The 72,089-nt window shown below is 38.6% G+C and overlaps 1 long non-coding RNA gene across 2 annotated transcripts; it reads right to left on the reverse strand.

Moving 5' to 3' along the window:
- Window positions 1-26,570: 26,570 nt before the first annotated feature.
- On the reverse strand, window positions 26,571-57,148 carry LOC110352171 (uncharacterized). 2 transcript variants are annotated; one of them, XR_011807161.1, is made up of 3 exons: window positions 57,038-57,148; window positions 55,380-55,509; window positions 26,571-28,475 (listed from the first exon to the last, which is right to left on the reverse strand). It is a non-coding gene; the product is annotated as an uncharacterized lncRNA (long non-coding RNA). The 2 variants fall into 2 exon arrangements; XR_002400693.3 differs by lacking the exon at window positions 26,571-28,475 and adding an exon at window positions 54,552-54,737.
- Window positions 57,149-72,089: the final 14,941 nt, after the last annotated feature.

The raw sequence follows: 72,089 nt of genomic DNA on the forward strand, positions 1-72,089 counted from the left end.
TGAGGTCACTTGGTAGCCTAACAGGTTATGTCCTAACCTCTCTCATGCCTCAGGACCTCTTGGCATTCATTCCCAACAAGCTTTGTTGAATGAAACAAATCTAGTTCTAGAACAAATAAAGATAAGATGTTTTTTTTTCCCTGATGTCTGGATGTCTTCCCAAGGGTTTTGCTCAGTCTTGAGTAGCTGCCCTTGCTTTTTGCCTCTATAGCAAGAGCACAAGCTGTCAACAGACCTTGGCAGATTCACACATGTTGCATGGTGCCAGAACAGACCCACTGAAGAATAATTGTTCCTGATAGACTATTGACTTTGATTAGGAAATACACATTAACGTCTTTCTTCATTTAGGCCCCACTTGTAGAAGGTAGCCTCCTTAAGTGTTCTGTTGTCTAGAATATTAGATCTGGAATTAAAAATGACAGGATGGACAATTTGGCAGCAAGTGTTTAATTAGGTAATAAATTAAAGTCCCTGAGAGCACAAGGATCTGTGGCATCTCTCTCCTTTTGTATATAAATCATATTGTTTGTCCAATGCACAACACTCCCTTATTATAGAGTACAGATGGAGGTCCACACCCCTTGCTGGTGGAGATCCACTCCCCTTGCTGTTGGTTTTAGCAAAGCTACATTGACAAGGAGAAAACAGAACAGTATTCACGTTTTAAGTGCTTTCCTGCTGATGTCATCTTGGGGATCTTCCAAAATGCTATGTCTTTAGGATTAAGTTTTAGGATTAAGTCCTCCAGATTTCCATACCTAAAACCCGCCATTTCATGGTCTATTTCCTCTGATTTTGCAATATCCTGATTAGGATTTTAGCACATCTTTCTGAGAATGAAAAATAATGTCAGCTTCCTGAAGTCCCAGTGAGTGGGATACCAAATGTCAGATCATATGCTGATATTGGAAATCAAATGTTTTACACTGTGGAGAAAAGTTGATGCTGGGCTGGAGCCAGAAGTTTGTATCCCAAAATCATGCACAGGTTCTTACTAAGTAACAGGCTGTCTTCTTTATCCTAATCTGGGTCCTTACATTACCATGCTGCAATGTGAACAGTGTCATGGTATTGGCTTCTTGGCCAAGAACATAGGCTAATGGAGTCATGGTAGCAAGAGAGCTGAAACAGGAAAGGACAGTCCCCTGACTGACATGAAGAATAAATGATACTGGACAGCTTTACTACCTGGTTTTTTTTCTTTATTTTTTGTTTCACACACAGCTAAACTTTCCTTTTTCTGTTATTCAATCTTTTTTTTTCTTTTTTTTTTTTTCCTCTTCTGTATTCACCCTTTTCTTTATTTTTCATTTAATTTGTACATAAAAAAAAAATGTTTTGGAATGAAACACTATAAAAACTTGTTTCCACAATGTGGAGATAAACCTTCTGATTGTTTTGGAAAATGATACCTAACTCCAATCAAATTCCTGGCTGAAATTCCCCCATTTTGGAAATAAATTTTTGCTAATCCAAAACTCTGTATAACAAGGTCTAATTCAAAAGTTTGTCCCTCAGATATATGCATATTCAACATGAAGGTTCCACATTGTCTATTCTCCCACCACACAGCATATAATAAATATTGCCTTATTCCATCTCCCAGTGGAAACTGCAGGCAAGGGATATATAAAACCAGAGAGGCACTGAAACTGTTTTGATTAATGCTCCTGGAAAACAAGAAGGGCCTATAAGGACAACAAAAGTGATTTAAAGTCATCCCAAAATCTAAGAAAGGAGTAAATGACAACCAGAACTGTCTTTTGTATTGTAGGACTGGGCAAATACACCAAGATCTCCTGTCCACTGGTAAACCTGTAGAATCATCATTAATCTTTTATAATGTTTTTTTCCCTTTGTGAATGAGCTCTATTCTGCTTGGCTACAGATATGTTTTTATTACTGCTGACCACACAAAGCCACTGTTCTTTTGTGGACCATTTTTCTCATCTTGCAACTTCTTATGCATGTCTTGAGTGTGTGGACTCGGTACTGCCTCTGTGCAGAGCAGTCTGTAATTGATGGGTTTGAAGTATGAGTCAGAAAAATAGTGGCTGAGAATAAGTCTGTCAGAATGAACAACTCTCACTCCATTGCTCCAGCATCCATCAGTCTATGGGATTAGTTCTACATCTATCATGTTGGAGAATGGGGAAAAAAATGTGAAAATAAACACATTAAAAAACCTCATGCCTCCAAAATCATTGCAGATTAATAAGGCTGGCAGAGAACCAGCAGAGCTCCCTGCCACAGCTGCACACATCTGGTAATTCCCATACAAAAAAAGCTACTGTCAAGAACAATATCAGTAATATGGTTCAGTAATTAATAAACTTTCTGTGTCTCTTGTGCTATTCCTTTAGAAAGCTGCAGTTTCTGTGGGTTTTGATTATTTATTATAATAGTTAAAAGGATGCTTTGCAGTGCACAATGAACACCAATGGGATGAACTGTCTATTATATTGCCAGTTGTGTGTGCAAAAGTGCAGACTCAATATGCAAGTACCTCCTTTTTTATATTATTTTCCTAATCAGTTAATTTGCATATAGTCTAATAGATAGAAATGTAAACCGGGGAATTTAGAAAGAATGAGTTCTTGAGATGAAGTGTACTGGGATTCTTCAGTTTACAAGGCACAGACCGCCCGTACTTATATGCACAGAGGTCACAAAGCAGAGGCCTGTAAAATCAGAAATAGCATGGAAACAGGGGATAATTATCAGGTGTTTCCTTTTTTTCCAGTACAAGCAAGAGGAAACATCACCATAATATAGTTTGAGGCACAGTTAAAACAAAGATATAGTTCATCACATGGGGTCTAATTACTCTGTGAATTTCTTGCCATAGGCAAGAAATATATGTTGAAAACACAATTCTTTTCTATTAACCTCCTACAGAAAAGATATCACCTTGCAGTCACTTTCCAGTGAACCAAGGAGGTGAGATATGAAAAGGTGAAAATCTGATGGAACAATATTTTCCCCAGGTCAATACCCAAGAATTGACCCAATGTTCACACAGAAAAGAGCTAAAGCACAAAGTCAAGGCAGGTGAACTCACAATTATTAACGCATCTGGCCATGCAAATAATATGAATCCTTACTGCTCTGTGAACCAGAAAAAAAAAAAAAAAAAAAAAAAAAGAAAAAGAACAAAAAAAAAAAGGCAGACTAGACAGATAATTTATGTAACATCTATATAAAAAAAAAAAAAAAAAAGAAAAAGAAAAAAAAGTGTCAGGTGTCTAGGCCCATCTGCACAGTTGGTCAGTGCCAAGATAAATAGCTGTCCAGTTGCTCTTTCATAGGTATTGACCTTGAGCTAACCACCTCTAAATATAAATTACAAACTTTGCTGTGTACCAAGGCAGGAGTAGGGTTATTGAGGACATTATATCAAAAATGCCTGGCTTTCACTTATCAAATCAGCAAGCACAGAGGAAATTACCCCACTCTATAGACTCTTACCTGGACAGGACAGAGTTGAACATAATTTGCACACATCTGAATTTCAGAATGGGAAAGGCAAGAAAAACTTCATTCAGATGCAGGAAGAATCATTAAGGTTGGAAAAGCCCTCCAAGATCAGCTGGTCCAACCACCCCCCAACCACCAATATCACCCACTGAACTATGTCTCTAAGCACCACATCCAACCTTTCCTTGAACACCCCCAGGGACGGTGACTCCACTACCTCCCTGGGCAACCCGTCCCAGTGCCTGACTGCTCTTGCTGAGCAGAAATGTCTCCTCATTTCCAACCTGAACCTCCCCTGGCACAACTTGAGGCTATTCCCTCCAGTCTTATTGCTAGTTACCTGTGAGAAGAGGCCGACCCCCAGCTCCCCACAGCTTCCTTTCAGGCAGTTGCAGAGAGCAATGAGGTCTCCCCTAAGCCTCCTCTTCTCCAGACTGAACAACCCCAGCTCCCTCATCCACTCCTCATAGGAAGAACATCTCAGTAGAAATAAAGAGAATCAAATAAACAAACAAACAACAAAATGAACACTTGTCTCTTTTTTCAGTTGTGAGTGGCAAACATTAAACCTGATGTTCAGCAATCCTTAGAATAGAACAAAAGTTGTTGAAAACAGAAAATTAATCAATTCTTATTTCAGGGGCCAACTGTTGTTTAGGGATAAGAAACGTTTTGTTCTGCTCCAAAATGTTTTGTTTGTTAATGAAATCAAAATGAAATGATATGTTCTTACGCTAGATTGAACAGAATGTTCTTTTTGATCAAAATCAGGACATGGTATTTTGTGTTCAGACTATTTTTAACCATTTTTATTTTTTTCTAAAAGAAAATAATCAATTCCTAAATGAAAATAATATTTTTGGCGTAAAAGTTTTTAAAAGTTATTTTAAGAACCACAGAGATGTGTATTTTCTTTTTTGTTCCTTGTACAGTTTTTAAGTGGCAGTATTTCCTGAAGTCAATCCATTTGCTAATAATCCTGGATACTGTGAAAGATATTTTTATTTTTATTTTTTTTGAGAATTTACCTTTTAGCAAGAAAAAGCAGGTACTTGTTCTTTCCTGCTTAACTGGTAGACAGCTTTCCAGTCCTTGCTTTACCTTCCAAACCTTAGTTCATCTGTAAAACAGTTGGCATTTATGATATATGCCTATTTTTTCTAGGAGGTTTCAGAGATGATAAATCGTGCATGACAGGTATTTAGTTGTCTAAAATGCCAAATAAATAACTACTTATACATTCTGTAGATTCTTAAGGAAGATTTCTGTCCAGGCTTAATACAGAGTAACCAGATAAATCATAGAATAGCCTGCATTGGAAAGGACCTTAAAGAGCATTTGGCTCCAGATGTGGACACAGAGCTCCAAGTGGGGCTTCACAAGGGCACAGCAGAGGGGAACAACCTCCTCACTCCCCTACTGCCCACCCCTCTGGTGATGCAGCCCAAGATGCAGTTGGCCTTCTGGGCTGCAAGCACACACTTCTGGATCGTGTCAAGCCTTTTGTCCACCAGAACCCCCAAGTCCTTCTCTGCAGGGCTGCTCTCCATGAGTTCTTCTCCCAGCCTGTACTCCTGTCTGGGATTGCCCCAGCCCAGGTGCAGCACCTTACACTTGGACTTGTTGAATTCATGTGTTTCACATGGGCCCAATAAAGCCAGACCACCCTCTCCTAACAAAAAAACAATTGCAGGTGTCGGTAGTTGCATGGTGTCATTTGTTAAATAAAGAACGCAGTTGATCAATAAGTTAAAATAAGACCCTGGCCAACAATTACTTTCATTCACAAGACCAAATGGAATCCTGAATTTGTTTTAGGCAAATTTAGTGCCTGGAAAAAGAATTTACTGGGATTTTAAGAAATGCTGCATTTTTGCTGAAATATTTCTCAATAAATCTAGTATAAAAATAATTTCACCTCTGCACATGCTGAGGAAAACAATTATATCTTTTCAATGATTTATTAACTCAACAAGCAGAAGTAACACAGCAAGCCTGAGTATCTATCACCATGTATCTGGGAATTATGTTTTAATTAACCAATTTCTCTAATATGTTGTCTAAGCTTCCTGCCAGGGAATTGAAAAACCCCAAACAGCTGCAAGGCTGAAAGACTCTCTAGACAGTTAGTGTCCTCATTGTGTTTTGGTCTAGCTTAGTGAATGCCTCTGGTGACAAGTGCACGTTGATGAAGCAAAGAATTGACTAATTGACATGTTTAATGAAAACTCTTTATTCTCGTAGTGGCAGAGGGAAAAATTTAATTTGTTCTCAGTCTTTTTTTTTTTTTTTAAATATTAAATACACACATGGAAACAAAAGGATGGGAGAAGAAAGATAATACTAAAATGGATGCCATGTAGATCTCTGGAATGGATCTGAATGGCAATTCAGAGCCTGAGAGCTCTGAAAGACCTTATAAAATAGGTATACCAAAGGACTTTCCACATATGATTGCCAGTTTTCTTCATGTAAACTCTACTTCTTTCCTGTAACTACAGACATCTTTAACAACATTAATTTGCATGTCTTCCTATCCATTTACCTGCCACAGCTCAGTGATACATTATTTATTCTGTGTACCATGTTTAACTGTTGATTTACTTTGTCTATCAATTAAGCTTTATCATTTCAATACAAAATTCCTTTGACAGCATAGTATGCTTGTGTAGCTGTTTCTGCAATAAGTCCCAAATGGGCCATCCCCTTTGTTTTATACTGCAGTAGAATTACTCTATAATATTAAAACAGCCAGATGTCTTTTCTAGTTTCTAAATATTTAAATTTTATTGAGAAACAAGTCCTCCATCTCTCCTTCATTTTTCAGACACTTTCTCCTGCAACATAGAAAGGATTTTCAAAATGCCATTTAAAGTCTCACTTGAGTTTGAGCTCCTAGAATTTTGACCCCAAGAGTGAATAGCATTGGTGTCTCTGAGAGTTAGAGTTGCTTCAATCACAGAAACTGAAACAGCCTCTGCAATGGTTAGGGACTCCCAGCAAAGCCTTAAATATTAGGATCCAACATTATTTTAAAGTATTGAGTCATTAGCAGTTTTCCTTTTTCATGACACATTTGAGTGCAAGTTGGAATATTATTCTGGTCTTTGATGTCCGAGGCAAAGACTTTTAATTATATGTTTATTTGCAGTATGTAGTCCAGACACCAGATGTCACTGCATGATGCAAAGTACTGCAGAGATGGTCTAGGGTATGGTAAACAAATGGAGAGAAGGTGGAGAAATATCTGTGTGGACCCATTTCTTGCTCTTTACCTACAGTTCCCTTCCTTAAGAAACATATTTTATTCAATAAGAAACATGAATCCTTATCAATGATCTAAAGAATGACCAGTAACCTATTCTTCGAATAGCTCACTTAATTATTCTTGTGTATTTATGACAATAAAAGGAGGCTTATGCTTCTCAATATCCTGGAGTATAGATTCTTTACTTTACTTTGAAATATCACTTTTTGAGTTCATTGCAAAGATGTCCCCATAAATTATATAAATTGATGAGGCTGGTATTTTTAGCTTAATAATTTTCCATTGGGAAATTGCATTTACCTCTAATCACAATCATCATGCTCAAATAACAATATCATTATTAATAATTACAAAACAATACAATATCCATTTAAAATATTATCCAGGAAGCAAATACAGATCACCACATGAAAATGAAGATTGATTAACAATTATAGCACTCACAGACAGAGGAAGAATAATTACAAATGATTTTTCAAGCAAAGCAGATGCAAGTTATTTATGGACAAGAACAGATATGAAGGTAGGGATAATTGTGCATGTCTCACTGTAGGCATCATCCCAGTGACAACTGCCCTTTCTATCCCAGGACTGGACTGAGCACAGTTTACTTCCACCTGTGTCTGCAGAGGGACCAGATACAGGATGAATTATGGAGCCTAAAAGGACATCTGCAGCTGAAATAGTCCTTTGAGACATCTACAAGGGAGAAAAGGGGAGAGATTTAACTTTCACTGTAATTCTGGGAATGTTTTCTCAAAGCAGTTCGAGGTTTTCATGTGATTCCATACATGGTCCTGATCCCAAACTTTAGACATCTAAATCAGAGTTCCTGACTTTTTTTCTAACTGTCTTGATGTGTTGGTAGTGGGATAATTCTAATTTTTTTTTCTGTCTTTTTCCAGTCCCATGTTCACCCTAAACACTCTATGGGAGCTCAGAACAGGTCTTTGTGGTTGGCCTCTTTGGAGAACAAAGATCAATTCAAAGGATTAATACAATCATAGAAACACGTAAGGGGGAAATATAAGAGTTGTCCCCACAATCTGCTAGAATTAAGTTTATTTGGGCAAAGACATTCAGCCACGCTGTTTAGCAATATTTATCCAGTCAATAAGAATTAGTTATACTACCTCCTATAAGTGTGAATAAGTATTTTTTTGTTAGCAATGTGAAAGATAAAAGATAATTTTCCACCCCTTTTCAAAATAAACAGAGCAGCGTCTGTCAGAAAGAAATATTAGAAACCCTCTGAAGAGCAGCAGTAACCTTCTTTCCTGCTCAGAAAGGATCTGTGCAGGGCAGAGGGAGGCAGTGCGCCAGCCGGGGAGCTCAGTGTGCCAAGGGAGCTCTTCTGAGAGAGGAAAAGCTCTTACACTGAGCGACAGAAACCTAAAACCTGTATCCTTGGGTAAGAAAAGTGAGTTTCCTCTCTGTACAAATGGAGGGTGTAATTATGCCTCACCACAGGGCTTCAGCTAGATGATCTTTAAGTTCCCTTCCAACTCGATCCATTCTGTGATTCTATGAACATTTCACAAGTGTTGGGAAAAATGTAGCTTTAACTCATATTTCTTCCCATCCTCCACTCATACTATGCTGCTGCACCTTTTCTCCTTGCTCATCCCACACTGTCCAAGTAACCTCTCTCCTTTTGACCACCACATTTTTAAACAAAACAAGCAGATTAGTTAAAAAGTGGAGCTTCAGGGTGCTCAGTGCCAAGTCTAGGGTGACATTTTAGTCCCATTGAATCAACAGAGTTGAACCATCAGCCTCAGTGGGCAGCATATAGGTTATGGGAGCTCATCACACCTCATGCATGAAGCCATGTGTATCTTTTGGTGATGGCAAGGGAAAGCCTGTCCCACTTTTTAGATGGTAGCCAACCACATGAAGAGAATCAGCACACTCTCACAGGAAAAAAAAATATATAAAATATATCTATATATCTATATATCTGTATATATATAGATAGTTTCCCTTTTTTTTGCTCATTTTCTTCAGACTCTACGTACAAGTCATTCAGTGCGAGGATGATGCTCTGACATGACAATGCCCTCCTGGAAGTGACTCAGTTTGAAAATGCTTGTGAATTACTTGAAAGCTCTGAATTTGTAAGGCTGATGCTTAAGCAATGGTAAATGAGAACTCCGCTAAGCAGCAATCTTTGCAGAACAGTTACACACTAAATTGGTTGATTTCTAAATATCCTTACAGTTTTGACGTGCACATGTATTGATTCTGTCATCTTTATTTGAAAGAAGAGAGGAAGAAAATATTGGAAAAAAATGCATATAGATGTAGTATGGTCACAAATGTTTTATTTAAACTGTGAGTGGTCTTTGGATAAGTTTTAATACTTCTGACATTCAGGTCTTTCCTCACTATATGTCTGTGTGTCTAGATACCTTTATGCCTATCATCACAAGCACTCTGAGCAATTAGTACCAAGATGAGGCCCTTGATACTCTAAAACACTTTTCAAAGCATTTTTTGAGTGATTTCCCTGGCAAGTGATAAGTAATTCAGGAATTCAGAAACCTTGCCTATGTCACTGCAATGAATTTCTTCAGAGACTGCAGCTGAAAATCTGGCATCACATTCAAACAAATGTGTGTGAAAAGGGAAGAGAAACTTAACAGTGAAGATACCTTCCAGATGTACTTGTAGGGGCCAGGAAAGTGAGTTAGTATGTTGATGGATGAGCGCTCGCTTTAAGATGCAAGCAAAATCATTTTAGCCTACGTTGCATTATAAACAAGCTGCCACCAAGCTACTGTATAAATCACCTCAGAAACTGGGTGTCAGCTCAGGCTGTGGAAGCAATCCAAGATCAACCTGTCAGAGGGATTCCTCCCTCCTCCATCCAGAGATGGATGTGAAACGAAGCAGGACTGATGAGTACAAATCCCTGCATAAGTCACTGCAAGGCAAGAGGCAAATGGTGTTTCAGCAGGAAACAACTGAGCTCAGAACCTCTCATTGGGAAGCTTGTTGCATCCCAACCATTTCTGGAAGACACTGGGCCCATCAGCACTGAAACCATATGGAGAAACACTTTTGTGATGAGAAAAAATAAATTACTGTGGTCACAAAATGCAACTTGGCCTTGATTTTCCAGGCAGATATGGCATGTTCTCACTCTGTTGCTTCTGATTGCTTCTGGAGTGGTTTAACTGTGTAATTCATTGAAAAGCAGATGAAATCTTAAAATCAGTCCAGAATATAACCAGGCTGCTCCATATTCACTCCACGTTTATTGCTGGCTTATTCTTTTTGCTTCTCATTCTTCAAAATATTATGTCTATTTCATGTCTGCAATCTTGGGACTGGAATAAAGCCGGTCCTACCAGACTGGGACAGACTGTGCTATATATCCACAAATGTTAATTACAATTTGGTTCATCTACCACAGACTTTTCCTCCTGATTACTTAAATTTTAATTATATAATCGAATGAGTTATATAATAGACTAAGGTGAATCTATTGGCTGCAAGTATCTTTGGGGGTTAAAATCCACCCTTCCCCTATTTCCTGGCCATAACTATAGTAAGAAATAGTGCTTGTCCAGAAGAGTTTATAGACGAACTATATCAAATAGGAAAAGTTATGTATTTTTGCTTGATTTAATACAAGGTAAAATGATGCCTAGAAGTGTTAAAGTCAAAATATGTATGAAACAGAACTGAGCTCAGTCTTGATGAGCTATGTTTTCCATACCACCCAAACAAAAAAAAAAAAAAAAAATCTGAATTTAATCATTTCTCTTCTTCATGTCAATTAATACATTTAAGCACTAACAAATAAATAAATAAACAGATATTTTAAACGAAGAAATAACTGCACTATTCCCTACTTCTTTGCTAGAAAATAACCCTACACAAGTGTTTGTTTTTCTCCTGAAATTTCAGCTTTCTAAATTTAGTAAGGTATATGAAAAATTACACGGCAGTGAATACCTAGCTTTCACAATACCCTCAATATCTTTTCTATTTTAAGAATGGAGAAACCGAGGTGCCAATGGTTAGGTACTGTTCTTAATTATTCTGCAAATCACTGAAATGGAAGGAAACATGCACAGAAACAGGAACCATTCCAAACAGAAAAGCTCTTCTTGCCCACTGAATCTGTCACCAGGTCATATCATCCTACTCATAAATGTATCAGTTTCCACCTTGCAAACAAGAAGGTTTTTTCTCATAATATTCCTACAGTCTGGCCCAGAAAGAAATACTTTTTTCACTTGAACTCTGAAATTATGTCCATTATGGAATATTTTTTTTCTGAGTACTTATTAAATACCTATATTTACAAAGAATCTGAGTACCTGAAGTTTGCATTAACTCTATACCTTCAGACATGCATATCTTGATGTGAAAGACACTTTAGTTATTATCCATAATTCTCTTTTTCAAGTACATTTCAGTACAAGGCTTAAATATGTTAAGCCTTACAGCCTTGAGAACTGATACTACAGAGGGTGACTAAAAGAAAAACATTTCAAAGGGATGCAAAAAGATCGTGTTCTATTTCTGGGCTTGGCATCAATAGATTTTGTAACCTCGGGTAAATCTCCCCATCACAAAATGCCTCTCTTGATGCATCTACTAAATAGGGATAGCAACGTAGGCCACAACCTTCAGTAGAAGGTTGTGAGGACAAATCCATGAATCTCTTTGAGATGAGAGTGATGAGAGCAACTAAAAGACACTGTAAAATCACAGGCTTGTAAGTCAGCATATTCCCAAACATTTGTTTAGTTCTGCAGAGCTGACCTGCTCACAGCAACTGCTAAACAACCTTTCATCCACTGTCTTGCTCCTGTGAGCTTTAATCAGTGTCTGCACTTTGCTTTGATGAATATTTTCTGGCTGGTACCATAGCCAAGCTTAGTTTCTCTCCAAACTCCACTGCTCACAGCAGTCAGCAGAAACAGTTCAACATTTCTCAGAAGAGCAAGCAAAACTGAATCCGAATTTGCTGCCAAGGGCTTCAGCCATTCCCCAGGAGAAAAGTAGAAAGGGTCAAAACTGATGGCAGGTCCAAAAGGGTCACCTAAAGAAATTGTACTAAGGCAACTTGCCCTGCAAGACTTCCAAATTCCCCTCTTAGTCTTTGTCTCCATTGGAAATCTTAACATGTGGTTGCACAACTCCAGAAGCCTGCAAAGTAGAAAGCACCCAATGCAGCCTTCCAAGACATGACACAATATTCAATGATTAGTTTTGTGTCTGTTGTGCTTTCAGAGATCTCTGAGGAGCAGACATCATGTATTCTGGTTTCTGACCCTTGACTGCAACCTGCTTTACCAGAAGACAAAACACATTACATGCATTGAAAGACATCACTTGGTGCTCTGTTTTCAAACAGAAAATCACTCTGCACACTGTGACTGGGAGACAAGTTCATAACCAATGACAGCTCCAATTGGCAACAGTGGCAACATTAAAACAATGCCATTCACTTTACAAGACTGTAGCAAAGCCATATGTGTGTAGTGCATTATCCACATTCTTGTATTCCATTTCTCTTTCCCTCCACAGCAAAGGGTACCTCCAGCTCTCTTCAGTCTGCAAAGTGAGTCATGGACGATTCTCTGTGTCTTTGTCTGAATTAAGATTAAGACTAATGCACTTTTTAGATAAACTCATGGCCAGTTCCCCTGAGGGATGTCAAGTACAGAAGCTTTCTCACAAAGTGAAGATAGTTGTACAGTATCTGATCTTCAGAAGGCCAGCAGTAAATTGAAATAAAGAGGATCTCAGCTAACTAAGTAATGGTGGAATTTGTCATACTCTGAGAGGCCAGTGGTACTCTCTGAAGGTTATCTATGAAGAACCAGGCCATGACATCTTGGCTTAGAGTGAAACATTCTTGATTATGTTTTCTGTGATGGTAATACTGAAATGACTCAGATGAGATCAAGGCTCAGGAGCCACAAAGACAATTCATGTGGAAGCAATTTTAAGGAGAAATTGTCTAAAGCATCATGTAGATTTGGGAGTTTAATCATCAAAAGAAAGAGAAATAAAATAAAATAAAATAAAATAAAATAAAATAAAATAAAATAAAATAAAATAAATAAAATAAAATAAAATAAAATAAAATAAAATAATAAAATAAAATAAAATAAAATAAAATAAAATAAAATAAAATAAAATAAAATAAAATAAAATAAAATAAAATAAAATAATAAAATAAATAAAATAATAAGGCTAGATCTAGAGAACTGCAATGCCCTAAAATACTCGGTCTTTATTGTCTATAATGAGCTCCAAGTTGGGTTCCTGGATTTTCTACATGCAAGTTGCTCAAGTAGCTGAGATTATCACAAGTGCAACTTAGTCCTTGTAACCCAAGCAGTGATGGCTTTTGGGATGCAACAGTCCACATATTTGTTATTTTTCCATGCATATTGAACAAAGAAAGCATTTGGCTTCATCTCTAATGTTTGGAGTGCTGCTGGTCTCCACCTCTTGCCCACCTGAGTGAAGGAACATCCTGAGAAAGGACTCAGAAGAGAGTTTAAATAGGACAAAGGGAGGAAAAATATGCAGACATGGGTTGGGACCCACATGGGATGCATGTTTCTCTGTTTTTTACCTGTCATCAGTAGAAATATGACTTCTGGTGTGTAATGCTGTTTTTTCACATGTCCCAGGGGGAAAAAAAAAAAAAATATCTTTCTCTTAATCAGCTACAAAGCTGACTTCCATACTGCTGAGTTTCCTTTTAACTAATTGTGTATCTTCCACATATGTTGGAAAATATGGTCACGGCTGATAGAAACCAATGATTTTTGTTAATTGTGCTAACTGAGAGGAAAGGACAGATTGTTAATGAGTGACTAATTGAGATGTAAGTTAATAATTCCTCAGCTAAACTTGCCTGGATTGCCAGCCATTTCTCAATTTTCTTTAGGGAAAGCAGTCCTCAGGATGCAAGTTGTAAGTTTTCTGCAGGCATTAAAACAACTGAATTCTAACACTTCTAAAATGAAAATACAAACACACAAGAAAAATGAGCCCTGAATTATAAATAGTTGGCCAAGAATAACCGCTCCAGCATCTGAATGCCTGAATTTCCATCTGCCCCAATATCAGAGGTTTTATCCCTTGATCCTGGTGACAGCATGTGAAAGCCTGAGCAGTGATAATTTTGGAAAAGAGTAGTTAAAGTTCATGTCATTCACCTTGTGTGAGGGTAAAGAGGGAAGAGTTAAAGCCATCTGCGATTGCTTAAATAGAAATGTTAGTATTATGTATCTATTACTTACTAACATGGGAATAAAAGATAAATTAGTGATTTTTGTGCTTCCTCGACACTAATGGTTTCTGTTCCTCATTCTGTCACAGATTTCTGGGCACTCTTGTTTAGACTAGGATATATTTGACTAAATATAGATGTCTACATCTGACTTACCTGTACAGATTGTCTTTGTAGACAAGGAAAAGCTAGCTAACTCCCCTGGGTCGGCACAGTATGAAATGTTTTTTATCACAAGTGGATGTCTAAAATAGGCCAGATGAATAATATCTTAAAGCCTTTTCCTCACAAGTAGCTGGAGAATCTAAGAAGACATGTATTTCTACACTGAATATGTGTTAAAGTAGATGAACTGAATCAGGTCCCCCAAAGTGCTTAGGTGCTACATTTTTCAGATGAAAGCAGCCCTGTGCAGGAAAAATTAAATCATGAAATGCCATGTAAGTATACTTGATCTAGATGAATACAATATCACATTCCAAACACTCATTCATTTTGCTGAACCTGACTCAAGGCACTACTGAAGTAGAGAAAGGGAAGCAAGACCCAAACTTGGGGTTGCCTGCATCAGTGATGTTCAGTGTTTTGGTGGGGTCATGCCACACCCTGTATTTCTATTGAGAGGTACAGAAAAGCAGAATGGCCTCCAATGGTGAACCTCTTTATCCTCACTCAGATGTGCTTCTATTACGTGAACATGTATCCCTGCTGTCTTCCTAGTTGTTTGACAAATCTGCATCTACACATTTGAAGGGAAGGGATAATTGGTCTTAAAATGTGGAAAACACAATGTGGTTTCCCATGAGATAACTCTCTCACACATCACATGGCTAGACAATGCTTGTGTTTCATGCATGTTGGACTAGTCTCAAGCTAAGCAAAGGAGGAGGGTTTTGGGGAAGATCTTGACAAGAAGAGTCATACCCTGTCCTTGGCCACAGCTGAGGAGTTCTCAGGAAAAATTATGCCCAAAATGACATATGAGCTCCTTCTCTTTTAATTGGGTCATAAAGGACCAAATGTTTATGTTTTTACCATCAATTAAATATTAAACCAAACCTGTGCTCAAATGGATCCATCCATCACTCCCAGAAACAGCAGCCAGGCACATAACTGAGCAATGAAATGGGAAAAGTTGTTCCCATCTACTGCTAGCAGCTGATATTAGCACCATATTAAGCTTTGTGCGGATTTAGAGGAAGGTCAACCAAGCAACCAAGTTTGAATAACTTACAAGTCAAGCACAATGCATGTGATTGGCAGTGTGATATTCCCCAGATGTCCCTCAGCCACTGCTACAGAAAGAATTTGGTCATGCAGTAAAACACATCATCCTCCTGACTCATCAGGACCTTGTGTAGTCATCAACCCAGTGTAGCATCGATGTTCACAAACTGAAGTATTTGGCCATAACAAAGGGAAAATAAAGGAGGAGAATAATGAATTAGCCATCAAAAAAGGATGCACTCCTGCCATGATAGTGTTGCTTTAAAAGCCAAGGCTTGCAAATCTGATAAAGTAATGTCATTTGTGTTTTTCAAGAATGTGTTGCTCTGGGATTTGTAATGCAAAAAAGTGGAAGTAACAAATTTAGGCAACAGGTCAGTTCTCCAAGGAGAAGATGGAGTGCCTCAACTATCATCCCATATTTCCTTATTTCTTTCAGGTCACAGCATCACACACCATTTAAAAAGTATTCATAAATGTCACTAATGGATTATCACTGCATCTTGAAAAAAGCTACATTTATTTATGCATGGATCGTCAATTAAATTGAGATAGATATTGAAATTAATAAGTACCCAGTAAAATGTAAAGTGCACAATTGATTTTAGATCCTCTGTTATATGCATAGCATGTAATTACTAGTAGTAAATCTAAAATGAAAATATAGAAGCTTATGAGATGCTTCAGTGCAGTTGTTCATTTAGATCCGCATAAATCCAGGGGACACACATTAGAAGTGCCAGGACTAGCATAAAAGAACTAAGCTATAACTACAACCTTCATGGAAGGAAAACAAGAAAAATCCTTCTACAACAGAAAAATAGAATAATATATATCTATACCTCTAATCTAAGAAGCTAATTGCCATGTGTTGATGGTTCTATGTTGGGGGGTAAAAATGAATAGAATAAGTACACATGACAGGGTACAAAATAAAAATGCCAGGAGATACAGAGATTAAAATTTCTCTAGTTTAGACAAATAAGGGACATTGGTACATGGCACTGCATCTATAACAAGTAGCAACCAAAGTCATCAGGTACTTTTTACTGCAAATGATAATCTTGTAATGCAGTTTAATATGTGTTTTGCTTGCAAGTGTAATGGGAGATTTCTGTGATTCATGCAAAGCTACACTTTGTTCTGTTCTGGTTCAACTTTTATGCCATGATTATCACTTCAGTACCTGAACTCCTGAGACATTAGGATTTCACTTGCATTCTAAACCATTTTTGTAGGCAAATCTTTTAGTCTCATAATCTGTTGTTCTCTATGTGATATGGGCTTCTGTCGGTGCTCTTTAATTTCAGTTAAACAACTGTCTCTCTGTTCAAGAGGGCTCTCTGTTAAAGAACCTGTACTCTTGCCAGCTATCAAAAGGACCATAATACATTGTTAAGGTATGTGTTGCATATAATCAGGTTCATCCAATTTATTGCATTGTATCCTGTTTCAGGATCAGTCTACAAAGAAAACAAAAATCCTCATAATCCTGGAAGTAAACAAAGGTCATCCTTAGACTATTTAGGGAACTGAAAATTTATGCCAGTAACAGGAGGGATTTATCCAACCATCTGAGTACCAGAAAATAGGAGATGCATTTCACTTACCAAGGTCTTCAAACCACAGGCTGGTGAAATGTTTCAATAAAGCCGAGCTAAAACCAGCTGTCACACACTTGAAAAAGTTTCATTTTGGATCCAGATACATCAAGAGTTACCTGCTCAGGCTTCATAGATGGAGTTCAGTGACCTAAACACATATCTGGTGCCACTGTAGATGCTTCAAGGGAACCAATCCTGCTCCCACCTCCCATTCCACAAGAGCACGGGTTTCCCGCAGGTTCTGCAGCACATCAGACAGACCCATGTCTTGGCTATTGCCAAGGGCATCTACTGCATAGAGTTGAAGGCCAACATGGATACAAAAAAGAGGCTCAAATTATACCAGAATCCAATGTGTACATGCTCAGTTCTGTCCTATTTGTAGATCCATATCATCTACTTCTATCATCTAGTCATTAAAGCATCACTCTAGTGATACCCTCCACTGAAAGGCTGAGAAAAGTTGTGTCCAAAAGCTCTTGAGCAGAGAGTTGCTTACCCAAGTGATCTCAATCCAATACGAGGTCCTAACCACTAGCTGAGCACATAAGGTCCTATTCTGTTGCCTATGATTAATGGGATGGGGCACACAGAGCACAGCTAATGGCACTTGGCAGCCACACTACACAGCTGGGATCGTCTCATAAAAAGATACTTTCTCTTTTTGGTTTCAGGTTTAAAGCAAATACATTGCTTTAGAGTACATTATTCATCTGGGACCGTAAATGGAAATAATATCTCCAAGAATCACAGTTGTTCTACTGTTTGAATAGGAGCAAAAGAAACTCAGACTCTGTATCTAAATTTCCTGGGAAGATAATTCAGAGACTTCAAAAACTGAATAATAGGCTTGGTGTCTGTGAATGCAGATTTCTTGTTTTATTTTACTTATTTATTTTTTTAAATAAGCTCTGGCCACAGACTTAATATGATCAATGGAAATATAAAGCAAACAAGAATCAGCTATTCCTTATATGGCAAAAATATTTCTCAATCACTCCAAAATTCTCTTTGTGGATTGTTGATCTCTGAGTGGTGATAAGCAGTTATGTAAGAAGAGGATTTAAGGTATACATATGATTTTCTTTAATCCCCTTCAGCAAACCATGGTCACTCAACCGTTATATTTGCAAAAGAGTTCGGTAACAAACTCTCAGAAGGAAGTTACATTTTAGGAAAGGCACCCATCACCTTTGCAACATGTGAATAGAGCCACTGATTTCAAGAGGAGCTTGGGTTTGAGTTTCTCTCCATTCTGTGTGTTGAAATATTGTCCAGAATAATTGGCTCCCAAACATAACTAAATGAATATGAAACAAAACAATAAATAGTATTAATGATGGTGATAAGAAGGTCATCTGGATTCCATGAAGGTATTTTGTTTCAAGAATAAAATCACAGTAATTACCCAGACTAATTGCTCCTTCCTAGCTGCTTAAAATTTAGTGTAAACTGAGGTCACTGTGGACTGCCACTAATACCAGGTTGAGCAACCAGCTGTGGGAGATGTTGAAATAATAAAACATTATTCTACAGAAGAAAGAGAAGAAACTTATCCACATAAAAATTCTGATGTGTCCTCTTTTCTCTTGGTCTCATCTTCTGTAATTCTGCCCTGTCAAGATGCCCGCTCTAGACAGAGACACTGTGTTTACGTATGTGTTGTATGGCAGGTGGGTCAACACATGCCAATTATCTATCCTGGCTGCTGTTGGACTGGACACACAACTAAGCTCTGCCTGTCTTCCAGTGAAAACATTGGTTTTGATATCTATTCTCTACCCGGCTTTTATGAATCTTGTAGGAATTTATGTCTGAAACCTCCATACCTGACTTGAATTTAGATGAAGTTCACCAACATGTTTAAAAGGTATTCAGGGAAACAAGATAGTGAACCCAGGTGAAAAAGTGCAACTTTGAAGCTAATCTCTCCTGACACCTTCACTGTTCAGCTACTCCATTTATTGTCACTGGTCATTCAGGGTTTTACAAAAAACTGGGGATACCAGGGCAGGTGGAGCAGCAAATATCCCTTAGTACTTACAGCAAACAGGGATATTTGATGTTTGATTTCCACATTAATTTTTAGCCAACATTTTTCATAAATCCTCTGTACAGCAAAATATAAATCCAGCCCTAAATCAGTGTTCTCAGAAGACAGGCAGTTGACTGAATCTTTATGTGGATGAAAGACAGACTATCATCGTGCCCTTAAAGGTAACAGAGTCCTCACTCTCCACGATCGCACCCCTACAACCTTCAATACTTTACTCTGGCTTTATATAAAAATACACATTTATTTTTATTCTTATATTCCCCATGTGTTTCTTTGTGCATCTCTGCTGCAGTCTTCTCTGCTTTTTTCAGAATACTAGGGTCAGAGAACTTTTACTTTAAGTATTAATACACAAGGATCTATTTCATCCTGTTGATATATTGCAAAGCCATGACACTAAGATTACATTCTGTTAAGCGGACTTCTGCTGCAGGCATCAGAAAAGAAAAGCATACAGGAGTGTATCAGCTGCATCCCCACTGATTTGCAAATTGGTCCCCAAGAGCATCTCAGCAAATATTCCCATAGCACATGAGAGCTTTATCTAATGGAAGCAAAAACAATCTAAAAAGGAAAGTGCTACTTGCTATACACTGCATTTGTTTTATTCTAAGTCTGCTTGATCTAAAGCCAAAGGCATGGCAAAAGCTGATATATTCTTCACCTGGGAGGCAGGCACCTTCTTATAGGTACCTAAAGGATTGGAATTATTATCCTGAGTGGATTATCAAAAATATTAACTCCTCATGCCCAGTGTAGTGGACTTTTCCAGACCTATTACTGCATTATTATAAAGGCATGTTGTTTTAGACACAGGAAAATACAAACGAGAAAAGGACTGGTAAGGTTTTTGAAGTTTAATGGAAACAGGGATCTGCAATCTGAGCTCACCACCAATCAAATGCTTGGAAATCTACACAGGAAAGAGATGTTATAAATGTGCTTAAAGCTTCAGAGTTTGCAGCTTAATGCTAAATATCTGAGAATGCAGGCAGGAGCACCCACCCATACCCTCTGAGCAGGACATAGAAACCGGTGCTTTCTTATTTCCACCATGCAGGGAAAGATTTTTTTTAAGGACATCACAGCTAGTCACAAGAAACATGGAGATCTTTTCCTGTAGAGCATGACACCAGAACAAAACCATAGGGAAGTAAGCAATAAGCTAGTTTTTACAGTATCAGATACTGAGTGATGCTCCTATTTTACAAAATGTTCTCATCTTGACAGGTTTATAATCCAAACTGTAAGAAGGTGGTGGAGGGGGAAGAGTGAAGCATGAAGATGAAAACTGACCAGCATCAGACCATGTTCTCAAGCAGTGGAGTAGTCAGGACCAGAAACCTTGTTAAGACCAGAAAAGATGTCTCCGGAAAAGAAGCAAATAAGCAAGCAAACAAACAAAACCTGCGGTGCCCTAGGAACTAGATCTAATTGTCTCCCACTCCAGTTACCCTGTAACTCAATTTTGTATTTTAGTCATCTGCCAGTGAGTTACCAGGTCTAATAAATATGTGCTGAAACAATAAAGATAGTAAAGCTTATGGCAGAAGTTACTTTATCTAGCTTTAGATGACCTTAGGACAGACTTATTAGCAAGTAAACTTGGGCTTCTTTGGAATAAATGAAGATCAAGTCAGTAAGATCAAGGAGTTTTAGACTGTAAAAATGCACCCATCTGTTTTAGAGATGAAATATTTGAAAATACACCATATTGAAGAGCCCAATGTAACTGAATGAATCCCACCACCTGCCACCAGGTCAACAGGCTCAAGAGCAGACTTACCTGGGATGCAGGTGGGATATGTGAGCAAAAGTGGTTGTATTCAGACTAGAGCTTACCCTTCTGCAAATACCGTCCAAAGCCTTAGCACTACCTAACAACAAGTGTTTCCAGGTGAGAGATAACTAACAAAAGCTCCAAAGATCCAAATATAAAAGCAGATCTCAGACCCTTTGGTCCCAGCATGCAAAGAATTCAATATCTGTTCAAGAAGGACATGAGGAGGTGCAGACACCTACAAGAAGAGAAAATAGCTCCTTTTGTTTGCCTGTCAGCTCTTGCTGAAAGACCTGGCAATTCCAAAAGTGCTTTTGGCATCAGTTCTGAAAGCACAAATTCTGTTCTACATTGCCACATACCTGAGCTGTCTCCCTGGCTGCTTCATAGCATCTTCAAGTGTTTCCTTCTTCTGGATCCATATCAGAAAGGTATTTCGTCACATCAGCAAAGTGATCCCTTATGTGAAGCACCCTTCTGGCAGGAAAAGCCATTACGTTTATTTTTCTAATGCAGCTAAGTAGACATTAATATGTGTAATTAACTATTTAAATGCACTCACTGACTCCTCTGTGTTCACACCATACACAGACTGCCCTGAAAATCACAGTCTTGAAATATCTTTCCCTGTTCTGGGCATGGACGGTGCTTGCCTTCGTCTTACTCTTACATGAGGCTGATTAAGGACACGTATTTCTGGAGGGGAGGAAACTTTTGTCATGGTCATTATTGAGTCTGGGTAATATATGTATGTTAATTTTGTCTTCTCCTGATGACTATACTGAGTTCAGATCCAAATATTTTAGTTTATTACACTTGAGTATAATTAGCTGCATTAGAAATATTAGCTGAGTTTGGGTGGACCTCCATGCCTCCATCTAAGTTTCTGAATATTTGAATTGATAAGAATTGTTTATAACAGGGGAAAGATAAGGAAAATCTATTTCTGTGTCAGATTTTTTAATATTTTGTAAGTGAAAGTGATAAATACATGTTGTTACTTTTTTGTTTGTTTGTTTGTTTTATTTTCTATGCCAAAGGTTTGAAAATAAAAGAATAAAGAAAGTATTATTCACTTCATGGGGAAAAAATATATATTATTTTCATTGGAAGTACAAAATCTCAAACAAAACAAAACAACAACAACAAAAAAAATATCCTGAGTCCTGTCCATTTCAGTCCTCCACATAAAATAAAATAAAATAAAATAAAATAAAATAAAATAAAATAAATAAAATAAAATAAAATAAATAAAATAAAATAAAATAAAATAAAATAAATAAAATAAAATAAAATAATAAAAAAAATAAATAAAATGTTGTAAAAGTAGCAGTCAGCTCTGCCATTTAAGAATGGATACTGACATGGGTCCCACACTGTGCCTTCTGTTCACTCACCCACTGATCCGCTGCCCCTGCCATAGCACTGTGATGGGGAACAGCCCCCTGCAGTCCAGCTCCTGATGGATATATTATATTGGGCTGGTGCCTCTCCTGGGCCAGACAGATGTTCCCATCATTCTTCATCTGCACTACAGTGTCTCTCCTGCCCAGGCACCCTCAGGACTCACTTTTTGTCCCTTGTCTCCATTTTCACCCTCGTATATCTCAAACATCATTTCATACTTCCTGCTGACTGCAGAGCACAAATTACCTTGCTCCAAACTCTGCCCTTAAGTGCTCTCTTTCTCTTTGAAATCATCCCTTTAAACCAGCCTTTTCAAACTGACCTTCATGCTTTTCTCACAGTAAATGATCCATCCATCTGTTTTCTAGTTCGCTGTTCTGTTTTTAGGCTGCTTTCTTAGGAAATGAAGCCTAGGTGGTCTTAGTCACCTTGTGTACGTCTCTGTGTGCACTGCCAATAACTTCTGAGCTCATTAACCAAAATGACAGAAGAGCCTGAAGCCTCATAGATAATTACATTTCATGCAAATAGGAGGCTGAATGCAGGAGACATCTTACAGACACCACAGTTCTAGGGAAAATAAACATAAGCATAAATCTTGGCATACACCAGAAAATACACATGGGACAGAGCCTTGTACAGGTGCCCCAAGCAGAAGAAAAGCTTCAGTCATAGCTTAAGCCTTGCTTAAAGCCAAAGTCAATCTACCACTAGACAAGTATCCACAGGCAAATAAATTAAATTTATTCCAAAAGTTCTGAAGTAAACTTTGGGTTCATTCAGTGTGATATCTTAATTAGGTTTGTATGTGCTTGAGAGCTGAAATACATTAACAAAGTTCAGGACAACAGAAGCTAACACTGAGGTTTTTTGTTTGTTTGTTTTTGTTTGTTTGTTTGCTTTACTTTATTTCAGGTTTAATTCAGAATCTGGAGATTATTTTTGTTTTCTTCCTAGCCATTTGCTTGTTTATATGAATTTAAATTCACCTAGTGACTCTTTCCGAGGAATTTGTCCCAGACATTTATTTTACTGAAAATAATGTGGTCAATGCTGCCAAGTTGGCAACCCCCCGTCTTATTCTGCTCTTTCCTTGAATTATTCCCAGCTTTTTGAAATGTATATTCCCACTTTTTCCATCCTCTGTAAGACCTGTTATAAGATTGCAGAGGCAAGCTAATACTGCAACAAGTGCCTGAGGGGGTTGTGGAATTAGCGATCCCTGCTATTAGCAATTTTGAAGGAAATTAATTAGAAACACCACTGAGAAGGGGATTTCATGGCCTTCATCATGTTTTGGACCTGGGGACTAAACCAAATAAATTGCTGGCTTTATTTTGCACTATTCCAATGTGGTGCCTGGCATTTGTCTTCACTGAACTTCATTCTAGCAATGCTTCTCTTTAGATCACTCTGCATTTTTTTTGCTTTTCCAGTTCTTACTTGTCCATTAATTTAGCTCCAGGCATACTTCTTTTGCTCCACCCAGCATACTAAGAAACAGTATTGGTGAATCAGGAAGATGTCATTCAGCATCTGCTGTCCACTTAGCTCTTGCTATCACCTGAGATCAGTTGCTTTGTTTTTAATCAACATCAGGGAAACATCAGTCAGTTTAATTCTACCTGGGTGAAATCCACTTTTTTACAGAAACCAAGGGAGACAATCCAGCAACAGGAAGGTTCTAATAATGTTTTCTTATCAGCATCTTTTACTATCTGCTCTAAAAAGGAAACTTCACAGAATCACAGAATGGTTTGGGTTGGAAGGGACCTTAAAGACCTTCTATTTCCAACGCCCTGCCATGGGCAGGGACATCTCCCACCAGACCAAGTTGCCCAAAGCCCCATCCAGCCCTGCTTTGAGCACCTCCAGGGATGGGGCATCTACAGCTTCTCTGGGCAACCTGTGCCAGTACCTCACAAACCTGAAGGGCTACTTTAGGTACTAGAAGGTCACTATAGGGTCTCCCTGGAACCTTCTCTTCTCCAGGCTGAACAACCCCAACTCCCTCAGCCTGTCTTCACAGGAGAGGTACTCCAGCCCTCTGAGCATCCTCATTGCCCTCATCTGGACTTGCTCTAATAGGTGCAATCCTCCTTATATTGGAGGCCCCAGAGCCAAACACAGGGCTCCAGATGAGGTCTCTCTGAGAGCAGAAGGGGACAATCACCTCCCTCGACCTGCTGGCCACGCTGCTTTTGATGCAGCCCAGGATATGGGTGGCTTTCTGGGCTGCAAGTGCACACTGCTGGTTCATGTCGAGTTTCTCTTCCACCAGCACCCCCAGGTCCTTCTCCTCAGGGCTGCTCTCAATCCATTCTCCACCCAGCCTGTATTTGTACTTGGGACTGCCCCAACCCAGGTGCAGAACCTTGCACTGGGCCTTGTTGAACCTCATGAGGTTTGCACAGGCCCACTCCTCAGGCCTGCCCAGGCCTCTCTGGATGGCATCCCTTCCCTCCTGCTTTTCAGCTGCACCACACAGCTCAGTGTCATCAGCAGATGTGTTGAGGGTGCTCTCAATCCCACTGTCCATGTCACCAACAAAGTATTAAATACTTTGGTACTAACATCAAGAAAATGCCACTCGTCACTGGGAGATTTTCCCTGAAGTAGTGTAGAGCATTTCCAAATAACCTCAAGGCTGTCATTATTCAGTTATCATTAAAACTATCAAGGCTCATGTACTCAGATCTTAGCCAGACTTTCCTATATTTCTACCAGTCACACACCCCAGCCTTCATAAAGAAATCCATTAAGTCTCTCCTTAGTCATACCATCCTTTTAACTCTTCTTGCCAAGACTTCCCATATGTCTGGAAATAGGAAGATAAGAAAGAAAACTACATGAAATTCCCATTGAAACCTCTGTCTGAGATTAACTCTTACACAGGAAGCTGCAAATTACTGGAAAGTGAGAGTGTCATGGGGAAGTCTCATGGTACATCTTCTGGTAATTCATCTTTTCTGCATATTCATCTTTTCTTCATATTTCTACATTTTGTCCCACCAAAGGCAGAATGATGGGCTGGACAGACTCATGGTGTGAGGATGATGCTCATGCATTTAATTTTTGTACCAGCAACAACCTAGAGGTCTTTAAAAGATGTTTAGATGTTGAACTTAGTGATATGGTTTAATGGAGGACTTGTTAGTGTTAGGTTGGAGGTTGAACTCGATGATCTCGAGGTCTCTTCCAACCTAGACAATTCTGTGATTCTGTGAACTCTGGCGATGCTTAAGACTTTCTGTATTGTATCTATCAGATATCTTCATGAAACAAAGTCTTGGTCTCAGACTGTACCCAAGTCTTTCCATCCCATTGCTTACTGGAGCTAAGCAATCTCTAAAATGAGCAACAGAAAAGCGAGGCTTACTGTGATAGTACCTGTGGCAAAGAGACAGGAATTGTTGGAGAAATGTTTTTTTTTTTAATGTTCCCACCCATGCAATAGCTTCCATCATCATTTGTTGGATTACACTGCAGTTACCTATAAATGATTGACCAATCTCTTTAATACAGTGCAGATTGCTGAAATTTTTCCATTTACCTTCTTTGATTCAGTTTTTGTTGCTTTATTTAGGGATCAGCTATTTTTTTTCCTCTTAGTATTTGCTTTTTTTCTTCTTTTTCTATGAACTATTGGCTTTATTTTTGTGGTAATGTCAAAAGGTTCACAAATACAATGCTTGTTAAGTATTTGTGCATGTGCACATGCTCCTTTCTTTCTTTTTCTTATGACAATAATGATGATTATTAATGGTAGTCCCCTAGTGCAGGTCTCTAATCTGGCATGGACTAGTTCAAAGGGAATAGCAGGCTGCAGAGAACAAGATAAGCTATGTATACTCTAACTTACAGTGACCTTTCTTTCTTCTACAAAAACTAGTAGCTTAAGAAAAATCTCCACAGTCATAAATCACCATCATTCACCGCTATTTGGAAAGAGCTGTATGACTTTGGTACATTTATCATGGTTTAAGGAATTTTGACATGTTGTTCTCTTCTGAATGTAAAAGTTCTTTTCTTTGTGGTTGTTTCCTTCCACCACACACACGCATTTCAGAAGGTTGTTCAGGAAAGTGACAAAACCAATCGTCTTTGCACATTCAGGGGGAAGAAAAGGCACATTGTCCATGCTCCTTGAAGATGAAAGCACTGGAAGAATTTGACCTTGACTAAAAGAGCTTCCGTGGAAGATTAGAAAAATATGAGTTCACTAAATAGATGCCAGATCATAATTACCACTGACGACTACCTCATGCGTCATTCTAGGCACCTCTCAACAAAAAAAATATTGTCTTTTAACAAAGCTTTTGGCAACCACACATGGAAAAAAACAAGGAAGAACGAAGGTTTAACCCATATTTCTAGTTTTGTTTGGTTGTTGTTTTTTATTATTATTATTGTTATTATTATTTGTTTTTACAAACTGATAGTCATTTAATTTGACTGTCGGTAAATAATACCTTGAACATAGACATGTAAATGAAGAGTAAGAAAAGTGTTATATATATTACAAAAATATCTGTGGATAGTAAGATTTATGACTGGAGGAGATCAGAAATTAGATTTCTATACCACTGAACATTTAGATTTTGTTTTCTGCCTCAGCATGAGATTTAGAACAAAAGTTTTATTAAAAAAAAATAAAAATCCTGTAAATACCTATTCAGTATTTCTCATTTTATTTTATTTTATTTTAATAAATAATTGTCCATTCCCAGGTTAAATATTTGCTTACATTTTTATTAATTTAACTGAAAGTAAATACTTTCACCTCTTTGATATGTCTTGAATCTGTTTTAAATCTGTTTTAACATTCTTCTAATAGAATTGTAGCTCATGAATTCCTGACACTAAAAATCTTTATGGAATATTAAGCTGCAGCAATTGCAGCAGCAGCCATTTAAAATTTTCTCTGAGAGTAGAAAGAAAATATTGCCCTTTTCTTTTACTGCAGGGTTTTTAATGAGGATCTCACAGCATCTACAGTCAGGCAGATTTTAAACTAGCTAGTTCAGCTGGTTCAAGCTGAGGAGCAGCACAAAGTGTTGCATTGGGTGTTGTCCAATATATTTATCGCAGGATTACTATAAGGCATGAAAGAATTTCCTCTCTTTTACCTTTTACTATAAAATAATTTGCTATAGACATACACATTTTACTTGACAAATCTGAATTTATGCATGCATATAGATGTGTCTACACATAAACAAGATGACCAGTTTAACAGCCTGCGTCTAGGTGTATTTGAGATGCTCTGAAGTATGCTTTCGAGCTTCCAGATGTTGCTCCAGAAGGGCATGGTCCTCTTGACAAGTCAAACAGCCTCATATGGTTGCTTTGGATACCCTAAGAGAATTCAGATGATGCCAGATGCCCATGTATGTGCAATAGGGTTGACCCTTAGCTGTCTGAACTCCTGGTATAGTCAGCAGAGATCTAGCCCACAGAGTCAGTGAGATGGCTTTCAGATGACTGATATTTCAACTGCTCAACTCATAGCTCCTAAATTCACAATATACTTCTCTGTATACAAAACTGAGTCTCCTGGAAGACATATTCAGCCCCTTGGGGTCTACTTCTCTGCAAACTGAGTCACTCCATAGTTCCTTTTCGGAACTCAGTTTGAGACATTTGCACCCATCTGACAGGTAAAATGCAGAGCCTAAAAGAGGCCAGTGCTGGTCCAGACCGGCAGCTGGAGCCCAGGAGGAATACCTTGAAGCATCTTAGCATGTGCCAGATGCTTCTGTTTAGGTAGCTTGATCAGTTCTTATCTTCACTGTTATAGGAGCAGACACACTTAGTGCATAGAGACACTTAATTAGGTTGTCTCAGTTTGAAACTAAAATCCCCACCAAGGCTAACTACAGTTGCACCAGCATAAGGATCTAATCACAGAATCACAGAGTGGTTAAGGTTGGAAGGGACCTCTGGATCCATCTGGTCCAACCACTGCTCAAGCAGGGCCACCTAGAGCAGGGTGTCTAGGACCACACCTAGCCTGGAATGCCATGCTCTAGACTATCCAAAGTGGAGAAATGGCAGGAGACCTCTACGTGGACCTGTTATAACTCAAGGAGGTCTACTCATCTCCAGCCTTCCTCTCTGTTGTTAAGCAGAGGATCTCCAGGTAAAAGCTGGAAGCTGAAATATAGTTGTGCTATTCTCAATGGTGAGTTCTTGAAGTTCCAGAGTAAATCTATGATCAGAGGTAGAGAAAGAGTCTTATCTACCTGATGCAATGAAGGACAGCACAGCTCTGCTAACTCAGGAGGAGCATAAGGTAGTGGTAAGTGTTGAGATCTGTGCCCAAGCTAGCTCTTTTTCCTGAGAGGGACTTCTCTCTTTTTCTTTGTTGTCTCTTTCATTTCCTAGAAAAAAAAAAAAAAAAAAAAAAAAGCTTCAATTAGAGTGGAATAACAAAATGAAAATAATGCATGTTATGATATTACTCTATGATTCTATTAAAATTGCTTTTTCTCTATGATAATAGACTGGACAGATCAGATGAAATCCAAAATTAGATCAGCAGTGAAGATACAGCCTCAAAGTGACCATTCATGCATTCATACAACAAGGAGAGCAATGAAACCATTCACAGTAACTGACTCCAAGAAAGACCCTGTGATTTGTGCATGAACTAGGTATTCCCATCAGGAGTGAAAGCTCATGAGGTCAGTCTACAAAGATGACTTTTTATACATAACATTCAAAACCCACCTCCAGTCAATGCCATCTCTTCAGACTGAAGCCTTTCCAAGTTCAGAAAGAGAAATGTATATGAGCATGAATGTATTGACTCATTAAGTTTTGGACAAAAAAGTGGAATTTAGTGACAGCTTGAAAGAAAAATGATATTAAAACATCATCAGCCAAAAGCACTATCACCATTGTAACAACACACACTAGATGAAATAGATAATGGAACTGAGAAATCATTAGGCGATGTGAAAAAAAAAGATGCTCTGGATACAAATGAACTCTTATCATTACAGACAACAATTATGACTCTTCTCTATTGCCCTGATGCCCTGACTTGACCTGCTTGCTGTTGTCAGGCTCAAAGAAACTACAGGACCAAAATCTGAATTTTGATTGAGTTGCCCTAATGAACAGAAAACATTCATAAAAATGAAATAAGGTGACATCAATGGCACAGTGAAAAGCAAAGACAATAGAAGCTATCAAAATCCAAGCAGTAATTTGCTTTTGAAAAGAAAAAGAATTTTGGATTTGCATAATCTTGAAATAGAATGACTGTAGCTTAGAGAAAATGATTAAATTTGCCTGCAAATTTCCCTGTTTCCTATGTTATGATTGTGGTATTAGGCTGGGCAAACTATTTCTCGAGTACAATTTATTAGCATTACTTAGCTTCTTGTTCATGTCTGCAAATTATGCATTTAACAGCTTTTCATTTTTTCACATTTCTTCATGATTTGAATTTCTTTTGATGCAAACATGTGGACTAATAGTTTCTGGCAGACCTTTCAGAAAGTAGTAATGGCCTTGCAGTTTGTAAATTTACTCATTTCATTGTATGCTTGGTCAGCATACATTATGTGACAATGCTTATGATACTGTGAAGCTTTCAGGTTTGCTTTGCACATATTTTCTACCTAAAGTGATGTTCTTAAAATATGAAATTCACCTGCAGGTACCAATATCTGTGTAATCTTAATTGCTTTGATTGATTTATTGATGTCAAAAGGTGCATATGAAGACTTCACTCTGCTTGGTATGCTTCACATGACGCTGAAAAACAAACAAAAAACTTAGTGCCCACTCCAAGCACAGAAAGAGTGAAAATGTATTCACAAGCATGATGAAAAGTTATCTTAATAATATGTCTTACTTCTGGATATCATGTCTAGACCCAGGTGAAAAAGGAAGGTTTTTTGTTTGTTTGTTTGTTTTCTTGTTTCTAGCACTTTTTCATGAGCAAAGACATAGGACAAAAACTGTTGAAAATTGAGCTGAGCATGGAAAAGCTGTTATCTGAGGATAGCAGGTTATGGACCTGACTTCTCAGCAACATAAAAGACATGATAAGCATTGGAAATAAGAGCAAGTTTTTCTTTGGCTGTCCAATTAATGTATTGCTAAAGCTTTAATATTTTGCCACTTATTGCCCCAAAACAAGACAACAGTGGTATCCTAACAGAGCATGCAGGGAGATGAGGTATGGAGAGCCTGAGGCATGCCCAGGAGGTGTGTTAGTGAACTGAGTCCAGGTCTATCAAGGCACAAAACAATGATTAGAATCTCTAGAGTCCATAGAATCTTTTTATTCTCCTCTGTTTGGAAAATATGGGTATCATCTCCAGCCAAGCCTCAAAGTCTAAGAGAACTCATGGTCTAAAAATGCAAACAGAGCTAATGATGGGATAATGATGGGGTCACAGCATTAGAAATTCATGACAACTATCACTTTTATTATTATCATTGTGGGTCAAAATGCCATCATTCCTTCCAGTTCTTGTTTCTGCTGTGTTATGAGCTGTATAAGTCCAGAACCAGAAGAGTCTTCCCCAAACAACTTAACATACTACCACAGCAGCTGGGTGCAGAAGGATGGAGATAATGAAGTAGTATTTATGACTCGGACATATTCATGCACCACTAGCCTAATTGTCATGATCTAGGTATTAAATACTAAGGAATAGAAAATAACAGCAAAGTACTCCCATGGCTGTTTTACTGACATTTCCTTCCAACTACAAGACAGTTGGAAAAAGATATAAAGCTGTTTTCAAGGAGCCTAAAAAACAAGCAGTGAGACTTCATGGATGAAAGGAAATCAGAAACTTCCTAATAGCACTGAGTTCCTGATGGTTCAGGAACAGCCCTCACAGGCTTTGAATGCAAAGCCAAAGCTCAATTACAAACATGCAAAGAAGGCATGGAGCTAATGTTTTAATTGTGTCAGTGTCTTGTTAGTCCCATGGAGATAATGATATTTTGCTCAGTGGGAAGCCTAGACACTGAGTGATCAGTGTGGATGGCCAGGAAAAACAATGTTGAGTTCTCATTCTTTCACTCCCAGGAGCTGCTTAGGAAATCTTTACATTTTTCAGAACATTTTGCAGAATTTTAGTTGGAGATCTGGTCTCCTATGCATATTATATCTGTCAGGTTCTTGTGGGGGTGAACGCTTCAGAAGTGGTGGCTTTAGAGCCCACAACAGTGAACTGGAGAAACACAACTGCACTTGGAAACAGAAATGCCAATGCTGGAGAAAAGGAAAGGAGAGAAGACTGGAGTAGACAGAAGGAGTGTGGATGGCTGGAAGGTTACAGTGCAGCTGTAAAGGGCTCTCTAACTACAGAGCAGTTTAGTTTTACAAGCACAGAGTCCTATTCTGTTACTACCCAGCATTCAGGATGTGATAGAGTAAATGTTCACTCAAGATTTGGCAGTCTGGCCTCTTGTAAGAAATATAGCTGTGATGGGGTCACAGGCTGATGTGTTGTGTTGTTGATTTATTCATTTTTTTATTATTATTAATTGCTTTTTCTGGGCTCAGGGTGCTCAGTTCTGCTGAGGTGTCAGGAACAGACGCACCTGTAAAGGAAGCAGGCTAACAATGAAAAAATAAAGAGATCATTACTGTGCCCGTGGAAATCTGGATCCATGTCTCACAAGGAAAGTTAAAAGGCATTTCACAACTTGCAAGATTCCACTCCTAGCAGAAGCAGATCTCAGGAGAACCACCAAACTTCGGGTTTAGAGGGTTATTTTTATTTTCATTTGTCTCCTGAGGCAACCTCATTTGAGCAGAGTTTTTAAGGACAAAGCGAAGGACTTTAAAAGCATCTTTAAGCCCACAACTGCAGTACCTGCTACTACCTAAATCTCAAGTGTTTAATGGTTCCTGAAAAATATATTGCCTTGTTAATGCCTGCAGCAAAGCATACAGTTTATGGTTAGAGAACAGTAATGCCCCTTTAGCCATCTGGCCGGGAAGAATACAATGGGGTGTTTGATAACAACCATTTACATGTCTGCAGGAGATGGCTGCAATAAAATGAACAAACAAGCACATTTACAGGGGTCTGCAGTTGGGTAGTGAGACAGACTCGGCACCATAAGAAATGTTATGCAAATCTCTACGGCCCAATCACAGACAACTTCGCTGCTTTCAAAGTCAAATGGAGCCTGATGCTGTTACAAGAAGCAAATGGTTATTCCAACTCAATATGAAAGTGCTTGAAGAACCTTGAGGGTCCCTGCCATGATCCTTTTTGTCTACTTATCTTCTACTTATGCAATAGTTGAAAGATTTTAACTTTAAAAAAAAAATGTCCTAAAAAGTATGTGCAATGGAAACTAGTAGCTTGCACTTAATCCATCGTCACGTTTATTTGATGGAAGAATTCTTATTGACTTCAGTGGATTTTCAATTAGGGATACAGTGACAAATCAAAGTAAAACTGCTGCAGGGCATGGAGGCAACCACCAGATCGAGAAAGGATCTGAGACTCCAGCGTGAATTCAGATAGGGTCTTCAGCAATAAACTGGGGTTGGTGTGGAAATTTCAGGAGGATCAGCCCAAAGTTTTCTGGTATTTTGTGTATTACAAGTAACCTACCCAAGTCCCACTTAAATACTGTTTCATGAAAGCACTTTTTTTCAAGACATACTCACCTGCTGCCTTTGTTCTTTCCCATCCCTGAAAATTACATACTATTACTCAATTCATCTGCCTGGTTTTGCATCATCCACACAAAAAGTTGTGAAAGTATAACCAGGCTGTTCAGGCTTTTAAACATGCAAATGTAAACTGCAGTTAAGAGTACATCACATTTCTTCAGTCAGTGCCTAGCTCATAAACTGTAATGGCTTTACAGTATTTCCAGCATGGAAAGCAAAGTTTTTCCCTTAAGCCATAAAGTGAAGGCGAAATTTATGTCACCTAATTTAAACCATCTGAAAATTAGACATCTAATCTAAGATAGTCATCTATGTCTTAGCTAATGCAAGGAATGCAACACCTTCAGAGTTTAATTCACACAATCATAAGCCAGGGTGAAAATTGGCTCCAGAGAAAATTTTCCAAGTGGAGATGTCTCCATGTGCATTGGGTTAAAAAACTCTGAATTCACTCAAGAGTGATCTGTGGCACATTTAATTCCCCTATTACAGGAACTTGTTATTCTAAGCATTATAGGGCATCCTACACTGTCTTCACATGGGTGTAGATATCCGCTGGTTGTGCTGTCTTTGCTAGCCAGTGAGTCTCCCCAGGGCACCCAAATGGCAGTACACGTCCATGCTTAGGGAATCAAATAATCAAATTTGCTGGTCAGCAGAATAGATTTTTCTATTTCATTAACTGCATTACCATGATGCTCATTGTTTAATATAAGAATTTAGGCATTCAGTCCACTTGTAATCACCTGTATGTGGAAACCTAAATTGCAGCTATTTAATCCACAGAATGAATCCTCCCCTGTTGTCCCTGTTGCAGGTGAGATGGATCAGTCTGTGGAATTGCATCTCTCTTGTCATTGAGCATAATGAGATCCTAGGCACAGAGCTTAGACTAAGCTCCTAATTTCTCAAGGGCTAAATTTTAGTAATATGAACTATAGTACAGAAGTTCATGTTTTCGATGCTAATGTCTAAGCCTCTCAGGATACTGGTTTCTTCAAATAATGGAACAAAATACCAATGAGAATGGTGATCTAATAAATTATTCTGCTTTTCCAAAAACAATGTTTTCTTTCTTGCAGATGATTAATTCTCCAATATTTGCCTCATGATCTCACAGTATTTCATTCACAGGCTTAAAGGAAAATCTCCTAAAATCTTTGTATGCAGTAATAAAAATAAAAATAAAATAAATAAGAATAAAAATAAAAAATAATAAAAAAGAAAAAAGAAGAAGAAAAAGCAGAAGCTTCACCATGGGCAGAAGCTGCCACAGGATGGATGAGCAAGAATCTAAAGAGTCTAACGCTTACATCTTGATGCCACCATTGTAAATTGTAGAAGCAAAGATAAGAATGGAATTGGATACACAACTAAGTTCAATACTATGGCACCAGCATAAATCATCAGAGCATAAACACTATGAAACAAAATATAACTGCTTTCCTGCTTGAATAAAGTGGTATTTTTCACTCAGCTTATTCTTTTAACAGTGCAGCAAATGCACTGCAAATGCAGAGAATGAAAAAGAAGAGAAAAGAAAGGAAAAGAAGAGAAGAAAAAGGAAATGAAGCGAAGCAAAGCGAAAGAGAAGAGAAGAGAAGAGAAGAGAAGAGAAGAGAAGAGAAGAGAAGAGAAGAGAAGAGAAGAGAAGAGAAGAGAAGAGAAGAGAAGAGAAGAGAAGAGAAGAGAAGAGAAGAGAAGAGAAGAGAAGAGAAGAGAAGAGAAGAGAAGAGAAGAGAAGAGAAGAGAAGAGAAGAGAAAAGAAAAAAAAATGCTGATTTCAAACTCTAACTTTCTTTTGTTCTTTTGTTTTTTTAATATAATTTTCCTTGGACAGAACCTGGATGCCTGTAAAGTGACCAGACCACCTGACCCCAGAATAAATTACATTTACGTCAATTTATGAAAATGCAGGAAGAAGATTTGTGATTAACTATGCTTGTCTTGGAACTAATGTTGGGTTAACCAAATTAGAGGACTGATTTTAAAGTTGTCATATTACTTCACTCCGGAGTAGAGTAATCCACTGCTGAAGTTCAATTTTCTCATACAGAGCTTACTAGTCTGATTTAGCTGCTGCTACAAAAAAAACAGATACTATTTTGCCACTGACTGCTCATGTTTGTGTCCCAGGGATTCATTCTGCATCATTACATTATATGCTGACTGCGTGAAAGCTAAACTCACATTTGGAGCATGTTTTTTTTTCAATTTCAGGCTGCTGGCTAACAGCATGCTTGGTTGCAGCTGTGGTAAATTTTGTCACCTTTTCCAAAGAAAAATGCCTGTACAAAAATGTGTTTGCATCTTCTTTGGTACAGTGCATCTTAGAAACAACCAGGTACCTTGGGACCCTAACAGTTATGTTACTGTAAGCTCCTGGGGGATAATTTTCCTGTATTGGGAACTGTGTTTTTTATCTCTGCTGCACAGAACTGTTCAGTTTGGACATATTCTGAGACATAAAATCCAGCCTCTCCTTCAGGATGCTATTTGGAAAGGACATCAGCTCTTGAAAGTTTATGTTTTTAGATAGTCTTCCAGCCTGCTCTATTCCAGTCCTTATATCACACCCATTATTATATCTCAGGTTACTGCCTGCATCACTGTAATATGTCTATATTTCATAGAACACAAACTTTGATTTCCAGGAGTGATGGATACCGCTATTTATTGTCCATTCGTGAGGTGACTCTTCTCCTTGAGTTTTAGTGCTGTAATCAGAATGAGGGAATGCTTCTGGTTGAAAATATTATCTGTCAATAAATGAAGTTTTAGGGTGGCCAAAAAATAATCATAAATTCAATTCATATGAAAAGTTTAGCAGGAGGGTAATTTACAAAAGCAGGAACAAATAGAAAATGACAAAAAAATAAAACATAGCGTTTTTTGTCTGGAAACAGAACTTATTGGACTTTTTCAGAACTTAAGACAGCATTAAAAGGGGCAAGGACAAAAAGAAACCAATAGACTCAGCTGTTCCAGTAAACCCCATTTTTCCGTTGTTGTTAAATAATAAACAAACAAACAAACAAACAAACAAATAAATAAATAAATAAGAGAGAAGGAGAAATAATTCTCCAGCTAATTTTCACTTGATCTGCCTTCTGCCTTCCACTTTGTTTCTGTGGCCTCTAAAAGAAATCTCAGGAATAGGAGGATTTCTAGGACTCAACCCACTACCAGTACACCTGGATGGACATATTTTTCTTGATGGCTTTTATTTATTTATTTATTTTTCCTGGAGTATTTCTATAAGCCCATCTCTTTCACCAAAAAAAAAAAAAAAAAAAAAAAAAAGTGCTCTTTTACCCAATTAAGTGGCTTGTCCACATTTATCAGACAGAGATTTTTTGAAGGCAGTTACATTGGAAAGTGCAATACTTTCCTAAAGAGGTAAAGAGGTGCCTAAACAGCACAATTTGGGATCTAAATGTCCAGCAGCTTGAGTATGAGAAAAGCCTATTTTTTGGACATTATCTGCTCTTCCTTTGGTTATTGTCTTCCATTATGTCTCCATTAAGTTCTTCTTAAGTGATTAATTTATTCCTCAATACACTTGGCTCCAGTCATTCACAACATATGTAGTCCATTCATGGGACAGAAATTTAAACAGCACAGGTGGATATTTCCCAGCTTGGTAGTCCCTTCAAACACAGGTGGGTCATCGCTATTTGAAAAGAGTGTGAACATCTAGCTTTTTGGTCTAATATTTAGCAGTTTATAAATGACGCTCTTCAGCTCACCAGTATTCTGGTAGTGTAGTTAATATAATTAGGCTTTGTATTTTCCAGGCATTCATAGCAGCTCTTTGACATATGTCAAACAGAGTGAATGTAAATAGATGTTATCAAGCACACTCAAATTCACTGCAGAAAACAGGCATGTTATTTTATCTTAAATGGAAAGATTTATTTATTTATTATTTACTTATTTCAGCTCACAGCATCTCAGTTTGCTCTCCGGTAATGCTGCAAAGTCGGGGTGTTTAAAATATGCAGCAAAGCACGATCTTCTCCTCAATGGGCAGAAAATATCTTTCTTTGAAGAAATCAGCAGTTATGCAGTGTACACATTTCCATGAACTGGCAAATCAAACACGTAGTCAAGTAACAGAGTATTAGAGTCAGGAAAAACTTCATGGGAGAGAAGGAGACACCTAACTTTAGTTATTTAAATGAAGGTACTTGGGCGTTTTTGATTTAGTTGCCTAAATGCAAAAATCTAGAGTCATTTGAGATGCTATGAAGTATCCAAAACATCCATCCCACACTGGAAGACATCTCACAGGACTCAGTGGAGATCCAAGCCATCCTGGAGCATCCAGAGGTTGGAAGGAAATAGCAAATGGCACTAGATGTTCACATGAGCAACTGAGTCCTACACTCAGCTTAACTCTATCATCAGTGGAAATCTGAAGCTGACCCAGCTGCCCATGCACAAAGGGCAAGACATCCATTTTGGCTGGCAGAGATAACACTGGTCTATAGAAAAGTCATACTTTTCTGGAGAACATCTTGCAATAGCCCAGCTAGCACTAAGCGCCCATGCTTAAGCAATTTAATCCTGCACCTAACTTCGATTTTTCATTGCACAGAAAGTATAAACAATTTTTCAATTCTTCACAGTAAATCACAGCTATAAACACAATGAGCATTTCTTTAGCTACTGCTGAAAAGCACCAGGCTCAGAAGTTAGCAGTGGATCTTGATAAAGAATATATTTGAAACACAGCTGAAAATAGAACATCTGCCAAAGTGGCATTTGTAGACACAAACAACACTTTGCTCCAATCCTGTGTATCTCAGCTACTCCACAAAGAAACACCTGTGGGTTGTAGGGGAGGAAAAAAGCAGGGGCTCATTTTCAAATGAAAGCCACAGTAAGTCGTGGAGCTGTGACCTCAGAGAACTTGCTAAGCACCTGAGGCAGCGATCTCTGCATCTGAAGCATTTTGTAATGAGGTTTTTAGAGAAATACAATTTTAGGAGATGCTCTAGCTGAAATCAACGCAGACATCTAAAAAAAAAAAGCCACTGGTCTGGACCACTGCCAAGAGCTGCTCTAAAACTGACTACAACTGTTTCATTTACTCTCGTGATAAATAGGATGGTTTAATGGAAACACTGTACACAAAACTGTACTGCTCAGGTAATTACCTTGATTGAAACAAGTGTTTTACACTGAAAGCAGAATTCCCTTGGAGTTAAACCAAACCACAACAAGAACAAGACCTCTGTGGAAACAGAGGCATATAAACAAGTATGTGTGCTAATTATTTTCCAGTGGTTCTCTTAATGAGTCACTTGCTAGAGTCCGCTGGTCACAAAGATGATTACTTTAATGATGATTCATAGAAATGGTGTCTGCATTGCAAATACCAAGTGACGCACCAGTTGCTATGGCAGGAAAATGTGTGTGGTTTGTTCTAAAAATAGCAGAGTAAATAATGGCATGGCAGCTTGTTCCTTCTTCAGAGGGTCTCCCAGTGTTGGAAAAGGTCTGCAGGGAACTCCCCATGCTCAGCATCCCTTTTCCCCACCCTGTTTTTTCCTCTGGGTGAAACTCTTAAGCACCCATTTGTAGCCACAAAGATCACTCTAGTTTTTTTTATTATTATTATTATTATTTTTTGTCCTGGAGACTTTAAGCTTGATTCTTGTCTGTTACCTTGGTGAAAATCAGCAAATCAGAAGTAAATCTAATTTCAGGATAACTATATTACTGCAATCTCCAGCTACAGAAAGCAGGAAACAGAAGACAGAGGAGCACAGACTTCTCTCTCCACACAGAGCAGTGAGAAACAAGTTGGTATAGGACAGGTAAAAGATGTTCACTTTAAGCAGGATATAGGATTGCAGTCTGGATAACACTAAAAGGAGATTCTTACTGAAACACCTTGTCCCCCTAGTGGTTTTCCTACCACTGGGAATTGGTAAACCTGCCAGTGAAGGTGGCTCTGCACACAGTCTGCTTCACTAAGGCTTTTAAGCTTCTTCTTTCTCTGAAGGGCCTTTATGATAAATAAAGGATGCTTCTCCATCCAGCAACTATTTGGTCACAGATTGCAGTGCTCATTGCCCCAGCAAGGAGCAGAACAGCAAGGCAGAAAGCTAAACCAGTCCTGCTACAGCTATGTGGGTATTAGGAAACTGCAGAGGGGAAGACCTTCCCAGAGGGGAAGCTATGGATGATGTCTCTCCACCCTAAATGACGGTTTGGAGCCCAGAACCAGAAGTAGAAGACCACTGAATGGAACCATACTGAAATACCCTCCCCAGGTGGCTTTCCACCTGGGGAGAAATGGGTTTGGTTAGTTTTAGTGTTGCCTGTCTTGAAATGCACATGTGCGTTCCTGAAAATTTAGAGCACCACAAAACCACCACACCAGGTAAGAGACGTCATAGCCACTGAGACCCTTGAGGTCATTCCTCCAAGCCATACAGCCTTCAGCAAGGTGTTAAATGTTTCTACCACCCTTATTCTCAGGCCATTAAGCATCCCACAGTAAGTAGAGAGTGCAGCTGGGATCACCTCATGCCTGCCCATTGACCGACTCGTCAGGAAGGATAGTTCTACCTTGAGGAGTTCACAACCTGAACAGGCAGAGCAGAAAATAAATACAGACAGGAAAAAAATATGTTAAAAAAAAAAAAAAAAAAATCAGCATCCCTGTAGTATGGGATGATAAAAAAAAAATAATAAAAAATAAAAATAAAATAAAAAATTGCATTGATTTGATTTTCCCAGTGATGATTAAAAGGTTGGACCCTCACTTGTTTTGGGGTTATTACTGGAGCAATAATGGAAATTCAGCAGAAACCCTCTTTTCAGATTTGCAGTGAGCTTGGCAGTGAGCTCTGCACTTTTTTTGTGTGTGTAGGAAATAAGCAGTTTCCATACCTGTAACTGGTTTTCATCCTAACAAACAGCAAGGGATAAGAAGCCAGAAATTGGTTGTTCCAGAATTTGGGAGAGGGAATAAATTGCAACAATGATGATGAAGTTAAAGAGCCATCTGCTGCCATGGCTTGAGCTACAAAAACATTTCACAGCTGAAAAGGGATGGAGGGGGAGGCAGAGCTGTAGTAGGAACCAAAACCACCACACTGAGAAGGTAAACAGACAAGGAGAGAGGCAGGAAAGACTGCAGAGATGGCAACACTCTGGTTGGCATCACCTGCAGCATTGCTGCAAAGAATTAAAAACCACCTAAATTTTATGTCTGCAAACAAAGAAAGGAAAGATCCATAAAGCCAGATCCAGCATTCAGGCTCACAGATACCTGAGAGCCAGTGCAGGGAGAAACACCACTACGGTGGTGGTGGTCACCAGCACAACGCATGGGTGAGACCCACATCCTCTGCTGGACAGGAGGAGCCAAAATGAAGCTCCAGCTGATAATCAAGGCAGACAGGGAAGTTCATAACCCCACTCTCCATGGTTTGCCTCTTGGAGCCCAACAGACCTGCAGAGAAAAGCAGAGAGAGAGCAGCAGCCTCACGAAGGTGAAGATAGTTACCACAAAGCAGCTGTCGAGCTCAACATCTCCACAGGATTTCAGACAGCAGCAGCTGCTCATAAATGTGAAAACTGGTTCTTTTTCAATACCGGGCCACAGGAGAGGTTCCCTGAAATAAGAAAAATGAAGAAGAGGTGCTCGCTCAGGGAAGATGTTAGCTTTGTAGTGAATGAACAGGGAGCCAGGGAAAGTTTGCACTTTTCTTAGTCTGCTACTTGTCAGAGTTACAAGGTACCTTATCTCTAGAAATGAGACAGACAGGACTCACTACTGACAAAAACCTCAAGGGATTGAGAATTTCAAGTCCCAAAAGTTAAGCAGAAATTCTATAGGGGTTTCAGGACCTGATACTTGTAGTTGGGTGGTAACAGTAGTTGAAATTTGTTGTCTTCTTGGGGTGTCTTTGTTTCCATCCAACCTACGGTGACACTAGGCAGCTGATTTGGACAAGAATCTTAGCTTTTAGGCTGCTAAAATTAGATGACATAATCCCCTAACACACTCCCCAGTCATTTTGTATAGCTAGTCCTACTGATGGCTGGTTCTGTTCTAAAGCACCACAGAAAAACGATACTACAGATCCTTGAAGAAAATAATGTTTCTCAGATAGTGATGGAAAGGAATGCCATCTGTAACTCTAAATCTCAATTTTGTTCTCATTAGATCTTCATTATATCAGTTGTCATTGTTGCACAGAGACCTGAATCTATCATCTCTACATTCACCTGCAAGCTATCTCCTATAATTGCTGTGCACACAGAAAATCAAATGTATTCTAACAATGGTGATTCATTGGCTCAGCTGTTAAATGCAATTTGTGCATCTCTCTATACAGTTTATTTATGTAGTCCCCTTCCCTGCACCATCTGAATGTTTCCCAATCTTTACTGCAGTTATCCTCACAAATATTTCCCCAGTTCCAAAGGGCAAATGTGGAAGAATAGCCAAAAAACTAATCCCTGCAACATTCTCTCCAAATGTTTTATTTCTATTGAAAATACAAGTTTACAGACCCAGATCCTAGGGATATAAAAGACAGCATGGTGTAGCATCTGTCATACCAGGAGATGAACGCTTGGCATGGACATTTCTCATGGGAGAGCTCTGAAGTCAAGCAAATATCTCAAGTGGAATTTGTCTAACTTGGCTACTTATGTGACTCCCCTTTTCTAACAAGATCAAGCCAATTGTTTGGTTGCTTTATTAGAGAAGTGAAAAGAACATAATGAATTTATAATTTTGCTGCTGGGGAAGAAAAAAAAAAAAAAAACGTACAAAAAATCCAAAGTAAACATTGTTATGTCAATCACTGCTGAATGCACATTGACTTCCTGGCATGTAGAAGAGCAAAACACGAACCCTTTGCTAGGACCAGGAATTAAGTCAGTGGATTGGGTTTACTTGAAATGAAAGTCATGTGTTCATTATTCCCATTCACTTCAACTACACTAAGGGTGTTAGTGGGGAAGCCATGTCCATACAAACATATGGAGTCATGCATATACCCATATGCATTCATCACTAATTAACTTTCCCTTCCTTCTCCTGTGTTTTCCCCAGAGCAGTCAGTTGTGTCCATCCTCCCTTCTTCTTCCTAAGAGGACCCCAAGAGGGAAAGCCTCTTGTGCTTGCATTCCCTGTCTGAGGCTACAGTGTGATTACTATTACAGCTGTTGCATGGCAGAAAGCAGTGATATTTATTTCTTTTCACAGTCAGGTTGCCAGAGAAGACAACATAATTGCACATAGCAAGAGCCTTCATGTTTCATGGTATAGCAATATCATCTTCTCCTTACATAGTTCTATATGTTGGTTGAATTTGAAGAGCCTCTCGGTAGCTGTTGGAGTATTATATTCTTTTTTTCCTGCTTTCAGAGATCAAATGAAGCATCCTCACACTGGAGATAACTTCCATGTATCTCATATTCCTTGCTGTTCTCAATCCATTATCTTTAATGCATCTTTATATTGTCTTAGACATCAACTGCAGCAATGCAGTATTGTATTTACACGTTCAGCATCCCAGATGCACAGAATTCAACATCCAGCAATAGGTTTTACCCCTTTACTCTACAAGATCGTGAGCTCAGATAAACATAATGAGATTGAAAATGAACAGTAAACATATGGGGGCATAAGTGGCAGTTCTTGTTTGCCACCTCATGTCTGAAACACTTGCATCATTAGGGTTTGGGCTACTTGGGAGCAGATCTGTACAATTGAAATTTCATGGTGTGTTGTGTGTGCAGAGGAACCAGCAAAGCATCATATCTGCAGGTCCTGTTATGTTCTATGAGATGTGGGCTCCCCTTACAGGCTCTCTTTTGGGAGGGATAGTCATTGAATCCCTCTTCTCACTCTTAACAACTTAATAACCTCTCTATCCTGCCACCTACTTTAATAAAACTTAAAGGAGATGAGTATCTTTGAGACCTCTGTCATTCTGCCAGCTGTGGCTTAGAGCATCTAATGGACACAGAAGTTAACTGGGTGAGCAGCTACTCAAGCTACACAGAGAAAATATCACAAAATCTTTTCTTTGTGGGCTTTGATACGGAGCTCTCACAACTCCAGGACTCACTGATTCTGCCAGTTTGGGATCAAGTGAAAGGAGGAGAGGCTGAGAGCTGGGACTGATCATCCTGGAAAAAAAAGAAGACTCAGAGGAGATGTTATCATTGTCTTTAAGGGAGAGGTCTTTATCATTGTCTGAATGGAGAGGTCTGCCACTGTGGAACAGACTGTCACAAAGCACCACTAAATAAGAGACTGCCCTATGTGACCCTCAGCAATATGACCTTTTTATGGGTAAGGAAAATAGCCAAAGTTTTAAGACAAAAAGCAAAAAGCTAAACAGGAAGTTTAGTGAATAAAACCCTCCAGCTTCAAGTCTTAAATCAGCCTCTAACTACTCAGAAAAAAACTTTGATGGCCACAGAAATCTCACAGGCATCTCCAACATTATTTTGTACACTTCCTCTGCAGTCAGGTTCACTAAACCAGTTGGAGACAGAATAGTGGTCTAGGAAAGATCCTGGGTCCGATCCAGACTGACAAGTGCAAAATCATCCTCATCAGCAGAGAAATCTATTATCTGCTAATAAACTCACAGTCCCAGATCCCAGGAGGACTGCGAAGCAAAGGCTTGTACTGCTTGATGACGCACATAATGGTTTTTCATCTAGTGTCTAACTCTTCTTTTTTTAATCCATATATCTGAAATGAAGATTTTAACATTGATTAAAGTCCCTGTTCTTTTTTCCTGCTTCAAAGAACGATTGCTTCCAAATAAATTTCCTTGTCACAATGCTGTCAGCAGAAAAAATAAAAAATAAAAAAGCATTTCCTTAGAGGAAGTGTTATTTGTACCTCTATATCCATCAGAGGATTAAGAGGAATATAGTGATAATTCTTTGCAGGGAAAGGAGACTGCAGCCAAAGGAAGCAAGCACTGCTGTCTGTGATGTCCACGTAACGTGCAAGTACCACTCCCTCTTTATTCTGCTGTGTGACAGGTGAAATTTGAGTCAAACACACTCAAAAGGCTCCATGATGTGTACAGTCATGTGAGAGGGATCCTACCACAAACAGTTCAGTTGTCTTGCCTGGTAAATTGTCCTTAATCCACACCTTTTCCTGTAATGCAAAAAGAAAGTGGCATCCCATAGAAATGAATGAGCTGCACTCCTGTCTGCAAAACTCTCTCTAAAAATTAGCTGCTTATTAAACCAAGTATTTCTCCCTAAACACTCTAAGCCATTTATTGGACCATTTACAGTCTCTGCCTTCAACACAAATACTTGCAGATAACAGCATTCTCATATCTCTTCAGACAGAAGTGTTCAATTCTCGAGGTTTCACTTAAAAACTCAGATAACAAAAAAATCTTCCTTACACCACCTGCTAAATAATGGCAGATCCTATTGCCAGTATCTCATTCCCATTTAACTTGACTTGTGGCTGAATGAGCATGCAGTGTAACGAAGACTCTTTTTAACACTTTCAACACTACTTCACCTCTTACATTTGTGACTAGATTTGCTTGAGAAGAGCTTTCACCAAAGTTTCTAGTACTATTTGTGCCTCCAGATTGGCCACACGATTTTCTAAAATTAACCATTTACTTTCTGTCTGCTTTCTCTACCTAATACGCAAAACATACTGCTCTCACATCCACTTTCTAGATTTTATTCATGGTATTTCTTCCAGTGAAGACCCTGACTGGCAGCTGGTCTTCATTTACTGGCAGCAGCAACAGCTTTGTCTCTGCTGCCAAATGCCCCTGTGCAAGGGACAAATCCTGTCCATAGCCAGGCTGCTTTCTTGTTGATTTCCACCAGAGATACATAAATCTGAAAATACTCTTGCCCCCAAGTAGTGGCTGCTCTGCAGGGACCATGCTTACTGAGCATGGCTGGTGGACTGCCGGGCACTGAGTACCAGCAGACCATCCTTGCTCCAGCAAAGCTGAAAAATGAAGCATCAGTAGCTGCTGCTGGCTGGTTGATTAGCTCATTTCCAGACAGAAGGCACAAGCAGAAGATGCTTTTTCAAGCAAGGGTTTTGTAGTTGGTAGGTGTTTTTTTGTTTGTTTGTTTTGTTTTGCTTTGTTTTGTGTTTTTTTTTTTTGTTTGTTTGTTTGTTTGTTTTTAAGGATTTTTTTAGGAATGCTTGCAATAACACTGGAGAATAAATTCATCTGGCCAAATGTGTAAGTATATAGTGCATGGTTTCTATCTCAGAAACTTGCTGCTGACTCTCTTTAGAGTCAGTTTTCTCACTGTTTGCCTTACCTTGAATTAGATGCCTTCATTTGGTCAGGTCATTCTGCAAACCTCTTGACTGCATGGACTAGAGCTTCACTGACCATAAATGAATCTGAACAGTCCTAAGTCCAGAGGGTGGTAGATGCCTTAGGTACAGATTCATTGCCTGAACTTTGGCCCCTGGTACCATCTGAGATGACCTTAGGTACCCAGAGCATTCAGATGGGTCAGGAAGATACAACATGGGACCTATGGAAGCCCTATGTCTTGATGGATTAGCTGATAGTGGCTAGCTGGATTACTACACAGCATCTCCAAAGGCAATGGCATCTAAATTTAGATGTGTCCAAAATTACTCACCAGAAATCAAGGACATAAAATCATCCCTGCTAACACACACAAGGACATCCACTTGGTGTGGTTAGGGATTTGGTCACAGAACACAACCAGACATGGCTTCAACATAACAGGCTTGGGCAGTGGGAGGAGCAGGGTTTGTTGTGGTCCTGCAGCCTTTACTGGCACTTTTGCTACCCCATTATTTTCTGGAATACAATCCTGGCAGAACAGACAAAACCCTCCTGCCCTGTAAAGGCTTAAATTCTCACTGGATGCATGAACAAAGACAGGTTTATAAGGCAACTCACAAAGCCAAACCATGAATTGGTTCCATGCTTATCAGCTTTCATCCTCTTTTTCCTTTTAAAAAGCTTCAGGCTGACTTATCAACACTTCTGTCAGCTTTTTGTACTGAATTGCCCTTTCCCCCTCCACTGGTTAAAGAGGAAAACTAACCTGAGGCTAAAGCTAACCTTTGTCAATTAAAACTGGTTATAAAGCAAGAAAGTCACCAGGCAGATAAGCTAATATATATATTAATTCATCTCTGACCACTTCAATTTATTATTCTAAGTATAGCACAGCACTGCCTATATGCATAGGAAGAAGCATAAAATCACTGGTGGTTGCATCACTTGTCCCTGTATGGAGATAACAGATACCAGTTATTACTTGATTCCTTGTGTTGTTCTTTCTGATTAACTTCTGTATAACAAATTCAGAAACAGTGAAATCAAGTAACCACATCCATGAAGGCCTCGGGTTCAAAATGCCTGATTAGATTATTAGATATTCATGAGAGCAGTGCCAGCCTGGTTTATCCTCCTCCAAATCATTTGAACTCAATTTACAGAGTGTGTATGTGTGAGAGAGAAAAGATTAGTCCAATCTTATACTACTTAGTAGCAGAAAAGATCTGAGAGAGCTGAGTGTTGGCAGATAATTTGTTTTAGTTTTGAACTAACTATGTACAAGGTCTCTTCCAAGGAGGTACCAGGAGGCAAGGATAAGGGGGGAGGTGAACACAGAGCAAGTTAGGGAAATGGGGGATGTCCCTTTCAGAGGCACTAATCCTTCTCCAGGGATACAGAACATGCCTAATTTGGAAATGGATTTAATAAAAATTGGTTTGCTCTTGGCCTCCAATACAAACAAAGGGGAAATTTCAACAGAACTCATCAATACTTCATGTGCATGAAACTTCCATCCAGAAGCACTGAAATGAAAAGAAAGTTTAAGAGACTTTGGTTTGGCATAGGAATTTAATTTTTAACCTTTCACCATCTCAGGAGATATATCAGGAGGAGATATATCATAACTGTTTGGTCCCTGAGCTATGTATATGTAAGATAAAAATTTCTAAGATCAGTCACCATCTACTACAACTAAATGGCTTAACAAGAAATACTCAGGATTGAAAAGAAACTTTTCTCTTAGGTATAGCATGGAAAATGGTTAGTAGCATAGCTGATCACAATCGCACACACGACAGAATTCAGGATAGGTCATTGGTTTGATAGACTGTGATAGTCATACTCAGAACTATGCAAAAGCAGCTTGGATGCACCTTTTTCTGCAGGCAAATCTCCAGGAAATTCCAGCCCTACCACTGATTTATATGAAATGCACTGCTTTTCAAACTCCCCTTCTTCAAGAGCTATTTATAGCATGCAATTTAAGAAGACGGAGAAAGAAAGACAGCAAAACAGAATGAAGGGAGAAGAGAAAGGTAGGAAAGCCATTTGCAAATGAGTCATTCCCCAAGAATGCTTTGACAGGCTGTCAGCTGAGATCTGATAAAGACATCCAGCTAAAATACTCCACTATGGTTCCAGGTGAAAGAAGATTGACGTTCTGATGGTGTGAACACAGAAAACTCCAGGCAGGAGATGTTTAATCTCTGTGGGATGCTTTCAGATAGCCCAAATGATTTGAAAGCCATTCTGCCTTTTAGCAAATAATGAACATACAAAAGAAGTATGTAAAAAAGAAGACATAAAAACCTACCTGGAATAATAATTTCCCCCACTGGCATATTATGCCTGATTAATAACGAAATGTTTCTTCCAGTACTCTTCTGTTTCAATCCCTGGTGGCATCCCCACATTCTGCACTCCAGAGCTGGATGTGCTCGCTGCCCACTGCTGCCACCAGGGTCTCTTTAAGCCTATCCACAGTAGGAGGAATATATCAGGCCCAGGCACATGCCTCCTAATACTTCTCTGAGTCTTTTGTGTCATCTGAGGCAATCAGCAAAACAGCAGCTTGTTCAGAAAGAGACATCCCAGCCAGTTGAAGCTATTTGTAGGGATCTGAGTGGTCTGTAGATGTGCACAAGTTAAAGTGAGAAATAGAAACTGTTATGAGGTCCACTTATAAATGTTAAAATTCATTGACACTTCATGTTTCTAGGTTTAGTAGCAGCTCTCTTACATGTCCAGTCTCTTGGATGTAGTCTGTCAGACCTCCAGCCTTCAAAGAGAGGAGCTGTACAGATCTCTGAGTCTTGTATTAAACAGCAGTGCCTTCTGCATCATCCAGGAGATGGCCAGAATAATACAATGACAAAATAACCATTCTAAAACTAAAGGTTACTATAAATAAGGAAAATTTTTAGGCAAGGGAAAAAGATTTCATACAGCCTTTATACCTATTCATCTCACCTCAACATTAACCATCCCTGTGCAAACACTGAAGGAAATTAGGTCAGAAAATCTTAATAGCTCTCTTAAGCCACACATATCTATGTATCAGTCTGTCAGGGTCTAAAGTTGTTTTTCATTCTATAATCCATCCAGTCATTAAATCTTCCCATTAGAAGGAATCTGTTATCTCATGAAAACCCCCTGACATGGAGCTGATATTGTCCTCTGCTTTATCACTTTATGTTAGTCCTAATTGCTTATTCATGAGGGTCCTTTGACTTGTTTCCTTCCCTGCCTTAACTGTTTACACTTTGCAGATATTTGCACAGTGTTATTGCATTCTACCTTAGCTGGCATTTAAAATGCAGAGCGTTGCAGGATATCAAATCAACCTTCTCCTTTCTCTGTCCTTGTATATACAATCAGAAAAATAAAAATAAAATAAAATAAAATAAATAAAATAAAACAAAACAAAACAAAATAAAATAAAATAAAATAAAATAAATAAAAAAGATAATTTTGTCATCTGCCGAAGACTGTTGTTTTTGTGCCTCAATTTCCCCCACCTGCAACATGGCAAAGGCAGCATTAGGCTAAACTGGATTAATCTACACCTGTAAATGAAAGGAGCACTGGAGCTCTATCTTCTGATCATCCAGCTTGGTTCACTGTAGTCTTGGTTGCAGGTGTAGCTTTGCCCTGTCCTAACTCACAGTCCCTCAGCAGGCATGGTTCAGAAGGCAGCACTAATTGCTATGAATAAGTGTAAATAAGGTCACCCTGTTTCAGCAGACAAATTTTCCCCTTTTACTGCAAACCACATTGTGACAATTGTCTTCTGGGCTGAAGAATGAGTCCTGGTAGTGTTTAACTTACTCTTACAGGCGGAATTCATGACTGATTTTGGTGCCCTTTGTGGTCAAGTTATCAACTCCACCATAACTGTGTTCTATTCGGGGACATGTTTATGCACTATTCCAAACTCTGGAGTTGCCAGTTCATCTGTTGAGTCCTCTGAGAAAGGGACTGAAGCACTGAAATAAAACTTTTGGTCAAGATCAGAGCTAAATAAGCAGCCAATTTTCTTCCTAAAACTCTTTTTACCAACGATATAAAGAACAGATTCAACTACCTTTTTTACCTTTTTTTTTGTTTTGTTTGGTTACTTTTTCAGGGAAAACATACTGAAAGTGGCAACGACAAGCCTTCTGAAGGGGAGCAAGTGTTAAATTTTGTACCTAGAGGCTTCTGTGCAAAATCAGTTTAGGATTCCATTAGGAAGAGGGACAATCTATTGGGAAGTGAGAAGAGCAACCCTCTGCCCCATAACTGCAGAATTCAGATTCTTTAATAATAATAATAATAATAATAATAATAATAATAATAATAATAATAATAATAATAATAATAATAAAGCATCCCTGTACAGTTTGTTTGAAGTTTTCTTTTCCAATTTCTGGTACTTTAAACTACCTGATTTAAGGAAATGCCAGGCTACCATGGATGATAAAGATCAGTCACTCCATAACAGTACCTTCAACATCTCAAACAGACCTGGACACCTATAATCACACACAATTGCTGAAGCTGAAGCTTATTGTCAGCATCACAAACATAGGGCCAGGATGTGTCTTACCTCAAGGATACTGGGTTACCCACAACAGCATCTGAGCAACTCACAGGAGGTGCAGAAATTTTCCATATAAACAGAGGTACAATGATTGATCATATGGCAATTGCAACAAACTTCAGACTATCGCTCACGTTGTTAATGACTGCATAATACAGGCTTATGCAGGACATGTAAAAGAAATTCATCAGGCCTCCCTTAACTCTGCTGAATGGTTCAGCAACCTTGGGTTGAATTTACAATCTGTCATTGCCTTTCAAAATGCCATACGAAAAAAAGGAGGACAGAGCCTGGAGATTCAAGTGCCTAGAGAGGAGAAAAACAAACAAACAAACAGCCAAACTTCATCACATTTCAGCCTTTGTTTTCATGGAATAATTAATTTTAATTCTCCACACTTGGCTCAGCCTAACTTAAGGGAAAATGGTCATTATGTGAAATGACTCTCAGGCTACTTAAAACAGCTTGATGGATACAGAAATGCCAACTGAAGAAACAGACTAATATATGCCTTAGACTGCCTTCCTTGATGGGCTCAACACATTGAACTAAAAGTATCATCACACTGTGGTTATCTGTAAAAGTGCAGAGTCTACAGTTAAAATTTTAACTGGATGCATCAGCTCCTTGTTAATTCCCCTTATCATTCTTTACCTTTGCCTCATTCTTGTGTTTTCTGCCTCTTACCATAGTAGAAACTGATTTCAGATAGAAAAAGAAGGTGCCAAATCCCATAGAAAATTTCCAACTCATACCCAATGTTTATTAGCTGTATTGAAGCCGTGGTTAGAACAAAGTGTTCATGAAGTTTTCCAGGTAATGGACAGCGGATTTGGGACAGGTACGACCCTTCTGAACTAACATTAAGCCAGAAGGATTTGTGGGACCTATTGTGAGCCAGGTGATAGGTTCCACCTTATTTTCTAGATAAGATTCTAGAAACCTGTGATACAGGCTAAAACTGCCCCCGAGGCGTAACTGAACACAAGGATTCTTCATGGTTTGTAGGAGCTCATGATTCTCTGTTTTCCCATCCACATACACTTACTAGTTTCCATCTAAAGAAAACTGGTGTGCATAGGACAAAAGGACATGGCTCTGGCCAAAATCTGGCCCCCAGTTTGGACTTGTATTCCACAGGCACTTAATCTTGTTCATCCACTGCTCCCTCTAGGTGTATTTTCATTTCATAACAGCAAAGCACTGCTAACATTTGTAGCAATAAAGGATACCAGAGAGACCTACTCTGCAGATCTAATTCTGTTGCAAGGTGCCTGTTCAATAAGTTAATGTTGTTACACTCTTATCTGCAATCTTGAGATTGCCTGCCTGTGCTGTTGATCATGGGCACTTGCAATCAGTTATTGCACATTTCTGTAGAAATTAATATAGACCCTAGTACTGCTTCTATCTAGCTATCAATGCTTCACTTTTTTAGTGCCCTCCAATTGAACATTTGTGGTTTGTTTTATATCATTAAGGCCTCTGGAATCATCCTGTGGTTTATAAAATATTATATTAAACATATAAATATATTATATTAAATATATAAATACATTTTTAATATATTAAATATGACATTAAATATTTCTCCTCCATCTGTTACTAGCAGAACATGGGACTGAAAATACAAACCTTGTATGGTTTCTGAAATAACATTTCAGCATTTAACACTTTGTGAAACATGCTATGTGATGGAATCTCGCAGAAAACAAAGTTCTTTTTATTAATATGAGCTCATTAAATATGTCTGCCCCACTCTTGCACAATTAAGTTTTCCTTTGAATACCCCGACTTTCTCATAACTGGGATTTGTGGAACAAATCACCATACTATTTGGCATTGACCACTATGCAGATAATCTCAGGGTAGGGTCAGTTGCCACTCTGAGCTGAGTGCTGCAAGGAAGAGTTTGGATCAAGTGATGTGATGTCTGATGTGATGTCCACTGAAATCTTTAAAATAACCAGTAAAATTCTGATTAGCCAGCAAAGTAGTCTTTGACAAGAATTCAGCAAGACAGCCATTGAAATAGTATCATGACAGCTCACAGAAAAAGACTTCAGAATTGTATTTAAAAGTGAAAGAAATATTTTTGGCATTACTCAATAGATTTCTTTCTGTCTGTCCTACCAACTGCAGGCATATCTTCCCTTTCCTCTCAAACTTTTTCCAGTTTGTCTTGGGTAAACTGTGCTAATAAAAAGTAAATAAGGAGGATGAGACAGTAGGAAGACATATCATAGAGTTCACCAAAATCCAATAAAATTGGATTGGAGAGAGACAATATGAAGACTGGATCAGATTGGAATTTATAGACAAAATAATTATGTTGAAGGAACTAAACTGTAATTTTATTTTGTAATGGTAGATCAGAAAGGAGGAAAGTTTACTATAACATATTGCTGAAATACTAAGGGCAACACCAGCAGACTCAGAGATTTGTGGGGAGAAAAAAAAAAAAAAAAAACTCATAAGAGGTATCTATCATATTTTTGCCAGCAGGTACCAGTGTGCCTATAATGTATTAGATAATAGAAGCCCAGGAATCTTCTAGGGCTGTGGTAAATTGTAGCAAAAACGTGTACATTGATACAAATGCAGACTGAATGTGAATGCACAAGTGCAAAACAACAGCAGGAAAAAGGCAGCAAAATGTCATGTGTTGCTGACACCTAACAGGTCATCGAGATTGTATCATGCAGCTTCCTGCAATTTCTCAGGACAAGCAGCTCTGAAACAGGCAGTGACTAAATCCTGATGATTCACAAAGTTGGGGACAGGATAGAAAGTTTATAGAAAGATTAATCACAGTCAGCTCCTGAAGCCCATGATGAGGCACATTCAAATTCAGAAGCATGAACCTATGAAGTCTGAAAGTGTGCTGAGAGCCCCAAAACCTGATTTCCATGACTTCCACGTCATTGCAAGCAACCCTGACAGACTCCTTGTACACAGACTTCTTAGAAGCTTAGCTTCTAAGCAAGCTGTTGGTCCATTTCTGTGTGTACAAAACATAAGCAGGACACAAGGGAAAAGCACGAGGAAGCCTAGAGGTCTTCTCACCAAGCATTGTCAGCAACAATAGAGGCTGGATGCGAACCACCACACAGGGATGGCCCAGGCTCCAGAAACTCAATCTGTTGACTTTGAGGAGCCCCTCTCAGCCACCCCATCCTCCTCACCTATGGCCCTTTTCTGGACTGCAGCCCCTCAGGAACACCCTGTTCTCACAGGGGCTTCCCATGGCCACAGCTCCCTCAGGAAACGTCCCCCTGTTGTGGCACAGGCCCTCCCTGGGCTGCAGGGTGGAGATCTGCTCCAGCGGGGGCTCTGCAGGGTTGTTGGGGAATCCCTGCTGCCTGTGGGCCTGGAGCCCCTCCTGCCCTCCTCCTCCTGGGGCCTGGGCCCTCTGCTGCTTCTCCCTTGCCCTGGGCATCCTCCTCAGCCCAGGTTGTATAATTAGTCATATACCTATATGTGAACCATCTGAAGTGCTTGTGCCAGTTCAGTCTTTTACAGAACAGAATTGTATTTTGTGACTGATACTCGTTTTAAACATAGTAAAAGCTCTACAATACTTTCATCTGAATAGCTTTTCTTACCTGACCTTTCTTTGGAGCATGGTGAGGCCCTGGAGATTTGAGAACTGAGTTTCATGAACTACCTGATTAAATAATGTCTCTTGGCAGTTGACTGCTTTGTTCCTATTCACGATCAAAAGACACTTATAAATATTGGAAGTACAGACCAGATAACCTGATTTTTTGCTCCTTTTGGTAATCGCCTGACCTATAGATGTTTCAGTGAAAATAATCACAGTAAAAATGTTGAGCTGTTCATTATGCTGTGAAAAGGTAGAAGCAAAATGCTGTGTACAGATCCAACTCCCTTATGATTTAATTTAAGCATTCAAAACAGGTTTCCAATTGTGCAAGAGTATCACATGACCAGTAGGTAATTTTGCATTAAGGCTGTCCTTAATCCTTAATTTTGGATTTGTCCTTAATTTTGCATTAAGGCTGTCCTAGATCATCTTCAGGGTCCCTTCTAAGCCAAACTATTCTATGATTCTAAAATCTCCACCCAGTTTTCTCTGTTCAGACATCTAATAATCGATTTCTCCAGGTCAGAGGACCTGGTAATTAAAACACTAACACTCACTGGTTATTGCATCCCTGAAGTGAAAAACAGAATTCAATGGAAATAAAGAAAGCTCAAAAAAAACATGAAGATTTGTCAACAATGATTTGCCTTTGCTCTCCTTTTACATATAATTTTTGGCTTTCACGGGAACAGCAGGAACAGGTAGCTGATGGATAGAGTTTGACCACAGCAGCTTTACCTATTTTAATGTGTAGATGATAGCAGGGAACCAGTCACTGGAACAATCCCAAAAGAGAAATGTCATGAATCTTGTACTAATTTAAAACTACAAATTACTTCTAGCTGGTAACTTACCCCAGTTAATGACAAGAGCGTAAAACTGAGTACAAATTGCTGGAACTATCTACAGCTATATGCAAGATCATCAGTCAAAAATGCATTTCACAGCTGCCTGTTGTTAGCTTAACATAAACACTTATTGACCATCTCACATTGCAGTGTGTGTTTTCCTTTGATTTACACAATGTAAATACTTTGGAATGATATGTGCACACATACACACACCAATAAAACTTCATCTCACCTATTTTCCTTTGTTTGGAAATGATTAAATAAGTGATGATGAATTCTTCCATATATGCATCACAAATCCACTTTCTGTTTCTCTTCTACAAGTAACCGAATACATTTGGAGTCTCATCTCTATGAAATCCAAGGAATCTAGTCTGAAACTCTACTTTCATACCCAAATCAGTGATCATGAAATAAACACCAAAACCCATCATTGTTGCTATTGTTTATAGGCCATACCACATTTGATGGATTATGAGAATACAGGAGCAGAATTAACAGAGAGGCTGGAAATTACTGTATTTCTTCCAAGACCCAAAAATGCTGATGTTTAAAAATTTCCTGGATATTATGTATCCATGTAACTGTTTCCATACAACCAAACACAGCTATTTTCCTAAAAAATTAAGGAGATGTTATCCAGTGAGTTTGTACCATGGTATCAGCCATCTTGCATAAGTTCTCAAGACAGTAACACCCTGTAATCCATATAAATATATATATGTTCTGGGACATGATTTCCCTTCCACATCTGGTCAGATGCATTTTTTAAAACTCTATACAAAGCAAGAGCTATCCAAGTCTGAGGGATGGAAAAAATTACCATGAGAAATTTAAAGGGCATTGAATACTTTTAGCTTATCAAAAAGTAGAAGTTAAAAGTGTTTTGATTACAGCAAATGAGAAAATTCATGCAGGGGAAATAGTAAAGGCAATAGGGCTCTTCAATCTGGAGAAGGAATGCAGATCAAACACCAGTGGCTGGGAGCTAAATCCATACCATTTCCCATTAGAAATTAGACACTGCTTTTTTTTTTTTGTAAGTCTGGAGATGATTAGACTGCAGTAAATTCCCCGCAGGAAATGATGGATTCTCCATTTGTCAAATCAAACTTTGATGCCATTTTAGTAAAGCACAGATAAGTGAAGTCAATATAGGGCTATCAGGGTGAATTCTAGTGGTAAAATAGTCTTTTTCATTTGTGGATTATGCTGAGCTTGATTCATGATAATAATGAAATTCAGTGGAAATACTTACCATTTTCAGGACTGAATGCTAACTTTCTTCTTTGCAGGCAGTATCCCAAAATGCAGTTTTAAGAGGTTTATGTGTTGCTTCCGTATGGGTGGAGGGTATTGCTTTTTGTAATAAAACATCAGCTTCTCCCCTGAGGAAGAAAAAGTGTTTTCTGACAACCCCTTTGTCTTGGACTGACTATTCAAAACCAGAATATTTTACATTACTCTGATGCCACACAACAGGTCCTGGGCCCTACAATAAAACCATCCAGTGCCTACCCTGTCAAACACAAGGCAAGTAATGATCCACAATGGAATCTCCTGTGCAATATTTTTGTGTCGTGATTTATCAAATTAAGTGGTTTGTTCTTCCCCGCTGGTTCATTTTCAGTCATCCAGTTCACTTAGACTCTCTAACTTGACCTTCTTAAGATTTCTCACCCCTGCAGGAAGGGTGCAAGAACATCATTTTCCCATGGCTCATAGGAGAGAACTGAAGAATGAGAAAACCGCAGGTGATGCATATATCTGTCAGCTGGCAGCAGTGAATGTTTATAAATCTTTATGAATTTAGAATACCCATTTCTTGTTCCATTAGAGAGTGACAATTTAAGATTTCTGGATTACAACAAAACTAGTGATGTGTATCGGGACCCTGCTGACACACATCTCCTATTACATGGTGGTTGACTTTATATAAAAAATTAGCTGCTCAGTGCCAACAGTTTCTGCAAACAGCTGCTGAAGGAAAATTAGTGATGGGTAAAGGACTCTTCTATGATTTCCATTAGGGAATTTAAAGATAGAAAGTAATCAGATTTCTTCAACAACATGGTGTATATTTTTGTTCTTGTTATACAAATGCAGATAATGTCACTAGAACTTCACGAAACCTGATAAGAATACACAACTCTTTTCCAGCAAGGACATCTGAGCTTCTCCAACAAAGTTCTTCTGGATTTCTTTAACATGGACAAGCTGTATTTTTGGTTTGCTTGGACCAAAATATTCCAGGTGAATTTCTCCTCAGGGAAATAAGTGGCAGAAGTTCCTCTCAAACAACTCAGAGATTTATAGTTGGAAGTCTCAAAAGGACCAAAATGATGTATTGGATTGCTAGGTCCACTTATAATAACCTGGAATGACTTATATGTTGTATTATTGGAATAGTAATGTTTGTGTGTGTATATATATGACTGATATGAATGAGCAATAGATGCATTGCATATATATCCACCAGCAGGACTGAAATATATATGTATTCATCATTACAACCAAAATGAGAAATTGGTCCATACTGTTCAGATTTTTCAAAGTGTTCAATGAGAACCAATAAATACTTCCAGCAAAATTTGCTGAATGAGCTCTGAAAATAATTTTTTTATAAAAACTTCTGCTGGAATTTAAAGCACCAGATGGACTGCAACATGGAATAAATTAGGGGAAATAGTTGTCAGCAAGGATTATAATGAATAGCATGAAGTAAGTTGCCATGCAAAATGGGGGGGGGGGGGAGAGGAGAAAGAAACCTGCATATGACAACCCAACAACTTTCTTAAATGTCTTTTAGCTCACTAATTTAAGCTTCATTAAAATACATCTGCTTAATGTTAGGCCTTATGTCTTACTATAAGGAAAGAGATGTCTAAAACTGGGGTGGAAGGATAATCACCATACCTGCGATTTATTTTGCATTTTCTGGCTGTCCTTGCCATGCTCATGTTGTTAGAGACATAAACAAGTATGCATCCTGACAGGCTCTATTTCTGAAGAAGTAACAAGCGATCCTAAAACAAAAAGCAAAGTTAGCTGTTTGTTTCTTTTCCCAAGCCTATATGAAATTTATTTAGAGAAAACATTTCTCAGATACAATAAATCTGACTGGAACACTACCAGCACATTGATGGCTATACATGTTGTTGTAAGATCAGTAGAGAAGACCACAATTACCCTATAGCTGAAAAAAAAATAAATAAAATAAAATAAAATAAAATAAAATAAAATAAAATAAAATAAAATAAAATAAAATAAAAGTTGAGATAGGGGGTGGATGAGACCTATCTGACTGAGATGTCACCAACGTAGAGTAGGTCTATGAGAAAACAGAAGGAGGATGTTTTTTACGCTACACATATTCCAGCCATGCTACCAGCCATGGCATGCCTCCCAGTGCCCAACTGCAGTCTATAACACAACCAGCAGTTCTTGGATATAAGAAAACATAACTAAGACATTTTAAATGTAAAAATACTTGTCAGAGAGAGACCTTCAAAGCTATCTAGGATGTAACAGTTATTGATTTCAGGCTCAGATACCTCACACTCAATTTTAGGACTCTAACTGAGGCAGTACACTTAGAAGAATAGGTGCTGTAGGTATCCTCAATGGGTAAATAGTTAGAGACACTAAGTTGATTAACTTCTCTTTCTCTCTTCAGGCATCACAGAGAGAGTGCTGGAGGTGACTACAATAACTATGGGTCCCCATTTAACACCTTATACTGTCTTAAGGCTGTGAGCCCTGGCCATTCATGAGGAGCTGGAGTAAAACGAACCAAAGTTTAAGCTGGCAGCCACAAAATTAGCATGCACCTTGAACAGATGCTCAGACTGTTGGATCATCACCAACTTTGTGTGTAGCAGGAGGAAAAAGCCACCAGTCCCAGTCCCCACAGCCTATCAGATACCTTTAATTCACAGAATGAAAGAATTGACAAATACTACCTGGATGACAGTTTAGCTGGTTATGCAGCATTACATGCTTCAAAGGTCGTAAGAGGTTGGTATTTCTATTAGCTGCTATTAATAGATATATCAGCTGCAAAGCTCCTTGTGAAGGCCTCAGTATGAGACCACTCAAATATCTGCCAGGGCATCAAAATGTGTCTTTGAAATAGGTGTAACTGCATTTTTTTTTAATGGAATATTCTGCAGAAAACTAACATCTGTCTCTCTGCATATCTTCCACACAGGTTTTCATGGCTGAGGGATCAAGATTACATCAAGCTTGACTTAAATACAATCTAATGGCTACTATCTAAATTATACAGTTTAAAAATAATAATAAACAAATAAATAAATAAGGTAATATCAACATCATGGGGAGATAACCAGTAGCATCCTCAATGGTACAGCCAACAATTGTTCTATTATGTAAAAACCCCAAGAACAGAAACAACCCAGATACCCCCATACAACTGCTTGTGGCTCTCCTAGCACAGCAAGTTACCCTATTATTACCAAAATGTAAGAGAAAGGCTGAGTTTCCTCTGCTACTTCTCAGACCCAAGGCCCCAGGACATTTCATTGAACATGCTGACAGATAGGAGCCAGACCTTCCTTCAGTTCTCAGATAGCCTCTCTCGGACAGATACCTATTTTGAAACAAGTGTTTTCTGTTTTTTTCCTCTGTTACCTCCTTCTATTTCTGTCTTGACTATGTAGATCTCACGCAGAATTTTCACAAGAAGCATCTGACTGTATTGGAAATGACAAAACTGTCTCCGCTGTGCTTCTCACAGAGTTGCATTACATAATAAGATTAATGCATTATTTTACATTAGTTACATACATATTTGTCTGAAAACTGGAGAAAATAAAACTGCATATGAATATCCTCCCCCATTGCTAGCAAATCTTTCCCATGCTATAGTGAAAGATGGTATTAATGGCATGCTTCTGGCTGTGAAATGCCATTACAGATTGTCTCTGGTAACCTCTGTGGTCCAATCCCAGTTGCTTACTTCTTGCCCCCCTTGTTTAATAGATAATCCATTATTTGGATGGAGAGGTGTGGGTATTAAGACCAGCTGTGAAAATCCTTTAAGAAACCACCGCAAGCATTTTTTGAGTTTAACTTTTCTTCTGAGATTCATGGAAAAGGACTTCTGCACAGGGCAATTAGCAGAAGGATTCCCTGGCAGCTCTTGGGCACAAGTTTATCCATGCATCCCTCCACCCCTTCAGACAGGCATCTGCTGCACAGGTGCCTCCAGCAAGCACTTAGAGTATAATTAGCACCTTGCACAGGTAGAAAAAGCAAAGCCTCCAATGCAGCAGTGTCTAGAAAAAGACAGGGATTAAGTGTGATGTAGATTATAAAATGGAGCAACCTGAAGGAATTTAGCTAGCTGAAATGATGGACATGTAGTAGCAAGAATTTGGAGTGACACTGCAAATGTCAATGTGAAGAGAAACTGTCCATTCAATCCTTATCCCAGGTCTGAGTCCTCAGATAGTATCTTCTCTCCACTTTTTGCTGTTCTCTTAAAGCTCTTCAATCGATTCAGGTTCTCCAAGAATTCTTCAGTGGAGTCTGAGTCTGAATTTTCCTAAGTCACATAGCCTACAACACATCAGATACCCCAGACAAGTTCTCCATAAACACATGGCAAGGTACAGTCATCTGCCCTATGTGGCTGCCAGCAAGCTGTCACCTCATTTAATGAACAGAAAACCAGCTCACAGTCTCAACCACACATTATCCTAAGGATCATATCTTAGTTCATAGCAGTAAAAACAGTAAGAAATATAACCCATGGACCCAAATCTCAAGCCAGTGCTCCTCTCCAATTCCCTCTTCTTCACCTCAGCTAACACCTGATATTCCTATTGTCTGTGAGAGGCAGCTGATGTGATTTGGATTATGAATGTAAAAGTGGAAAATTAGTTACAGCTGCAGAATTTGTCAGGCAGGAAGATAATTGATAAAGCCAGCAAAACGATCAACTGTTTAATTGCTTACATTAAAGAAACTAATTGACAGCAATCAAACCAACCTATAAGAGGTACCAAAAATGACATCTCAGAAAATAGATTAATTTTCATAAGGAACAAGTAAAAAAAAAAAAAAAAAAGGGAAAAAAAATAAAAAAAAATAAAAAAATAAAAAAAGGTTGTGTTGTTTATAAAAACCTTAACCAATTTAAAATTCATTTTCAGTGTATTAAACTTTACTATTTAATGTGTCCCAATGAATTCTGTGTTTGGCATTGTTCAGCCATGTACAGTTCAAAAAGATAATTTGATTCTATGATCAGCTTTACCTCTGCCAAGCATGCTTAAATTAGGAGGCAGTCCCCAAAGTCATGAAAGAAGCAGTACTCTGAGATTTTCACATGGAATTTTTCCTATTTGTAGGATTGGTGATTGCTTGGGGAGGTATTTTTGGAGGGAGCCACACCTGTACAAGGCATTCAGCACTGTCCAACATGGTATCTTCATCTCTAAAATGGTGAGATGTGGATTTGACAGATGGACCACTAGGTGAGTGAGGAACTGGCTTGGTGGTCACATTCAAAGAGTTGTGGTCACGAATGGTTCAATGTCCAGGGAGAGATCAGTTAAGAGAGGTGTTCCTCCATGATCAGTATTGGGACTGGTGACATTTAACATCTTGGTTGGTAACAATGAAATGAATCTTTTGTTGCAACTGGATGATCTTGTCCCGCTCCAAGCAGCCAGCTGACAATGCTTCCTGTACTTCAACCACATGCTATAGTAACATATTTGTTATTTTTATTTTATTTTTGATCTGTTTTACACCTTTTTTTTTTTTTTTTTCCAAGGTACAAGCTTGGAAAGCTATTTAGGAAAACTGAAGCTGTGCTTTGTCCCTGAGAGTAGGACCTCATCTAAGGGCACAGGGAAGGTGAACACCAGGCACGATGCTTGCCTGCTGGTACGTGTGCTTTCTCTGTCCCACCATATCACCAAGTTAGGATTTTTTCTTATGCTGTATATCAGGACACAAACCCTCTCCAGCACAGAGCAGGAGCTCCTGAAATGTTCAGACCCATAAACAAAGTGAGCAGGGATGTGGACTCTATTGTACCAGTGTATGAGACATTTTTGAATGTCATGTGATGATGAAGGAACAGAAAGAGAACAATTCCAGAATGTCTCCTTGCTTTTTCACACATTATTTTTACTAAAATAATAAGGGGTTTTGCTATTTTTTTTCACACTTACATAAATCACTTGAAAGAAAAGATTTTCTTTTGAAAGGAGAAGATCGATTGTATACCATCTCTTTTTTTCCCTATCATCAATTTTTCATTTCACGATAAAAATCTAATTTTGTAAGACTAGCACTCAAAAAAAAAAAATAAAAAAAAATAAATAAATAAATAAGCTGAATCCAAAGGTTTAGATTTACTGGCTGCCATCCAGCCTCACTGTCTGGCTGACCAAGCACAGACCAAATGAAGAGTCACCCATCCAATGATTATCCTAATATTGACAACCTTCATCCCGTGAAACCGAATTGTAAAGGTCTTACATAAAATCAATGCTCTTTTGAAGCTTTTTGTTTTTGTTTGTTTTTACAGTTTTATCCGTGTTGTCTGTTTCATTCTCACATTCTTCTTTTCAATAACTTGATGTCCAGGTATTCAATTTCCACGCCGCAGATCAGCCACTCTGTTTGAGTAAAGCAGCGTCACCCAGAGACACTGAGAACTACATAGTGGTGGTGGGGATCGAGAGCCAGCTGCCCTTCTGAAAATATAAAGTAATTTCACGTGAGCTGAAGGAAGACCATGCCCTTCCCATCCCCAAATATAAAACACAGAAGTGTGATATGTGGGTCTGAACTCTGCATTTTGTACACCACAGAGGATTCCAAAAAGGGCTGCTGACCTGATCACAGGGCTGGAAACAAATCTCCTGAAATAAAATCTCGAGGGAGGAGAGGTTAAAATCAATACCACATTGATTTTTTTGACAAAACCAAAACCAATGTCATTTACTACTTTAGTGTATTACTTAATAGACTAGAAATACTGAGCTAATAAGTAAAAAATGATTCTAAAGGAAAAAGGAAAAAAAACAACAACACAATTATTTCCTTTCTGAAAAGGTCAAGATTACGGATTACTCCACTAAAATTCTGGGAAAATAAGACTGGGAGGAACCATGTATGCTTTCAACCACAGAAAACAGACGGCAGAATTTAAGTGAAGGGGTACAGAGTATTGACTCCATTCTGGCACCCTGTAGGATGATACCTCCCTGCCTAGTGCCATCTCAAGAGCTCTACTACTTAGGACCAAACTCTCTAGATACCGCAATGTGCCACAGTAGATGAGACTGTGGGAGCTTTGGATGGCTAGCAATGGTAAGGAAGTACTGAGAATAAATATGCCTTTATGCCTTTGTGATCCTAGGAAGAGGACTTCCCATGCAAACTCCCATCTCTCTGCATTACCTGGACAAAAAAGTACTTTCACGTTAGAAGCTGAAGAATCCAACATTTGCACAGAAAGCGATTTGTGCAAAAAAAAGGGCACCAAATCTAGAACTAGTCATGGTCACTGCACATTGGTATATCCATATTGTTGGTCTGCATTTTCTAGATATCTGAATTGTTTTCTAGTTTCGTCTCCGATCAAGAGGCCAGATGGCAAGAAAGTCTAGAGAAATGGCAGGACAAAATTACTTGGTAGAAAAAGGTGCTACCTTCTTTGAAAGGTCTAGGGTATTCACAACCACATCCTCACTTGTAGAGAAAGACATGAAAGTCACCAAAAAAATCAACTTTATTTGCCTATTGTACCCACAGGGAATTATTTTCTGAATTCATCCTTATATGTTTTATTGCCAGCAATAGTTATGATCCTTATAATGGCCTTATAATTCCCTCCCTTGCCCTAAGACATAGTATATGGTGAAAGAAACTAATGAAGCAAAAGACAGTCAATATCAGCTTTCAAATGTGCTGTTTATAAAATCCTTTTAAAGGCAAAAATAAAACAGCCATTTTTATAAATTAAAAACCGTGATGCGCAGCTTGCTGGATGGCAGGTTGAATCAAGATGGTTGACGTGTCACACTGTAACTACTTCCCCAGTGAATGATGACATAAATTTCATATTTGCCCTTCTTACTGGCATTGATGCATTCAGGCAAAACGATATATCAATCAGTCTTTAGGACCTAAGTGCCTGTTATGAGTCAATCCTCTGAGGCTCTCGGCTTTCCACATCTCATAAGAATCTTAGCAGTGATTTGTAGTCATTTGAGTCTTTTATAATGCTTCACATCTCTCAAATTGTTTAGAGCCTAAAACCAGAGTCCTCACCCTGTTTCATTTCAGCCACCTTATTGGCACAGGACAAGTATGTATTGCTGTATGTTCTTACCACCACACTAAAGCCAGCCTCACATAATGAAATATGGCTAGTACCCAGTGTCATTCCACACATTTAATGGGTTTATGACCTGGTTTCTCCTTAGATCATTATCAGGGCCTCTTAGATCTTCCCACAGAGCTGCTCCTAGACAGGAGGACTCGTATCATACCAAAATGTTCATGAAACACAAAGAAAGGTGAGTCAGATATTTGAGTGTATACAGTCAATAATCTATAGTATATTATATAATAGATATATGTCAAAATGACATATATCAGTGTTGCCGGATAATATATGCAAGGCAAGTGCTGACCTCACAACTCAGATGTTATTGCAAGCAAAATGATACAGAAGACATCAGGTAAATTGTATGCTCCTCCCAAGAGATAGACCACTTGAAGGAAATAGGCATTTGAGTGTTTGGAAGTAGTGACAGTCAAAAAGAAATGCATGACTCCCAAAAGGTTGGGGTTTTGTATTTCTTGATGCCTGAAAAAGGCTCGTTACATGTGCCTTCCCTTGCTTTCATCCGGTTGTTGCAACTATAATATTTGAAGTGGGTACTCTTCTGAAAACTCACTCACTGCACCCCAAACTTCACAACACAAATCTGAAGACATTTTAAAAAGATCAGACATATTGAATGGGTTGTAGGTTATGTCCACTGAATGTGCATTTCAGCAACCAAGATTTTTTCTCGTGCTAAAGTGTTTGGGGGATTCACCAAAATGCTCCCATTCATTTTTTTAACTGCTGACCAGGTTGTAAGGTTGCTTGGTTTTGAGGTGCTGTTCCTCCCCTCCCAGAAAGGAAAAGAAAAAAAAAAAAAATAATGGGAAGAACTCATTAAAGGAAGGCACACTGATTGCCATAAAAGTGCCTGTGATTTATAAAGGAAAATCTGATTTTCAATCATGATTAGATGGTCTTACAAAGGAATAAACTACCAGTCCCAAATGAGACCATTCAAAACCCCATTATACCTAATTAAAATCCTTTTTCCTAGGCTTAATAGAAGTTCTGAGTGTGAATAACTTTGCTTAAGCAGTTTCACAAATCTGGCTGCACTAAATTACAGATGAGACCTCCCAGGAGCAGAACAAACCCCATCAAGACCCTCATAAACAAAATGCCAGCATCTGGAGCCAGAGAGAGCAGCACAGGCAGGATAGAGAGAAGAATTACAGACCTGGGATTAGCCTATACATCAACAGCATCTAAGAAGAAAGAAAAGCTCTTTATTTATTGCTTACCAGCCTCCAGGGCATGAGTGTCACTCAGCATTAGCATTCACCTTTATAACTGTGCTGTGATTTACAGCTCCACCCCAGTGCAGAGGGAGCAACCAGTTACATGCCTATGAGAACATGCATGCATTGAGTATATCCCAGCTGCTTTCTCTTCCCTCTCCTATGTGCATACTGATTTTCTGGGCCTGAGCATGAAATAAAGATGTGAGAGATGGAATCTGATCTGCATTACTACATGAGAGCCAACAGAGTATCACGTTATATATGAATTTATGTTCATACAGGTTACACTGGTGTAGAAAGGTTTGGAGATGTTTGGCCCAAAGGTGTTACTCCTCATTAGTCAAACTGCACAGCTGCTTTAACAAAGCCCAGGCCTAACAGCTAAAATACACCAAGACCAGTGAGGTGAGAAACTCTCCATGCTCCACCATTTATACTGCCTATGACTAATCAGATACTGATCCAGTCCTTTATGTCAAACCTGGGCTACTCCACTCATCTACTCTAACTCGATCTTCTTCTCTCCTCCCCTTTATGGTGGCCTTTGTCATTCTTGATATTTACTTTTCTTGGTTTGTTTCACAGAGACACCCATGAGATCAGGTAGGGATGCTGAACATTTCTCAGAGCCACCCTTAAAATGAGGGTGGAAACTCAGATATCTCCAGTGGCAATAGTTGGATATTGACTGCTCAGGAGTTCACTTAATGTCCTAAAACACACACTGTCAATCTCTGCTCATTGCTGACCAGTACCATACGTGTGTCTGCCCCTTTCTTTATGTAATATTCTTAAGCCAAAATAGATCAGACACATGAGGTGTTAGACCAATTCAGTGTTTAACTCAGATTCTGCAGACAAACACTGTTTATCGGCTTGCAGTTGTCCATGCCATCAGTCCACATCGCTGGTGATGGATGGATGTAAACCTGGTGTGCCAGAGGAATGTACCTTCTACTGAGATGGTCTGATGCAAAAGTGCCTAATGCTGAAGTGTAGTTTTAGCCACCCAGACACTAAACATGGTGTATTGACTTTTGTTCTCTGGATTCAAAAAAACACCTTTGTGCTTTTTTTTTTTTTTTTTTTTTTTTTTTGTGAGACCAGCTGTCTCAACCCCCTCTAAAAACCTCAAAGAGCTTTGAGAGGTGCAATTCAGGTGGTAACTTTCTTTTTCTAGCTGTCAAATCAGCAGTAAGAATGGAACTGTTTGTCTTTATTCACTTTCTCCTGTTTCATATTTATTTTGCTTAGGGCAGGAGAGGACTAAAGATTTAGCTGATTTAGCTCTTACCATCAGACAAGAAAGGAGCCCCAGTCAAGGCCATTACAATCAGCCAAATTGAAGTTGAGTCTTCACATATCCTGATTAATACTATAAGAAGGCATTTTCTTTTGGTTTCCAGTAATATCAAGCTAATGATTAAAGGATGCATCTTTAAGCAGGTACTCATTAGATTTGAAACCTTTGATCCAATCCATTTTCCCTCCCACTTTTCCCTAAATAGAAGTGCTCCTGAGCACTTCAGAAACTCCTGAGCACAGTGACCCATGCATTACACGGTCACCACTAACATTAAGTCTTACAGCAGGGCAAACTTTATCCCTCCCTAAGGAAGAATGAAAGGCAACTATTTTTTTTGCCTTTAAAGGTGATTCAGAGGACAGACTGTAGCAAAGGTTTTGTGCAAGGAGAGGCTGGAGAGAATTACTGCTAAGATTTTATTAGTGTGCATAAACACTGTGACGTTTTTGATGCCTCAGGCTATAGAAGCGCAATCATTACAATGAAGACCATATTTCTTTCCATCTTTCCATTGGTCTTATAAACGCATTGAGCAATCTATCTTGCTCATATGCTCTACTTTGTCATGTATATGTATATATTTATTTATTTGCTTCTCACAGATAGCGTTTAACCTTTTGAGCACTGCAGGTAGCTCAAGGTGTCAGGCATGCACTCTGTAGCATCTGCCTTCCAGCATAACCCTAGTGGAGTGCACAAGTCATGCTACTAAATATGATGGGTACAGGCTGAAAGAAAACACAAGCCAAACACCCAGGAATATTTTGCATGTGTGTGTTCCTGTGGCTAAATATATGTCTGGCATGAACACGTAGCAGACTCTTCATAGCATCAAATTTCTGAAAGCTGCTACATGAGCCTGCTACTCCACTGATGCCAGCAGTATCCTATTGCACACAAATATCCCAAAAAGAATGTCTGGACTTGTGTGGCAGAAGAGTAACAGGGTATGGATTACCCACACTTTTCAGTTAGCAAATGGAATATATGTGTTAGTTCACAGACTTAGCAATCCTGATGCTTTTGTCACCCAAACACCATTTAATGAAGGATGTACCAATAATTTTTCACTTAGAAATGGCTGGAAACTCATAAATCTAAGTGTTTAGCAACATGCAGCAAAAATACCACTCTGGCTGGTGGATGATCAAAACACTTAATAAATAAGGAAATAGTTCTCATTGAAAAAATAAGTAATTATTAATATGTGCCTTTTTTAGTTCCTGAGCAGGAAACGATTTTCTGAAATTTTCATTCAATTTTTAAACTGGCAAATGTCTCTGCACACAATACTTACCTAGCAAACTGTAAAACTGAATCAGTTGATTCAGTCGTGTGATGCAGGTTCTCTTTAATCAAATGATTTATATAACTATGAAGCCCTCTGTGAATTTTACAATTGAATATATCATTGATGATTGTCTGCAATGAGGCTTGAAGCTTAGGATTAAAAACTTATTAGTATTTTCATTAGGAAAGTTCAAGAGCTCAGATATTGAGGTAGACCAAATCCCAGAGTCCCTAGCAGACTTGTACTGAAATTTTTTTCTGCAATTGTTCAGAATTTTCTCTTTGCTATGAATTATTTAAATGAAACCCTTCTACAGACACAGACACAAGATTTCAAGGCCAGAAGGGGCCATTGCAATCATTCAACCTGATCTACTTTGTAATGCAGATCACGATCACACTTTTATCTTCTCACTGGTTTTCCAATCATGCCGTTGGCATGCCCTAAACTCCTGTCCTCTGTCATAGCTTCCCTGTCCTAATGCTCAGCACATCCCAATAGCTACAGCAATGTCCTGATTTTCATGCCTTTACTATGTCATCTAAAATGAGTTTTTTTCTGCCTACATGATACCTTCTTCTTTTGTATTTTTTTTTATGTTATTCAACATGAAACCCTACTCAGCCTTTATTTTCACAGCCCTGCTTTGCACCCTTATTTTCACAGTCTGACAAGCTTGACTGTCGGTGAAGGAATATGCAGTTGCAGTGAGCTAGGACAAAATGTGCAGTTTTAACCATTAATAATATTTAATAAGTAATTAATAGTCAATAATTACATAAAATTCCAATAATTACATAAAATTCCAATGAGGCATTTTCGCCAGGTGCATCTAGTGTTGGTTACTGTCAGAAAGTACCACAAATACTGGTAAAGGATGATCCATGGATAACTAATTAGCATGCCTTTTTCTCTCCCTCAAATACACATAAAAATAAATAAATAAATAAATTAGATCTTCAATAAATAAATTAGATCCTCATCCAAAAGCTCAGGCTGAGACTGAGCCCATGCCAGGGCTGACATAGGGAGTGAACTGCTCATTCATCATGGCGCGCACATGCATAGTGCTCTAATTACTTTCTCTCTACCAGTCACCTTTCTTCATAACGAAACTAGACATACCAAAATCTATTTGAATGTAGCAACCCCCCAAAGTATCCTCTTGCTCCCGGAGCAATGAGACCATCTTGCTGTCTGTACAGTGTGCATATATGTCTGTGGTTTGGTTTGTTGTTGGTTGGTTGTGTGTTGTTGTTGTTGTTGTTCTCAGGAGATTAATCCACTGTGAACAAAACCAGACTCATTAAATTTAGATAGTGAGTTTTAAAAAAGGTTTTATCCCAGTATAATTCCCTAGAAACTTGATTTCAGTCAACTTTTGCTCTTTTGCTTTTCTTTTGCCACCGCTGCATTCATGGCCAACTGTTTCTTGGGTCCCTGTGTGGTTCTGAGAAAGTAATAAAGAAAAGCAATAACTTGTGTGTGTTTGCTGCACTCCATCCCAACTTGCTGGCTTTAGGAGCAAGGGAGGGACAGCATCCCTGCCCTCAGAAATTTGTCAAGTTACATGAACTTTCCAGTTCAGCAACCCTGTCAAAACTTGAAACTTTCCACTGCTGTGAGCAAAATACACCAGTTGAACACATTGAGTGTTATACATATGCCTTCCTTCCAACTTTAAGGACAATATCTTCAGTACCACAGGTGTTCCATCTCAGATGAATACCCAAATACAATTTCAAGCAAGGAAATAAGCCTAATTCCTAATTCTTTTATAACCTTCTCACTGATCCTATCCATGTTTCATTTTTAATATCAAGAGGAATACTTTTAACAAGCAAGACTAGCACCCACCTACATGAGAATAGCACCACATCACCATTTGTCAAGTGAAATATGCAGGGCCAACTCCCTGGATTAACACAGGGGATTCAGGCCTGGGTTTTCACATCCTAGATATTTACTATTTACTATTACTGTCTTTGCTTTTCAGGGGTAGTCAGATATTTTTCTCTTTCAGTAAAAGCAATCAGCATCAAACCATCTAATTTACATGACCCCTAAAAATGCCAGAAAAAAAAAAAAAAAAAAAAAAAAAAAAAAAAAAAAAAGGAGATTACCACAATTACCTGCCCAATCTTCAGTGAAAGCACTAAAGAATTCACATAAATTATGTCCTTTATGCTCCCAAAAGGAAATTAATCCTTCTCCCCTCAAGCCCCTTTCAAAACAATGATGTTTCATTGGAATGGTTTGAGCCAACAGAATTCAATATCAGGAAGACTTATTGAATTTTCATTTCATCATTCAGGTCATTGAGAGATAATTACAGTATAAATAAGTCCAGAGATGAGTTTGGAACTGACAAGTGATTATAGAAATGCCACAGTACTCTTTCTACTTTAACCATTCCTCGAATAAGTAAATAAGGAAGGAAGGAAGGAAGGAAGAGAGAGAGAGAGAAAGAGAGAGAGAAAGAGAGAAAGAGAGAGAGAAAGAAAGAGAGAAAGAGAGAAAGAGAGAAAGAGAGAGAGAGAGAGAGAGACAGAGAGAGAGAGAGAGAGAGAGAGAGAGAGAAAGAAAGAAAGAAAGAAAGAAAGAAAGAAAGAAAGAAAAGAAAGAAAGAAAGAAAAGAAAGAAAGAAAGAAAGAAAGAAAGAAAGAAAGAAAGAAAGAAAGAAAGAAAGAAAGAAAGAAAGAAAGAAAGAAAGAAAGAAAGAAAGAAAGAAAGAAAGAAAGAAAGAAAGAAAGAAAGAAAGAAAGAAAGAAAGAAAGAAAGAAAGAAAGAAAGAAAGAAAGAAAGAAAGAAAGAAAGAAAGAAAGAAAGAAAGAAAGAAAGAAAGAAAGAAAGAAAGAAAGAAAGAAAGAAAGAAAGAAAATATCACATTATTGGTGGTTATTGTTTCTGTAGTAATGTATCTCAAGGCTCCAGCTGGGAACAGAAGCCCATTCTGTTAAACAAATGGCAGGAGATCAACTCTGCTTTGAAAAGTGTGATGGGAAATCTAGTCTAGTAGGATATTTTATCCACAAAGCAGAATAATAACGAGATCCCAGTGCAGAACAACAGGTGTAGCTGCACTCCAAATGGAAATCATTCACACTCATTCATATGCCATCTTCTTTATCCATTATTTTACCTTTACTATAAACTACTACTCCAACATTTGATGCTGTGCTTAACACATAAGTTTTTAGAACTTATATATCCTTTAAAGAAAACTCCAAAGTTTAAGAGTTTGTTTCAACAAGAAAACCAAATCAGTCTACAAAGTATCTTCAAAGGTTGATGAAGCCGTTCTCTCCCCAGAGAGAAATTAAGCAGAAGTTGGTGCCATCAAGAGAGCTTCACTGATTTTCACCCCCCGGAAATGCAAGCCTTTCCATAAAACCCTCTCAGTAAATCTTTTCTGGTGTGTAATTAAGGCAAACATCCCTGGTTTACTGTCATTGACAGAGTTGTTTTAAATTTTGTTCATTGTTGGGAGAAATTTCCATTTATCCCACATTTAAGATAACATGTACTCCTAATTGCAATACTTTTCTTCCCATTTTCCACCACACACAGAAACATCTCTGTTTTTCCACTTACCAAGGACCTGAAATATCCTTGTCTCAATACTATGTTAAGAGCTCTGGAAAATATAACCAGGAGACTGTTAGGAAATTCTGAAGCAAGGACCATGGGCAGAGGTTTGGGCATTTCAAACATTACTGTGCTTAATACACAAAAGATCCTCAAAGGCACGGAAGTTACACAGTTTCCTCAGAAGACCTAGATGTGCATTTCCAGGATGTATTCTTGGATTTCAGAGGTTTGTGTGTGTGTAGTGTGCATTTACTGATGATAGCAAGCAGAAAGGATGTTGCAGAGGTTAAGGACGTGTTTCATGAACACACAGTCTCAGAAACAAGGAAACACAATCTGCATGTTCCACATAACAGCTTAAACTCCACCTCAAATTCAAGAGTAAGGCTTGACTCATTCTCTAGTTCACTGCAGAGCACTGATCACCTCAAGGTACAACTGTATTAGTAAATAAAATGTGGGGCATTCTCTGGCACTGACAGCACCTGGCATGGCACAACCCATGTGAGTACTGTTGAACTCTCTTATCCTTCAAAATGAAGCAACCACATTCAGACTCTTTACTGGCAATAAGCCTTAGTTTATTCTAGCTCTCAGACCGTGTCCAGGAATTCTTGGTGAAAGATGTGGTTGTCCAGACTAAAATCAAGGACAAGGTCTATTATTACAATTAATCAGCAGCTGAGTGTCACTGTCCATGATTTGGGAATGTATAGACTCATCTTGACTGCCCACACTGAGTGCATGTTAATTCACTATTTGCATCCCATCCAAAGAAGAAACCCAGCCACAGCAAACAGGATAATTAGGGCTGGTGTCAGCTGTGGACATCAATTACAGACATAGATCATATCAAGTATGGCCATTCACCTCAAACATTCCTTCATCAGGCTTTGTGGGCTCACATGCTCTCCTGACAGGACCAGGGGACACAACATGGACAGTCTATGGATCCTTGTAGAAAAACCCTTCACCTTTGGCTGTAACAACATACAGCAACAGTAATGGTATCTCATAGCACTAGGGTTGCCACAAAAGCCAAAAGTGTCAGGCCAGGTCCTAGACAATGGAAATATAAGCCAAACTTAGTCAGTTGGCCCAGGAACCATCATATTGTCTCTGGTGCAGTCCACAAAGACTTTCAAGACATCCTCCTG

This window comes from Anas platyrhynchos, chromosome 2 (genome assembly GCF_047663525.1).
Source record: "Anas platyrhynchos isolate ZD024472 breed Pekin duck chromosome 2, IASCAAS_PekinDuck_T2T, whole genome shotgun sequence".
Classification (NCBI taxonomy): Eukaryota; Metazoa; Chordata; class Aves; order Anseriformes; family Anatidae; genus Anas; species Anas platyrhynchos.